Genomic DNA, 72,089 nt, shown 5'->3' on the forward strand with positions numbered 1-72,089 from the left:
CACTCCTCATTTGCCAAATTTATACACGAAATGACTGATTTTGTGACCTTAACCCTAATTACCTAATAGTGACACTAATATGAATGTATACCATGATGATGTGACTGAACGGATGTTAATGATGTTTTCATGATGGTAGACTCAACTGAGTGATGAAAGTGACCGACATATGAAATTCTTGAGAGAGTGGAAATAACCCTAGACACATTAGCCAGTGATCAAATTTTTATTTGAAGTCTCACTGGAATGACAAAAACTTGACTTGACACCCTAAAAACACCTTGTAAGAGAATATTTGATCACTGGTGATAGGCTGAACTGACTGACACTAACACCTTAGATATTAGGTTAAGTTAATAGGTAACACCTCTTGTATCCTGAGATAGTACAAGAAGGTGGGAGGGTGTTATAAAGTGTATAAGAGCTTAGGATCAAGACTAAACCTTAAGAGGCTTGCATAAAAAATTTAATATATCAATTTAATTATGCATACACTGACTTTCTTGGGATTCATAACTAATGTGGTTTCTAACATTAATAAAATGTCTACATGTCATTTATTATATGTGAATAACGTGAATTTTAATTTTGTGAGCATATTCAAGTCAACATGCTTAGTGATAACATACTAAGGTAATAAATTACTATATTCATGCCAAATTTGACTAATATTTGTGTGTGTGACAAGACCGAAAAAACACAAATTCTAGTCACAAAGAGTAGAATTAGCAGTACAGTCATGTAGTACAATGTGGGTAGATCCCAACATAATCAGGAAGAGGAATCATTTGGGAAGAGATCGAAGGATAATTCCCCTAAATGGATGGAAACTCTCAGGAGATTGAAGGATGAATTGAGAAGTTGTAAAGAAAGAAATGAAGAGATTGTCAGAGCACAAGAGAAGAAAGCAACAGTGAAAGCACTAATTTTGCATAGCTTATCATATATACAAAAAAAGGAAACATGAGCTTGGTTCCAACAATACAGGAAAACAAAAATATAAGAAAAGTCCACCGAAAGTACAAAAACATGGATTGGAAACTAATAGGGAAGAAGGAAGTAGGTCAGAGAAAATACATAAATAGATGAGTGAAAACATAGTGAGGGAAAAAAACCCACTCAACACTCTCAAAAGAGAGTCTTGCAACCATAACCAATTATCAAGTGTTGTGACAAGAAAAGCTTAATTCCAGAGGAGATCAGAAAAGAAAAGCCACCCACCTTTGATGGATAAAATAACAATGTTCAAGAGGAAAAAGTATAGCTACTAGGAATGAAGAAATACTACCTAGCACATGACTACTCAAAAAACATGAAGGCCAAAATATCCATTTTCAGCATGATGGGAAAAGCTAATATTTGGTGGGATGATTTGAGAAATGTCAAAGGAATTAGAGAGCAGGAGTTGTCATGTAGAACGTTTGAAAAATATTTGCATCAAAAGTACCTTTCTAAGAGGTACTATGCCAACAAAGTTAAAGAGTTCCATGAGCATAAGCTAGCACAACATACGGAAAATAAATACAACAATAGATTCTTAGAACTGTTACGGTATGTGCCAAACATCAGAGAAGAGAAAGTGAATATTCAAAGGTACCTTAAAGGGTTACCATAAGCTTATCAATATAGGATTGATTTTTATAAGCCAAGAGAATTAAAGGAAACCATCTAGAAAACCAGGTAATAATATGATCAATATAAGCATAAGGTTGAGTTCTGAACAAATTGAAAGAATAAGGAAATGACCAATTTCAAAGGAAAGGGACCAAAACCCTCTTGGAAAAGAAAGGTGGGGAAAAACAATAAGTTCACCACTGGTACCAAAGGTGAATTCCAAAGAACTTTCCCTTCTACAAATAGATATTGACCCACTAAATCAATGAGAGAAGAGGATGAGGGGCTTAAGAGAGGACCATTTCAATGTTCAACATGTGAAGGGAACCACCTACAAAGGCCCGATTTTCCTCACCAAGAATAGCAGAATGATAAAAGGTTGTACAACGTGCAAGAGGCAACAATGGTGAATGATGTGATGGGAAATGTCCCTCAAATTTAGGAATCATTGGGTAACCAACAAGAAAATCATAAATATCGAGCAATCAAAATGGAAGATATGTGCATTAACCAACCTATTTCAATTTTAATTAACGCAAGTTCTAATTTTAGCTATATCAGCCCCAAAATCATGCCAAACATGTTCTAGGAAAGGAAAATCATCATAAATCATGGCTAGTACAGATGGCCATGGGAGCTAAGAAGAGAGTGATGAAGCTAGAGGAATGATGTCACTTAGAATTGGATAACATGGCCACAATAATGGATCTCAATATATTATTGTTGGATCATATGACATTTTAATTTCCACGGATTGGTAGTAGCCAATAGAACCAATGTGGAATGTTATAATAAATAACTAGAGTGATTCAATGGTGAAGAAAAAGGAAAGATATTTTAGGTGAAGATTAAACTTATCTCAGTCAAGCATATTTCAATGCTACAAGTGAAGAAGTTCATCTAGAAGGGGAGTGTCATGTTCATGATCATAGTAGCCAATGTGAAAGAGGGTAAAAAACCTAGAATGACATATCATCCTATATTAAAACAATACAATGATGTATTTCCATAAGAATTACTAAGATTTCCACCCAAGAGAGGCATCGACTTCTCCATTGAATCGATTTTAGGTTCAATACTAGTTTCTAAGAATCCATATTGCACGATCATGCCTAAGTTGGTATAATGAAAGCTACAGCTAAGATAGATGTTGGAAAAAGGATTTATCAAATCGGATGTGTTTCCATGGGAAGACCTAACATTATTTGTGAAGAAGAATGATGGTACACTATGACTATGTATTGATTACCGACATTTGAAAAAAGTTACAATGAAGAAAAAATTCCCATTTCCAAGAATTTATGAATTATTTGACCAACTGAGAGGAGCCACAATATTTTCCATAATATATTTAATATTTGGCTATCATCAAGTTAGAATAAAGATGAAGATATTCATAAGGAAACTTTCAGAATGATATATGGGTGCTACAAATTTGTGGTGGTTCTTCTCACTCTTATGAATACCCCAACCACATGTATATGCATGATAAATAATGAACTCAACCAGTGCTTAGGAAAATGTGTGATGTTTTTTGTGGATGATATCATGGTTTACTAAAGAACTAGAGAAGATCATGAATAGAACTTGAAAGTAGTATTGTAGTATTGAGAGAACACAAATTGTATGCCAAACTCAACAAACGTGAATTCTTTAAGTCACAAGGTCAATATTTTTGGCATGTAATCTCAAAACAAGGTGTTGTTTTGGACCCTGAAAAATTTGAATGTAATAGCAGAGTGGCCTATCCCCACATTGTCATGGAAGTTATATCCTTCATGGGATTTTCAAAATGTTATTGATAGTTGTTTCAACATTTTTCAAAGATTGGACATCCCATCATAGCCTTGTAGAGGAAAGGATTCAAGCTATAATGAACATGAGAGTGTGTAGCTAGCATTGAGAAACTCAATCATTTTCTCACACATGCACCTATCTTGAGAATGACTTATCCAAATAAGTATTCCTTGGTTTGCACATATTCCTATAAGGAAGGAATAGTTGGAGTCCTAATGCAAGAAGGGCATGTGATATGTTATGAATCAAGAAAATTAAATGAGAATGAAAAGAACTATGTTACCCTAGACTTGGAACTTGCAACAATTTGCATTCACTAAAGATGTGGAGGCACTACTTGCTTGGAAGAAAATTTGTGTTGTTGTCAAATCATGGAGGGCTAAGATACTTGTTTTACCAACCAAAGTTAAATGCAAGATAGGCCATATTGCTAGTTCTAATCAGTGAATTTGAATTTGAGATCAAACATAGCGAGGGTAGTAGTATATTCACTTAGCATAAGTCTACAATTTTCTCACATTGTAGCTATGAGTAATTGTGAAGTTTACATCAAAGAAGGATTACAACACGATGAAAATTTTCAGCATGTGAAGAAATGCTTACATCAAGAACCAGAAGGAACACTCTGCAAGGACTATAAATTCACTGATGATAGTATGTTATTTTTTAAAGATATATGGTATATACCTTTTATATATTACTTGGAGAAGCTCATGATGGATGAGTTCCATAAAATACCTTACTATGGTCATGTCGGTTATCAAAAAATGATGACATAAATGAGGAGATCATATTATTGGCCTAGAATGAAGAAGGATATTGCTGAGTACACTGCCAATTGTATGGAATGTCAACAGGTTAAAGTGTAATTTAAGAATCCATTGGGATTGTTGCAACAAATTTTTAATGTAGTCATCCATTAGGATTGTTGCAAAAAATTCCAATCCTTGAGTGTAAGTGTGAATTCATATCCATGGTCTCTGTTACACAGTAATTTGTCACTGTCTCCATGTCAGTCACCCTACTGTGTCAGGAGTTCACAATAATCATGCTCATGCTTTCTAAATTGGCCAAATAACCCACTTTGCCAAAGTTTTTGCTATCAGCGCGACTTTTGTCCAAATAACCGCGATGACCAGCGCCTCACAGTGTATTTCGTGCGCTGCCATCGCGGAAGAACACCACTTTTCCGCGATGACGCACAGCGCGGCTTTCCCGTGTTCTTCCGCGCTGACATGACTTGTTCAGTTATTGTTATGTGCTGACAGCGCGGCAGTCTCTATATAATCCGCGCTGATCCAGTTTGGGCGAATTTGTTCAAACAACCAGCCTTCCAGATCTCTCCAGGCTTGGTTGTTAGCTTTGTGAATATCGACTCCCTTCTATGGCATGTCTGTTCGACCCTTTGCAACTACTCCCCTTGAAGATAAGCTCATCCTTCCACCTTTTTAGGAGACTCCTTCTCCTATATAAACTTCCACCATTACCATGAGCAGCTAGTTAGAAACTAGTGGGAACTAGCTAGACTTAGCTTGGATTGTACAGAGCTTGTAGTGCTCAGATTGCTGCTACAGGTTTGGTGTGTTAGGAGTGGAAGTGATTGATTGCTTTGGGAAGTTTGTTTGTGACATTTGTGTGAGAGAGACAGAGTTGTTTGTCTTGGGAGAACCATCCTCAAAGGTGAATGCTTGAGATACATGCTGACTGATCCCTCCTGAGAAGTTTATCGACGTCAGAACATTTGGTTGTACTCTTCTCTATTCTGATTAATAATAGATGACTGCTATTATTGTTCCATTCTCGTTTGTTTATGCAATGGATAAATGTGAATTATGTCTTTTCTGACTGGCATATAGTTACTTTTACTAGATTTCACGCTTGCGTTTGCCTTCTCTTCGTGTGTGCAGGTGTCCGTTCGCGGGGATCACGGAGGACTGTGACCAGCCGAAGCGAAGGAGCGAAGGAGACATCTCTTCGTCCAACGACAGCGCAGGAATCCAAGTAGGTGCTCTTACTTCTTGTTTAATTGTAACTAGGAACATGCGTGGCAGCATTGTGTGATTGTTGCTAGACCCCTATTGGGCTAGTAGGGATCGCCTCTATCCGTAGAGGGGATTTACCTCTCCAACAATTTGGCGACTCCGCTGGGGATCAGCCTTTTTGTCTCTTGAGTCCATCTTTGTGTTTGAATTTGATTGCTCTCTTTTTGAAATTGGGGATTAATTATCAGTCTTTTGCGTTTCCTGGGTTGATCTGGAAGTGCCCCTGTTTGATTGAAAGATTGGCTGTTTTGATTTGGGAGTTTTGATTTGCCTGTCACTATTTTTGAGCTCCATCGCGGATTTAATTTTAACAGTCGCGCTGACATCGCGCTCACCCTTTTGCAACATCCTGTTCATCGCGTAAATACGCCTAACAGTCGCGACGATCCTGGAAAATTGGATCAGCGCGGAAAAGACGTGTATATCCGCGATGTCAGCGCCACTTTCTAGCTTAATTCCGCGCTGACTGTGTTTTTCTAGCTTAATTCCGCGCTGACTCTGTTTTTCTGAGATCATCTCGGTTTTTGGGGCAAAAGTCGCGCTGACAGCTCGGGTGGTCTGTGTAAAAGTTGCGCTGACATGGGTTTTTAGTGTAAAACTTGCGCTGACTCCTGAAAAGTTGTTTTTATAACTTTATCTCCTGAATTCATCAATCTTTCTTATCCCCTGTGGTTTCTTGTCCCTCATTAGCTTGTTTTGATTGCTTTTGGTTAAGGGACGCTCTCTCTTTGATTTCATTCGAGTGAGTCTTGTGACCATGTGACCTAGCCCTTTAGAAGTTTCATTGAGAAACCATTTGCTTGGGTTACTTGTCTATTCAAGGTTCATCCACAACCCTCTTATTGATTTGCTTGAGGCTTTTCCACTGCTTGTTGCTGGTTGATTTTTAGTGTCGATTATTGAACCACTTTTTATGTTGATTCGATTTCTTCACTACCAAGCATAGATTACGATTGTTTGGATCGATCAGTTCACTCTCGCTTCCGCCTTGCTTGCAGTCCTTGCTTGTCTTGCAAGAGCTTAGATCACATAGCTCGTGCGGAATTTTGTTTTCCTTTGATTTGGAAGCTTTGGTTGAGTGTTTTGGGAACTTTGTGTGCTTTCATTAAGTAGTTTACTTGGTGTTCCGATTCCTCCAAATTCATTTAGGTGCTTTGTGTCATTGAAAAGAAATCAAACTAGTAGCTTTGCTTTAAAAAATTGAAAAGGAAAAGAACATTTTGTTGGTTTGCATCTTCAAAAGAAAAATTTCCTTTCTTCGCTTTAGTTGCATTAAGTTGCTTGTTTGCTTGTACTTGTTTTGTTTGGTTAAATATTCCTTGCCCTCTCGTAGCTAGAATTCATCGAACAAAACGAAGTTCTTTGGCATATAGATTGCATCTAGGTAATTGTGAGAGAACATACGATAGAGCCTGAAATCGAAACTTAATTTCAAGATCAACTATAAAATGAACCGAATGAATCTAAAAACGCATTGGAACTAAACGCAAACATCTAGAGGTCTAGGTTAGAGACGTGTTCCGGCGTCTTTAAACATAGTCACTGTTGTTTCACATTGGGTTGGGTGATTCCTCCTTCTGTGACTCGATAGTGGTCTAACACGGACTGTGCTCCCACGTACCGTCGCGTATATAGGGAGACCCCACTAGGCTTTTATCCTTGATCCATAGGAAGCCGAGTCTGCCGCCTTACGATTCGCAATGCAGTGAACACAGCATTCACGAAGATTGACCACCCGTACCCTAAAAAGTATTCTGCGGTTTTGCGAAGAGTTTGGCACACCCTCTACCTAGAGTTCCAGAGCAGTCGCTTTTGATCCTTTTCGGACTCCCTAAACGAAAAGGTGCCTGTGAGCGTCTTGTCACTTCGTGCTCATTAAACATTCGAAGGAGACTGGAGTCATCTTTTCGTCCTTTTCTCGACTCCTGAAACATGAAAAGGTCAAGTTTAATTCCAGTGTCTTAACAATTTATTCGGCCTCGATAACATTTCCTGGTTAGATCTTGTGTGCGTTAGCTTGAGTAGGTTTCGTTTTCGTTTGCTATGGCAACTTTTCCAGGATTCACTAACCCAGGTTCCCCCTCTGATGGGAATCCAGGACAATTCCCTCCTCTTGGGAATGTTGGTGCTCCGTATATGGCGACGTTATCCCTACCAGGGTTAACTGTTGGGTTGCCTGTTTGGTTGTTTTCAACCTCTTTGGTTCCTACCGTATCGATTTGCATTATTATGCTGGGGGCATGCGAACTCATAACAAGCATAGTTTTTCGTTTCAAGCTTGTGTAAAAATGAAACCGAATCCAAGCAAAGTTCTTCATGGTTCAAGCTTGTGTAAAAATGAACCCATACCTGATTTACATCTCGTGATTGCCATGTTTATCCGCTAAATTCTGCTAGATGAGCCTTGGTTGTTTCATTCCATTGCTACCATCTCTTTGGCCGATCATATGCTTTCACTTGGTTGTTTTACCTTTCCTGAGGGACCGCAGTTATGAGTGGTTTTATTAGCCTGCCTCTTGACCATTACATGTTTTGAGCAGTTCCACCATTGCCGGAACCAGTTGCTACCTTTTATACCACTCGTTCCTCTAGGACGAGTTGCCTTTAAGCTCTTTTCTGACTCGTAAAATATGAAAAGATTGCCGAGTATTTTTTCCCTTTTTGACTCGTTAAAAAGAATAAAAATGGAGGTCTGCTTTCAGCTCTTTTCTGACCGTTTAAAGACGAAAAGATGGCCGGGTTCCCTCTCGACTCGTTAAAGGAACGAGAGGCAGTCGCTTTTAAAGCTCTTTTTTCGACCGTTTAAACTAAAAAGATTGTCGGGTGTTTGTCGTTTCGCACTCGTTATTGGCTCCAAAACGACGTACTTCCGACCGCTTTTTTACTTTTTCGGGTCGAAGGCACTACTTACGAAAAGTACTCCTCGATCGTAATGGTCGGGCGGTTCTTTTGAGCATTGTTTTATACTTTTTCGGGCTCGAGAGACACAACTGTACGAAAAAGGACCCCCCTGGAGTCTTCTTTTTGCTGTCTTTTCAGGCTCTCTAAACAAGAAAAGACGCCGAGTTTTTCCTTTGTCAGGCTCGTTAAACATTTGATGACATCGGACATTGTCGAAATGACACTCTTCAAGCATATGCTATCCCCGTCAAGCTTGTCCTCCAAAAATAACCGGGGTACCTGCCAGAAATGGTGGGGAAATGGAACTGTGAACATAGTCGTGTCGGCAGTATGTCGCTCTTGAACATGGCACTCCTCTGCTTCGTGTCTAGGTGGGACCATCTCATCTTGTTTTTCACTGGCCTCCGTGGGTTTGGGATATCCTATTTGACCTCTCATCTGCTCCGTTGCTTTGTCACCATGACCTCTCTTCATTTGATGTCAAATACTGCCAAGTCCGTCAATGTGCCGCTGATATGTTCAAGAGAAGTTGACCTCTGCAGAGTTACAACCTACCCTTGACGCCTCACATACTTCTGATTCGTCACACTAATCTTCCTTTGTCTCGCGTCGATGATGTGGGAAACATTATGGCCCACCTTCGATCAAGGTTGCCTCCTGTCGACTTCAGCTCATTATCCAGGACGGTGACTTAGAGACTCCCTTCAGGTGCCTTAGAACCTGCATGCCTCAATGGCAGGTTCTTCGTGTTCGACGCGAGGTTTACATCATTGGCCTCCGATCGAATGATTCCGTGGGTGTTTGACACCAGCTCATTGATTCACATGCCGCGGATTGTACCTCTAGTGCCTTAAGGACCATTGTCATTATTGGTGGTACCTCTCGCGTCTGTTAACAGTTTTCATCATTGACTGGTAATCAGACGATGTTCATGCATGTTCGACCTCAACCCCCTGTATTCACATGTGTGGACTTGTACTCTGTTCGGGTCGAGATGGAGCGCAAGACCCTGGATCCTTGCTCACTGTGGTCCAGGTTGCGATTTTGTGGATAATCATTACATGACTCATTGATGGATGGCTGCGCCCATACCTGAGTCTTCATGGATGGCTGCGGCCATACCTTGTCATTATTATGGTCTCTTTAGCTGGGTGGCTACGTCCATACCATAGACCAGTCTCGCATGTCTTTTGGATGGCTGCGCCCATGCCTAGACTGCGTGTATATGATTGTCAGAGATATTTCGGTCCTTCCTGGTGGTGTTCCAGTTCAGCGTGTGTTGTAAAGCATTTCACCCCTCCCACTCTCTCGGTCTTCATGCTTTAGGGGGCATCTGTTACACAGTAATTTGTCACTGTCTCCATGTCAGTCACCCTACTGTGTCAGGAGTTCACAATAATCATGCTCATGCTTTCTAAATTGGCCAAATAACCCACTTTGCCAAAGTTTTTGCTATCAGCGCGATTTTTGTCCAAATAACCGCGATGACCAGCGCCTCACAGTGTATTTCGTGCGCTGCCATCGCGGAAGAACACCACTTTTCCGCGATGACGCACAGCGCGGCTTTCCCGTGTTCTTCCGCGCTGACATGACTTGTTCAGTTATTGTTATGTGCTGACAGCGCGGCAGTCTCTATATAATCCGCGCTGATCCAGTTTGGGCGAATTTGTTCAAACAACCAGCCTTCCAGATCTCTCCAGGCTTGGTTGTTAGCTTTGTGAATATCGACTCCCTTCTATGGCATGTCTGTTCGACCCTTTGCAACTACTCCCCTTGAAGATAAGCTCATCCTTCCACCTTTTTAGGAGACTCCTTCTCCTATATAAACTTCCACCATTACCATGAGCAGCTAGTTAGAAACTAGTGGGAACTAGCTAGACTTAGCTTGGATTGTACAGAGCTTGTAGTGCTCAGATTGCTGCTATAGGTTTGGTGTGTTAGGAGTGGAAGTGATTGATTGCTTTGGGAAGTTTGTTTGTGACATTTGTGTGAGAGAGAGAGAGTTGTTTGTCTTGGGAGAACCATCCTCAAAGGTGAATGCTTGAGATACATGCTGACTGATCCCTCCTGAGAAGTTTATCGACGTCAGAACATTTGGTTGTACTCTTCTCTATTCTGATTAATAATAGATGACTTCTATTATTGTTCCATTCTCGTTTGTTTATGCAATGGATAAATGTGAATTATGTCTTTTCTGACTGGCATATAGTTACTTTTACTAGATTTCACGCTTGCGTTTGCCTTCTCTTCGTGTGTGCAGGTGTCCGTTCGCGGGGATCACGGAGGACTGTGACCAGCCGAAGCGAAGGAGCGAAGGAGACATCTCTTCGTCCAACGACAGCGCAGGAATCCAAGTAGGTGCTCTTACTTCTTGTTTAATTGTAACTAGGAACATGCGTGGCAGCATTGTGTGATTGTTGCTAGACCCCTATTGGGCTAGTAGGGATCGCCTCTATCCGTAGAGGGGATTTACCTCTCCAACAGTCTCCATCATGAGATTTCCAAAGATACCCATAAAACATGATGCCATTATGGTGGTAGTGAAAAAAGTAAGCAATTGAGCTTAATTCATACCTGTTAAGTCCTCTTAACTATTTCTAGGTAATTTATCCCCGTCAATAATTAATTTAGTGTGGGAAGGAGGGAAACCAAATTTTATGGCTAATAAGGCCCCTTGATCATACCATTTAGGCATTCGTGTAGATGAAATTCCCACTGAATAGCCTCATACCCCTCTAATCTCTCCACTCCACACTAAAAGGGAAACAAGTTATGAATATGTTCCCTCTAAAATAGAACACCATTGCTCTCCCCCTAAAGAAAAAATGTGATTTCCCGCAAGTTAAAGTAATCATATTTAGATGTATCATCCCTGACTATGCTAATTATATGGGACAACTACCTATAGCTCCTCTCCTCCCAAGGAGAAAATCCACTTGAATACCTCTAAACAAAGGTATTTTGGTTGAGTCTATTGAAAAACCTGTTGAATTATCCCTTAATGATATCTCTAAACATTTTAATCAAATCTCACTTATTCCATCTAGTTCTCCTCCCCATACTTCTCATAACCACCATATTGATATCTAATCTTTTGATTCTTAAGAAGAAATTGGTCACCTTATAGAATATTAGGTTAACCTCAACCTAGGTGGTTATCAAAAGGGGAACTTAATTTACAACCTTTGTTTTTTCCTTTTCCCAAGTGCTTTAAGAAGCTCTTGTCAAAATTTGATCTTGGAAAATATTTTAATCCTGAAGATCATATAAATAATTTCTATCTAGCCTTGTACCTAATGGATGTTGAACATGAATATGTCGCCTATATATTATTTCCATATATATTTGAGAATAAAGAACGAACATGGTACTACAATCTTCTAGCAACTTCAATATCCATATGGGATGCTTTTCAAATATCCTTCCTAAGTAAATCTGGAGAAGAAAAGTCCCTTACCACTCCCCTTACAAAGATTATTGTAATAAGAATGAGAAAGAAGGGGGATGTGAAATACTTTAACAAATGTTTCACTACTTTATTGAACATGATTCTTATTCATTCTCAACCTTCTGATGCTATGACAGTCGAATATTACACATCATCCCTTGTTTCTTCTATAGCCATGTTTGTGAAAAGATGAGGAAAGAATAAGTTGGTTGAAAAATTCAACAAAGCTTTGACAACATAGGGAAATATTTTTCTTAACTAGGACATCAACCAAAGAAGAAATAAAGGGTAATAAGAAGAAAACTTTTTTATTAACTATACCAACAAAGAAATAGGCTATAGAGTTACACAATGTGTCCCAACTAGTTAAAACGTTGTCAAACATAGTGATGGATCTAAAGAATAATTGAGGGGAACTCACATCGGGACATAGACCTTACAAAACCTTCCAAAATAAGATTAAAAACTATTCAAATCCTATTGAAAGCTCCTCTATGAACTTGAATTTAAAATATGTTTGCAAGGACAATTTTTTCTTGTATCATCGGGCTAACCATTCTAAAACTACATTCCCATAATAGGTAAGCCCTATGGCTTTGTTCATCAATAAAATCTTAGAATAAAAATAATTCTCTAATGAGCCAACCAAGGAATTTGAATCTCTACCCAATACAATAGAACAAACAACTGAAGCGTTAGACATGTTCTTGTGGGATTAGGTAGTGGATACAAATATGTAAAACATTGGGGCTCTTTTAGTGGGAAAAGCATAGGTCACAATGATTTCCCAAATAATTATGGTAATCACACCAAGGGTATAACACTTGATACTCCACCACTCACTAAACGGAAGTACTTGCCTAATCAGGTTGTTCCCCCATACTATCAATATTACTAAGTCTACTTCCAAGGCAGATATGAGTCCCTCACTGTTGGGTCCCTATAATACTAGTGATTACCCCATTACTACTGTAGTTATACCCCTTATTTATATTGTTGTGCCCCTATTACCCCCATATTGTTATTTCTGTGCCCCATAGAATCCCTCTATTGTTATTTTTGTGGCTTTATATTATTATTGTTAGGTCGGCTGGATTATATTGTGACTCCCTAGACTCCTATATATAGAAAGGAGGTTTTGTCATTTGTATCATCCAAGAATTGTTCATTTATGTAATGTAAAGGAGGTTTCCCCCTCGAAGAGGCTGAATTCTAAGGCGTGGATCTCTCTTTTCTATCTTTGTGTGAGCTGGTTTCATAACATTTGGTATCAGAGCTTTGGATTCTAGGGTTTCGCTGCTCCAAACAGGTCATCGTGGCATTTTCGCTATAACGTTTTTTTTGTGACGTTTCAGAAGTCGCAAAAAAAACCCATTTGAGAAGAATTGGCGCTGAACATTGGGTCCGAATTTCAGAGCTTTTCTCGCGATATTTTCGGAGATATGATCTGAGGAAGTTGGTCTTTTTGCAGACTCCTGAATTACATTCAAAACAGGTGATCTTGGGAAAATCGTCATAACTCTCTCTCTGAGGATCGGATTGAAATTTCGTAAAAAGGTACAGAAATAGGACGGACTTTAGTTTCTTGTGCATGTGTTTCAGATTCAAAGGTTGAAACAGTGACTTGTGGCACGTCGTACAAGTTCGCTCTACTGAACCAGTCTAAAAGCAAGTAACTGTGGGAGATTTCACATAACTCTTCCTTGGAGAATCCAATTTGGCTCAGACTTGTGGCATTGGAAAGAGGACGCAGAAGGCTACTACAGGTAGCAATTTCAGAATTGGATGATCCAAAATTACAGAGATACATCAGATTCAATATCAGGCTTCTATAAAGTGAAAAAAGGTGTGTAGTTTTTTTTTTAATTTTTGTGTAAGCTTGGTTTAACGGAATTCAAAGGGCATAGTAAAACTTTATTATCGGTAACTGATGCCCCGAGGAAAGAAAATGCAAACACCTAGTAAGGAACCTAAAAGCTCTAGCATGACTCATGAAGAAGAGGAAGAAATGCTACATGATATATCAAAATTACAAGAACAAGTGCAACAAATGTCACGCTCACAAAAGCTAACAGAAGCTAAGATAAGTGGCGTGGAATCTAAGGTAAATGGCGTGGAATCTAAGATAAAGGGAATGGAAGCTAAGATGGATGGCATGGAAGCTAAGATTGACGCTAAATTTGATGGCATGGATGATAAGATGGATGAATTGAAGAAGTTGCTACAAGAAAGGGTCACTAATGGTGAAAAGGTAGTAAAGGAAACTCATGATGAGAATAAAAGAAATGTTAATCATGATTCCATAGACTCTAATGTTGGATTGAAGACTCACCATGTTCCAAAAATCGATATGAGGAAGTTTGATGGCAAGGATCCCGCCACATGGATATTACAGATGGAGCAATTCTTCGATCTCAATAATGTGCAAAACACACAAAAGGTACGTATGGCAACTTTATATTTGGAACCAAATCAGTTTGTATGGTATCAATGGCTTTGTTCTCGTAAACAATTTATCACTTGGGCAATTTTTACGGAAGAATTGATAGCACATTATGAGGATACAAAAAGCAACACTTTTTTTAGCCAATTGATAAGTCTCAAACAAAAGGGTTCAATAATGGAGCACATTGAGGAGTTCCAAAAATTGAACATAAGGGTAAAAGATATTCCAGAGGAGCATAGGATTGATGTGTTCATAGGGTCTTTAAAGGATAATATCCAACATGATGTGCGCCTTTGGGAACCTGATTCATTAGAGAAGGCATTCAGGTTAGCAAGAAAAATGGAAAGCAAAATTATGGCAACTAGGAAGCATACCGTTCACAACTATAAAGACGGAAGTGTTGTTGCCCATAGTCTTCCACAACCTACAAGGTTGACACCACAACAATTGGAAGAAAAAAGAGCAAAAGGGCTTTGTTACAATTGTGATAGCAAATACACAAAAGGTCATAAGTGTGCTGAGAAGAAATTATTCTACATAGATTGTGAAGAGGAAGAAGAAAAGGAGCAAGAAAGGTCAAAAGAAGAGGATATATTCCAGGAACAAAGCCTAGATGAAGAACAAATAAATCCGACCATATCTTGTAATGCATTGGCAGGAATTACCACTCTTCAAACCATCAAGATAGAAGGACAAATCAAGAAGAAAAAGGTAATAGTGTTGATTGATTCAGGAAGCACCCACAATTTTATTCATTGTAGGGTAGCAAAAGAATTGAATTGCTTCCTATATCCAGCACCAGAGTGTCAAGTGATGATTGCAAATGGAGGAACAATAAATTGTTCTGGAAAGTGCCATAATATCAAGCTATCCATGGGAGAATATGTATTGACTAGCCCAATGCTTTCCATTCCAATGGGAGGTGCTGATGTTGTACTAGGAGTCCAATGGCTACAATCCTTGGGTACAATAGCTTTTAATTTTCAAGAACTTTTCATGAAATTTTCTGTGGAAGGAAAGGAAGTTGAATTAAGGGGTATTGCAGGGAAACCAGGAAAGATAATCAGCTCTAATGGCATGACAAAGCTTCTTAAAAAGGAGCAAAGAGGTGTAATTGCACAATTATGTTCGCTAGATGTTTCCACATTGGAATCATCTATTTCTCCAGATCTCCAAAAAGTCCTGGACAATCATTCCAAGGTATTTGAGACTCCCAAAGGTCTCCCACCTATGCGTGATCATGATCATGCTATTCATCTGATTCCAGGAAGTGTTCCTCCAAACATCAGGCCGTACAGATATCCCTATGTCCAAAAAAGTGAAATTGAACGTATGGTTGCAGAAATGCTAGAGGCTGGTATAATTCAACCGAGTCAAAGTTCTTTCTCAGCTCCAGTAGTATTGGTGCACAAGAAGGATGGATCATGGTGCATGTGTCCGGATTATAGGGAGCTCAACAAGCTCACTATTAAAGATAAGTTCCCCATTCCTGTTATTGATGAATTACTGGATGAATTGCATGGATCAATTTACTTCACCAAGTTGGATCTTCGTTCAGGATATCATCAAATCAGAATGAAGATTGAAGACATTCCGAAAACGGCATTTAGAACTCATGAGGGTCATTATGAATTTTTGGTCATGCCTTTTGGCCTTACCAATGCACCTTCAACATTTCAAGGTTTGATGAATTCAATTTTCAAACCATTCCTTAGAAAATTTGTGTTAGTATTTTTTGATGATATACTAATCTACAGCAAGTCTTGGAAGGATCATGTTGAACATGTTGACAGGGTGCTACAACTATTGGAGGAGAAACAATTATATGCAAAAAGATCCAAATGTTTCTTTGGAGTCCAGGAGGTGGAATATTTGGGTCATATTGTATCTCATGAAGGAGTTAAGGTAGACCCTAGCAAAATTAAAGCCATTAAGGAATGGAAAATCCCCACATCCATAAAGCATCTGCGAGGATTTCTTGGGTTGACAGGGTATTATCGCAAGTTTGTTAAGAATTATGGGAGAATAGCAGCACCTCTAACAACATTATTGAAGAAAGATTCATTTTCATGGACTCCGGAAGCAACAAAGGCCTTTGAACATCTTAAAGAGGCAATGTGCCAAGCACCGGTCTTAGCTACACCGGACTTCACAAAAACCTTTATTGTGGAATGTGATGCTTCAGGAAATGGAATTGGTGCTGTTCTAATGCAAGATGAAAGACCCATTGCTTTTGAAAGTCGTCCAATCAAGGGAAAGTTTTTAAGCAAAGCTATTTATGAGAAGGAAATGTTGGCAATACTCCATGCACTTAAGAAATGGCGACCCTACCTAATGGGAAGACACTTCAAGGTAAAAACGGATCATGATAGCCTTAAATACTTTTTAGAACAAAGATTATCCTCTGAAGAGCAACAAAAGTGGGTCACAAAGATGTTGGGTTATGACTTTGAAATCATCTACAAAAAAGGGAAGCAAAATGTGGTGGCAGATGCACTCTCAAGAAAGGATGAGGATGTGGAAGCATTGTTGTGTGCCATTTCTATTATCCAACCAGATTGGATAAACGAAGCAAGGGAGGAATGGAAGAATGACGAAGAAGTGTGGGCACTTATTCGAAAGTTACAACAAGATTCCAGTACTTCTGATACATTTAGCTGGCAAAATGATTCGTTATGGTACAAAGATCGCTTATACCTCTGTAAGAATTCCCAGCTAAAACAAAAGATTCTTATGGAATTGCACACTTCTCCCTTAGGAGGGCACTCAGGATTTTTAAAAACTTACCACAGGGTTAAGAAGGAATTTTTTTGGGATGGCCTTAAATCAGATATTCAAAAGTTTGTGGCGGAATGTTTGGTTTGCCAGCAAAATAAAGTTGAAACAATTAAGACACCGGGTCTATTACAACCTTTATCCATTCCAAGCCAACGTTGGGAGGAGGTTTCAATGGATTTTATCACAGGTTTACCCAAGTCTGAGGGAAAGAGTGTCATCATGGTGGTAGTTGACAGACTTACCAAGTATGCACACTTTTGTGCATTATCACATCCATTTAAAGCCAGTACAGTTTCTACTGCATTTATGGAAACAGTTCAAAAGCTACATGGAAACCCAAAGATTATTGTAAGTGACAGAGATCCCATTTTCACTGGAAATTTTTGGACAGAATTATTTTCTTGTCTTGGTACTCAGTTAGCTCATAGCTCATCTTATCATCCTCAATCTGATGGGAAAACTGAGATAGTAAACAAATGTTTGGAAGGATATCTTCGTTGCTTTGTATCTGATAAACAGACACAATGGGTCAAATGGTTGCCTCTGGCTGAATGGTGGTATAACACTTCCTTCCATACAGCAACAAAAATGACCCCATTTATGGCACTTTATGGGTATCAACCACCATCCATCACATCATATTTAAGAGAAAATTCTAAGGTTCAGGCAGTGGAACATCACATCGAACATCAACAACAAGTCCTCCAACTCTTAAAGGATAACCTCGTGTTGGCACAAAATAGAATGAAACAACAGGCAGATCAACATCGCAGTGAAAGAAGTTTTGATGTAGGTGATTGGGTATTCCTACGGCTACAACCATATAAGCAAATGTCCCTAAAGCAAGCTAAGAAGGATAATAAATTATCACCAAAGTATTATGGTCCATACAAGGTGTTGCAAAAGATTGGTACTATGGCATACAAATTGGAGCTTCCTGTAGCTTCTCGATTGCACCCAGTTTTCCATGTTTCATGTTTAAAGAAGGTTATAGGTGACAAGCTCCCAATTCAAACAATATTGCCAGAACTTGACGAGGAAGGAAAAATTATATTGGAACCAGAAGCAGTCACAGAAACAAGAACTCGACAGCTACGAAATCGATCAATTTCAGAGTATCTTATCAAGTGGAAGAACTTATCCGCTGAAGATTCCACATGGGAGGATGAGAATTTTATGCAGAAGTATCCATAACTACTCAAGCGTTGAGGACAACACTTTTTTGAAGGAGAGGGGCATGTTGGGTCCCTATAATACTAGTGATTACCCCATTACTATTGTAGTTATACCCCTTATTTATATTGTTGTGCCCCTATTACCCCCATATTGTTATTTCTGTGCCCCATAGAATCCCTCTATTGTTATTTTTGTGGCTTTATATTATTATTGTTAGGTCGGCTGGATTATATTGTGACTCCCTAGACTCCTATATATAGAAAGGAGGTTTTGTCATTTGTATCATCCAAGAATTGTTCATTTATGTAATGTAAAGGAGGTTGCCCCCTCGAAGAGGCAGAATTCTAAGGCGTGGATCTCTCTTTTCTATCTTTGTGTGAGCTGGTTTCATAACACTCACAAATCACTAAGCAACTTGCATAACACGAATTCATCCACCTCAATGAGAAGCCATCAGCCTCCAACATTCACTGATGGAAACTCCTTGGAATACACTGTAATTGACGATAGGAAGAAGCCTACGGATATTGATCCAAAATGGATTTTGGATAGACTTCTAAGTTTAAGTGTTACTCATAGAGGAAAACGAAAGTCCAAGGATGCTCTTGGAAATAGCCCCATTGCATATATCGTTTCATTCTGAATCTACTGCAACTTGAATGGGCTAAAACAGACCTCAGAAGCAGAAGTTATTGCAAAAAGAAGTTCTTCCTTTGTCTTTTGGAAAAGAGGCAAACATCTTCTAAAATGGAAAAAAAAACCCTTATAAAGGGAAATCACATCAGATATGGGTCGAGAGGAGGACTTAAAGTGGAGGCAGAAGGAACCTCCGACTGCGACCTTTGACTTATCGCATCGGAGGAAGGCCTTCGACCGACGACGGGACCCTGGGCCAATGCGACATGCGACTGCGATATCGGCGGATCGGTGTCGACGATGCCACGAGGCAAGGGAAGGACCCTCAGGGCTATGCGACATGCAATTGCAATATATCGCATCACAAAATCACGTCGCAACGATATAAAGGGGTGATAACATGCAACTTGCGATCGTCGGACCCAACATGATTATAGGGTGGATTTAATGGATTTTGAACTTTGATAGAAAGAGTTTTATCAGATTTTTCAATGTTTTCCCATGTCTTTGGGATTTTTCCCAATTTGCCTATGCGATGCAATATGCTGCTTAAAGGTGGACCTGAAAGGGTTTATAGGGGCAATTAAATGGAATTTGAAGTCTAGATTTCGCGCCTGATAGTGTATTTTCAAAAAAATCTCTGTGTATTGGATTTTTCTCCATTTTTGGGTTTTCGCTTGAGGGAAGGCCCCGAATCCTCTATAACGGCTCCTAATCACTGTGCCACACTGCAAGTGGTCATTTTTGGCAGACAATGATGTGTTCGAAGCCATAGAGCCACAGATCTAGATGGTAGTCAAACAAACAATGTGCAGAGAAGCCGCAGGGTCACAGAGAGATGATTATACGCAGAGAAACAGTTGGGGGAAGCTGAAGAGATAGAAAAGTACCTCAAAGGAGCTGTAGAGCACGATTGAGGGGATAAGATAGCAGAAGCAGGCAGTTGAGGGAGTCCTGGAGTTGCTTGGAGGTCAAGTGGAAAAATAAAAGAACCGAAAGTTGTTGTGACAGTCGCTTGGAGGTCAAGTGGACTGCTAAAAGCTCACAGAGCCAGAGCCATGATCCAGTGCCAAGAGCCAGAGCCAAGACCCAGAGCCAGAGCTGAGAGCTAGAGCCAGAGCCAGAGCCAGAGTGAAAGCCACAACCACAAACTAGAGCCATAAGCTAGAGCCAGAGCTAGAGCCAGAGCGAGAGCGACAGCCAGAGCTAAGAGCCAGAGCCAGAGCTAGAGCCGAGAGCCAGAGCCAGAGCTGAGAGCCAAAAATCTGAGAGCTTCAAAGCCAGGGATGAGATGGTGTCTAAACCGATTATGTTTTGTGTAAACCAATGGAGTTGAGTGTGAAGCTTGTAAAAGGACTTTGACATAATCCCAGAGAGCCTAGTCGAGTTGACTAGAGCTCACGGAGATGTAGCCCAAGAGTTTTTGGTGAAATCCTAATTAAATTGTTGTCTTATGTGTTTTCATTTGCTGCACTGTTTTACTGTTATATGCATGTTATATCAGCATAAACAATAGAATTTTAAAAGCACATAAACAGTTTTAAAATAAACACCAACATACACCTTATTTTCAAGCACATTATTAATTCTGCATTGGTTAATCATAATATCTTGGGAATAATTAAGCTTTGGAAGTGGGAGAGGCTCTTGTAATCTCACAAGAAGCCTTTAGTGCCCCATTTTCAGATCATGTGGTATCAAAGCTTGAGATTGATTAACCCCACCTTCAAGAAGGTGATATCAAAGTTGGTTATACCAGAGCAAGTGGTATGAGATCAGAATGCTTGATTGACAGAGAAAAAGATTGCTTGTCTGAAAGGTGTTTGGGCAGTCAAGGATTGATTGTTTGATTGATTGTATGCTTGTTGCAAACTGACTATTTTTTGAGTTTGCAGAAGTGAAGGGAAAGTTATTGATAGCTCAGTCTAGGAAGGATAAGAAGGGTTGAAAGCATTCTTCTATCCCGAAGGATCTGAAGGCAATCCTTGAAGCATAAGAGGTTTGTTGCAAAAGGTTGTTGAATAAGCTCTTTATTAATCTTGTTTGAAGTTCTTTGTTCATTTGCATAATGACAACTTCTACAAGTGAGTCCTCAAATTCCCCCTTCATCACAAGATCCTTTGATGAAGACATGAAGCAAGACTTGTTCACCATGATGGATATGGTGAGGGAAATGTATGAGGATGGAAGGAAGAGAAGCATACTTAGAGAGAAGTTGAACTTTGTGGAGGAAGAGAAGCAGATGCTTTCTGACAAATTGCAGGAAATGGAGAGGCAACTTCATATTGCAAATATGAACCTGAAAAGGATGCATGAGTTGGAGACACATCTCTTTGTTGCCAAAGAAGCCTTAGTCAAGTATCAGCTTGAAGAAGAGGTAAACCATTCCAGTTTGTATTCAAATTCTTCTAAGAATGCTTATATTGGTTCTTTTGAAAAACATACTAGAGGCATAGGTTCCAAGCTAATGTCCAAGATGGGCTATGAAGGAAAGGGCTTGGGTAAACATGCACAAGGTATTTTTGAGCCAATAATGGTTGTGGAAAGCCCTAAGTATTTAGGTCTTGGCTATGGATAGTCTTATGGAGGAAGTTCCAAAGCTGCCATGAAGGCCATTGAAACAGTCCCAAGAAGGAGTTTCATTTCATGTCCTCTACCTCAGGAGTGTAAAGATTGTGTTCAGGAGGAATTCAATAGCTTGAAACATCATTTGCAAGATGCAGGTGTTCAAAAAGAACACACTTGAACCAAAGAGTTGTGGAAACTCTAACATCCTTGAAGAGATTGATGGTGTTCCAAAGGGAGCCACTTCTTCGTTTGCTTCACCTCCTCATGAAGGCAATAAAGGTGAAAGAGGCAGGTATAAATCCTTTTCTAATCATATTAAATTTTGATTTTGCAAAGCATGATAAATTTCCACATATATATGGGAAAAGAATTGCATGTTCCTTTTGTGGTTTGGATAACCATCATATTTCTAGATGTTGGAAGAGGATAGCCACAAGGAGGAAATTTTTGAAGGAAAAGAAGTAAGAAGCCAAAGGTCCATTGGACAAGGCAAATCATGATGTTAAGAGGATGCACATGTGTTGCACTTACTGCCATAAGCAAGGGCATCTTGCTGAAAGGTGTTGGACTCTGGATCCAGCAATGCTTCCACAAGACCTGAAGAAGGTGGAAAGAGAAAATGGCAGAAATGGAAAGGAAGATTCCATGAATGATGTGTCTCAGGATGATTCACATGTTGATGCTGATGTGCAGACAGAGTTAGCACCTTTGAAAGGGATTGGTAAGAAATGGTTAGAGTTCTTATCCAAGTAAGATTGCATGTCTACTGATGCATCTATTTTCATTTCTTTGTTAATGGAATGCAAGTTGCAGGATTTTACCAAGAAGGTGAATGGAGAAGTTGAGTAGGAGACTCACTTTGTTGCTACAACATTATATTTCATTTCAGCTTCGAAAGTATAATGTGCTTAAGCGAAAGTTGAAGGATGAAATGCATGCATGAGCATGAGATGCATGAACACAGGGATGTTGATGTTTTTCCTTGTATTTGAACATGTATGTGTAATTAACTTGAAGGGTTGATTGCTTTGTTGTAAACATGCATGCAACATTGACTTGGGAGAAGTTAACTTGGTCTCCAAGATGGGGATAATGATGAAGTGTTTCATCTTTTGAAAAAGAGTCATAGTGGTCTTTTTCTACATGCTTGACTTGAAGGGTCATTTGTTTTAAAGGCATATTTTGTGGGCTTGTTATTTAGTCCGTCATTTGTATGCAGATGTAAGACATGGAGGTGTTCACAAGATGTGAAATCTGTTTCTTTTGTGAAGCAGGAGTTTAGTCCATCCAATTGTTGTCTGTCTTTCTGTTGTTGTTAATAGTTGTTGTTGACAGCTTTTCAAACAGGTACAAATGAAAGTTTTTGTGAAGCAGATGTACTTCACATTTTTTTGAGCCAGCTTGGATAAATGATCAAGGCAGAAAATTTCAAACTACCTTCTATGACCATCTCAGCAGGAGTTCTACATGAAGTCAAGGAGGAAAACAGTTCTTCCCAAGAGGACCAGCACATCCAGGAAGGAGAGTGGTCAGTGGCTTTGGTTCAGAGGCACTATGCAAGGCAAGTGTATGGAGGCTGAAAGAAGAGGGTGTTGTTACTCTCATTTACTATTCAGATTAGTATATCAGTCTTTTGGAGACCAAAAGTTCTTTTGGTGGGAAGGTGTGATCCAAAATGGATTTTCGATAGACTTCTAAGTCTAAGTGTTCCTCATAGAGGAAAATGAAAGTCCAAGGATGCTCCTGGAAATAGCCCCATTTCGTAGATCGTTTCATTCTAAATCTATTGCAAGTTTAATGGGCTAAAATGGACCTCGGATGTAGAAGTTATCGCAAAAAGAAATTTTGCCTTTGTCTTTTGAATAAGAGGCAAAATCTTCTAAAATGGAAAAAAAAAACCCTTATAAAGGGAAATCACATCAGATATGGGTCGAGAGGAGGACTTAAAGCAGAGGTAGAAGGAACGTCCGACTGCGACCTCTGACTTATCGCATCGGAGGAAGGCCTTCGCTCGATGACGGGACCCCGGGCCAATGTGACATGTGATTGCAATATCAGTGGTTCAGCGTCAGCTATGCCACGAGACAAGGGAAGGAACCCTGGGGCTATGTGACATGCAATTGCGATATATCGCGTCGCAATGATATAAAGGGGTGATAACATGCGACTTGCGATTGCGAAACCGGACATGATTATAGGGCGTATTTAATGGATTTTGAAGTCTGATAGAAAGAGTTTTATCGGATTTTTCAGTGTTTTCCTGTGTATTTTGGATTTTGCCCAATCCGCCTATGTGATGCGATATGCTACCTAAAGGTAGACCTAAAAGGGTTTATAGGGGTGATTAAATGGAATTTGAAGTCCGGATTTCGAGCCCGATAGTGTATTTTCAGAAAAATCTCTGTGTATTGGATTTTTCTCCATTTTCGGGTTTTCGCCTGAGGGAAGGCCTCGAATCCTCTGTAACGGATCTTGATCAATGTGCCATGTTGCAAGCAGGAATTTTTGGCAGATAATGATGTGTTTGAAGCCACAGAGCCATAGAGCCAGAAGGCAGTCAAACAGACAACGCGTAGAGAAGCCGTAGGGCCGTAGAAGGATGATTATACACAGAGAAATGGCTGGGGGAAGATGAAGAGCTAGAAAATTACCTCAAAGGAGCCAGAGAGCATGATTGAGGGGATAAGCTAGTAGAAGAAGGCAGCTGAGGGAGTCTTAGAGTCACTTGGAGGTCAAGTGGAAAAATCAGAGAACTGAAAGTTGTTGTGACAGTTGCTTGGAGGTCAAGTGGAGTGCTAAAAGCTCACAGAGCAAGATCCAGAGCCAAAGACAAGAGCCAGAGCCAAGATCCAGAGCCAGAGCCAAGAGCCAGAGCCAAGATCCAGAGCCAGAGCCAAGAGCCAGAGCCAAGATCCAGAGCCAGAGCCAAGAGCTAGAGCTAGATCCAGAGCCAGAGAGAAAGCTAGAGCCACGAGCCAGAGCCAAGAGCCAGAGCCAGAATTAAATTGGGTGAACTCCTAATCAAATTGTTGTCTTATGTGTTTTTATTTGCTGCACTATTTTACTGTTATATGTATGTTATATCAGCATAAACAACAGAATTTTAAAAGCACATAAACAGTTTTAAAATAAACACCAGCATACATCTTATTTTCAAGCACATTATTAATTCCGCATTGGTTAATCATAATATCTTGGGAATATTTAAGATTTGGAAGTGGGAGAGGTTCTTGTAAGCTCACAAGAAGCCTTTAGAGCCCCATTTTCAGATTAGATATTTGTTGGGCCTCCAAATTGTCACCATTTTCACCATTCTACATAGCCACTTTTAGTCATCTTATTGCAGTTATTTTCCCATATATTACACATCTTGTTATGTTTCTTTGTGAATGTTCCACATTAATATTACAAATATTAAAGTATTTAACTATCATTATTTTCCTTTATTTTTGATGAATTACAAAGGATTATTGTTGTTTTTGCTGATGATGGTTTTCCTTGTGTTGTTTCAATGGTTCCCATTCAGTAACAATAGCCATCCTCCATGATTGACATATGTACATAGCTCCAAGACAACTCCTAGAACATGGAGTTTGTTCCTAGGGACGTTGAAATGGATTTTTATTACCTAACTCATACCCAGATCAACTCCATTAGGCTACAACTCATGATCTACAGTTTAAATAGTTCATGTTAGGAATAATTGGGTGACCAACTCTAGACATGCTTTTTGGACAAAGTAAGATGGATATTGGAAATATGCAACATGGTTTTTCTCAAAACATCCTATATTAGGTGAATCGTAATTGGTTTGTCCCAAAATTTCATGGATTTGGCACTATTTGTGTTTCTTTTAGGAAAAGCTTTCTTGTTGTGGTAGTTTAAATATTGTGTCCCAAACAGAGCAACCATTTATCATTTGAAATAGATCTATCCTATTCTAAAATGATTATGTGATATATTAATCCTATGTAATTAGATCTCAATTTATTTTCAACTAATATCTTCTAAAAACAAGAAAGCACAACATTTTGTAATTCGTTCATAGATTCTACAATCCATATTTGGGGGAATTAGTTCTAATTCACCCCCCACACTTCTCTTGTATAAATATATGGAAATAAAGTAGGTTGGAGGTTAGGAAGTTAGGTTAGTAAGGAGGAGGCATCATCATTTCAGAATGTGCATCTTATAATTCCATTTCCAAAGCTAATGAAATATCTGCAAGTTCGTGGCTTATATCTGAATTTCTAGTTGGTGAGTTGTGAATCACCAACTCTCTGCTAGGGAGGAAAGGTCCTCTTTAGTAGGGGTTTTTGTGTCAGGAGAGGTAGATAGTTGTTTCATATTAATTTATTTACAGGTTATATTAATTCAGTTCTTGTTATAATTCAAATTACCACTGTTACAAATTCTTGTTGGACTGACTTGCATAATGTCTTGTATAATCACTTGTATATCATCATAGTTGTCTTTTGGATTGATCCTCAGTAACTGATTTTTGTTATCATTTTTTGATTTTTTCTACTGTAATAGATCTATGATTCAATATTCGTAGAGATTGTTAACTAGTTTTAATTATATTTAATAAAAAATTTCATCCACCTACTAAGTGGATTGATGTTGGTTGAAAATGGTTATGTGAGGGTGTAATTGAATGATGGTGTGTAACAAAAGGGTTGATTTCAATAAATTTGTCTCTATTTCTTGTAAGAGTGGTTTTGATGAATGAGTGTTATTTCATTTATGCAAATGTGATTTCATTTCCAACATTGTGTGTGAAGAGTTATTTTTATGCAAGTAAGGGTTTGAAAGTAAGATTTATTTTCATTCCTGCAAGTGTGAAGAGTGACATCAATTTTTTGGTTTGACTGAGTGTTAAGTTCTTGTAGAACAAACCCACAGGGGCTTCGCTAGGGGAGAAATACCATAGTGTCTGGGTTGATATTGGGGGATATATATTGAGGACAAAATGGCATAATATATTTGGGGATAAAGGGTTTTTATACTGATAGGTATAAAAAATTAAGCTCAAAGTTAATGAAAAATATAAAGGGGTATAAAAATGTTAATGAAAAAATGGATACTTACAAAATCTAATGAAAGTAGAGTTTTTTTTAATTGAGATGGTGTATTGGGTTCATATTGGTAGGGGTTAAATAATGTTACTTTTAGAGTTATTTTCCAATATGTATTCAAATTAAGGGTATTATTTAATATGCCATGAATGCACATGATATGTCAGAGGTTCATTGAGTGAAGCCCCCGTGGACAAAGCTTAGGATTAGGAATTAGCCTAAAGAAATTGTTTCCTATATTACTTTGCATGATAACCTTGGAATAAAAAGACTTACCATGGTTGATAATTTATGTCTGAGTGAATTGATTTGCTTTATTAAGGTAATTCATTTTCCCAACAATATTGTATCTTTACGATTTCTGAAATTTTCCACACTAGAGAGAATTTATCATGAAAAGTTTTAAGTATTCTCCATCCCAATCAAAATCGACATCAAATTCCAAAAATTTGGGGAAAATGAATACTCCAACTTAGAATAGTACAAATGTCATCAAATATATTGTGAGTTTTGTTGGTGTTGGAACTCATTCACAGTCCTCGACTACACCTTTCCTCTTGGAATTCAATAGTTTCAATCATAATGTTCACAACCATCTAGTACATTTTGGGACCTCGTCCAACATCATTCCACACTCTATATGTCAAAATATTAATGTTGTACCAGTAAATACCAATATCAAAATAATCTAGTTGGACATGACTTTAGTTAAAGTTATTGGTGAACTGAAGGAAATACTAATCAAATTATCCTTTAACCCATGTTACATAAAGTAATTGATATGCAAGTGGTTGATGTACCTAAGGCATATGATCTATTATTGATTAGTGACTGGTCTCAAAGAATATAGGTAAATTTCACTACTAACTGGTCACAACATTGGTTACCCTAAAAAGGAAAGAGAAATTAGGTCACCATGAAAATTGAACTACACATGAAATGCATAGTGATAGAATTGGAGGGGCCAAATGAACCGATAAGCTTCATAGAAAATATACTAGGGAACTCTTTTCATGAAACTATCATTAATTAACATTCAACCCAAGTGTCCCATTTCACATAAGAAACCCAACTTGATCTCCTTAAGTTTTCATAGGCTGGTGATAATAACTATTGTATTTTACATGTAAATAGTGAAGACTGTACTAACCTATATGTAAATACTAATAATTTCACGTAGTTGGAATTTGATACTCACATTTTTACATTGAATTCTAAAATGAAAGACAAAGTTTGTACATGACACATCTTGATTGATCCACACAAACAAAAAATTATGATGATCTGCCAATTAGAATCTGAACATTCTAATAATCTAGATATGATCATATCAAGGTACATATTTTAGTAATTTCTTGTCTCCACAATAGATGTCTTACTATCAAGAGGTATGCATGTTTATTTCATATTTTAAAACATTAAATATTACATTAATTCCTCATTTCCTTAACATTGCCACTCACACTCTCATTACTCTCATGACACCTTTTTTCAATTTGATCTATTTTAGACCTTGTGTCTTTGTCAACACCATTGATTGGTGAAAATTTTATGATGACTTGAAAACTCATGAAACCCATAACATCTAATTTGTCATCCCAATAATGAGAGGTATTGAGCTATTTAAATATAATTTATGCTAGGTGCATCCTACACTACACACACTAAACGAAAAGAACTTAAAAAAACTAATGGATTCATAGACAATTATCGAGTCAAATGCCTTACGTTTGGTTTGAGGATTATACCGGTGAGATAAAGGTCAACAATGACTGAAGTTTTCCCAATAAACAATAATGTTATGAAATATTATCTTGCATAATGGCTAGAAATACCATTACCTATACATGAATAAACTTTCTTTATTTCCTTCATTTTCATTTCTCACTTTTTCCTTTCATTCCTTTAATTTATGTTCTTTCTAATTAGCCTCATTTGTTTTCAATTGTACATAAATAACCATATTCTAATGATGAACTCCATGTATTTACCTAGCAGGTGATACTATGATTGATCTACTTCATTAAGGAACAACATAGGTTAGACCTCAAATCTATATGTGATACTAAAGGTTCCTCCACTAGTGTCACATTCTTAATTCTACCTCTAGATAACATGATCACTTCCAAGTAGGGAACACTCTACGAACATTGAGAATTTTAAGTGGAAACAAATCCAAGCACTGATCTAGGTGATAATTCTTAAGTATCCATGAAACCTTAACTAAGGCACAATTCTAATCTTGAAAGCTAAAGCTCGAGTATTGAAGTCAAAGAATACATACTTACATCAAGAAATATTTAAAGTTTCCTAAGAGTCAACCCAATTGTCATTCAAGATCGACTTGAAATCCACCTTATCACCAATTGATCCCAATAAAGAAAAGTGTAAAAATTCAAAGGTAAAGGATTAAGAATGGTTTCCTAAGCAACAAAATCATACAAACAATCTCATCATGGATATGGATGCTCATTGGAAATGAAGCAATGTTTGTGATTCAAGGTTGAATTTGTTGGGGCTATGGACACTTGTTGGAAATAGAGACAACACCGAAACCCCTTCTCTAATGCTTTATCTTTTAATCTATTAAAGTATCACTATTTGTAGCACTAAATTTTAAGTGAATGTGTAGGCCCTTGGTAAAATTTATACTCTTCTAAGGTTTCCTCAAGCTACAACCTAATTCAGGAAAGGTGAATTCATACAACTAAACATTCCATAGTTTTGAGTAGTAGTACTTTCTTGCTTGGAACAATAAGTATTATAGGCACATCAATAATGCATGATTTGGAACAAATTCTTGGATATTACTTAGAGATTTAAGGGCCATGGTAGTTATTTTCCAATTTTTGTAGGATATAAACAACCATCCCCAATTTATCCTAGTTCCTTGAGCATATAGGAATTGAGTGGCTCACCTATTTGATTTAACTCAGAGAATTTTCTTGCAAACTCCAACTAAAACTTGATTATCCATGACCAAACTTTTTATGATTTGAGATAGTATAGGTAGAATTATTTATCTATTCAAGCTTTGTTAATTAATACAATACTAAAAAAGGTCCTATAACCCTAATTCATCAAGAGATAGAGGTCTTGTAGCTCTTTAAATTGTTTAGGTAACTCTTAAAGAGAGGTTTTTACTTGACTTGTCTTGCAATTTTTGAGGCTCTCTAACATAGTGTAGAACTCTATTTCCCTCCAAGGTAGTGCTATAACACTAATCTAGCCCTAAATATATAAACATTGCCTCACATAGAACCTTATTATATTCCTCCCTCTCAACCTCTTAACTTGTCAAGCTTCCTTACGTGCATCTATAAGCCTATATATACAAGGCATTATATTGTTCCACTGAGCCTAGGGTAGCACCATAGCCTCCTAAATTTTCCTTCAACATAGCTTTCTTCCTCTCTTGAGTGTCCTTATCATATCATTAAGGCTATGTACTACAACAAAGCACCCAAATAACCCTTAATGGAGCACTATAGTGATCTTTCATATCTCCTAAATTCATATTTTGTCCTCTCTACCTCCCTATAGAACAACATTAGGCCTCTTTCTAGTGCTACAATTCATCACTAGCTCTCTTCCAAGCACTATAGTGCCTCCTTGAAACTTAAGTTGGAGTCATAATTCACCCTTTAAATCCTCTTTCTCTCTCTTGAGATGGCTTCTCTAAGGTTTTCCATGTGTAACACAAGAGTTTACTGAGGGTATGAGATAAAATAAAGTAAGATCCCTAGAATAATTGATGCACAAAAGCTTAAGAATTCTTATCATGGTTTAGTAACCCTCAATTTAGGTTCCTTCATCTCCCTATCATTTGACTAGCTAGAAAATACTAGTTTTCATGTCTATAGTTATCCAATTTCTCTCAACTCCTTCCCATAATAAATCTTGATATATTATTTGACTTCAAAATTGGGAACATGAACTAGTACTTCCATGCCATGAAACCCTAGTTATTCTCATAGGTGCACAGGGAACTTCTACATTGGATGTTACATAGATACCTCAGTCAAGAAGGCGAACTTATTTTAAATGTAATTATCAAGAGTACTTATATTCCACATCTATCAATGTTCCCTTTGTCCTCATTGGTGAAGCTCAATATATGTACATAAGAACAACCATCCTAGGACTAGAACAAACTAAATTCTTTGCATACAAAAACTTAAACTAATCAACATAATGGGTGCCTATTATTTCATTCTTTTACAAAATAACCACATGTGTGTCCAAGAGGCAAGCATGCTAAACTTCAATGGTTGAATGTTGAGACCAATTAGAACTTAATAACTCGTCTAATCAAGGGTTATATGACATACATGAGCGTAAGCATATCAATTATTTTAGAGAAATAATATACCCTCAAAAGAACCAAATTGAATGCTATATAAGGTCAATAATATATATAACTTAAGGAGGAGCCTTTAAATGGGATAGCTTCATGCATGTTTACAAATTGATAACCTTGAACAAGCTCAGAAACCATAAGAGAGGTCAAGAAAAGTGAAGAAGAAGTGGGGAATAATGGAGTTGTTACATACAAAAGAGTTGTTTTTTCTTGCCCTCATTAATAATCTCTCTAAAAATATATTGCAGCCATATCTTATATCATTCACTAAGCAATAAATAATTTTGAAAATATACTTAGTCATGCTAGAGAGGAATCTCCTAGTTATCTCCTAGGAAACATAAGAATTCCATATCATCATGCGGAGTCTATTAACAATACAGACATGATTATTATATCATACTATTAAGTCTTGGTGGAGCATATTTATGGCATTAAGAAACTTACAATTAAGGACCCAATCAGATGGGTGCAACATTATAGAAAACTTTTGAGAGTTTTAAATATTTCACTTCATTATATTTGTAAATTATGTCAACCTGAAGAGTTGTAGTCCCATAAGAAGCTAAAAAATCATAAGGAAAAGTTATTAATTCATGCCTACCCATTCTTATGAATATTGTAAAACTCTCAATTGAATGAATGATATATATATATATATATATATATATATATATATATATATATATATATATATATATATATATATATATATATATATATATATATATATATATATATTTATGTACTTGCAGAGGAGAGTAACAAGGTAGGTACTTTTTCACTCACCATTTTAATATTAAGTTTCTTGGAAGGCCATTTCTAGAGTTGCATTTTGACATGCATCTTGTCATTGTTTCTCACTACTCCTAAATAGTTCATGCATGTGTGCACTTTGTGAGATATATACTACTACATTATAGAATATTTTGTGGATTAGATGGTGCATTTCACATGTTAGTTGCTTCATCTATATATATTTCACTATGCCAACTCTTATTATATTAACATATTGACTATTTTGGAGTTCCTCTAATAAGTTAGACATTCATTGTTGTCTTGTATTTCAGGTAATGTTTTCCTTCACTATGCAATTTTGTGTTTGCTAGCTCATCACTTCGTATTATTCTTCTATCTCTCATTTCTATATTGCTTATCTTTTTTCATTTTATTGTATTTATTTAGTTTTAGTTTAGAATATGCATACCCCTATTTTGATAATCCCTCATATATCACAACATTCTAAAAAACCAAGAATAATTATTGGGCTAGAATTTAGATGGGTCTTGTATCCCAAATAGTGTGAGGTCTAATTAGGACCTCATACTAGAGAGAACCTCTTGATTGTTTCTAGTTCTTTTATCCCTATCAATTTTTTTTAAAGGAAAACATCTAACGTGAGGGGAATTTGTTTGAACATAAATACCTAGTGCATGCTTTTAGTATGGAAAGGAAAGTTGAAAGCATAAATATGGATACTATAATAATGGTCACTAGAAACTATAGAGAATTTCATGATCCCTCTAATGACCTCACTTAACTAACAAGGTTTACAAGTCAATAAATAGATGAAAGAAGAGAAAAGGAACTTCGATTGCATTGTGAAAAAATGTATAGTAAAGGGCCTAAATATGGTGAGAAAAAAATATTCTACATAAATTTTGAAGAGAAATAAAATAAATAATTACAACTATCAAAACATCTAGAGTTCGAAGAAACCACTCCAAATATATGTTGTCATCCATTGCTTAATATTAGTCGTCCACAAAACCTCAAGATAGAAGCATATATCAAAAAGAGAAAAGGAAAAAGTGTTGATTGATTTAGGTAGTACTTGTAACATCATCAAGTACAAATTGGAAAAAAAAAATTCAGTTTCTTTATATTTCGAATATCAAAATTTCAAAAAAATGATTGTAGATGGATGTACCATATATTTTCTAACGAAGTTCCAAATTATTAAGCTAAATATGGGGAGTATTTATTATATAGTTCGACAATAACAATCTAAATGGATGGTGTTTATGTTGGATTAGGGGTCCAATTGTTACAATCATTGGGAACAATGGCCAATAATTTTCAAGATATTTCCTTGAGATACTTCGAGCCTAAAGGTATGTAAGGAAAACCTTCAAATGTGATAAGTTCTAATAGCATTACAAAATTACTTAAGAAGGGACAACATAGTGTATTTGCACAATTGTGTTCAATAGATGTTCAAGCATCTACATCCTCTACTCCATTGGATCTCCAAAAAGTTATTAACAATTATTACAAGTAATTTGGAGAGATTCCTAAGGGTCATCTAGATACGCAAGGCCATGACCATTCTATTATTTTACAACCTAGAAAGATACCACCTTACATTAGGCTTTGTAGGTATCCATATGCATAGTGAGATTAAGCATATGGTTCAAGAAATGAGGTTGGAATCATTCAACCTTTCCAAGGATATTTCTCTTCATGCATCATGATGGTTATAAAGAAGGATGATTACTAATGTACACGTGTAGATTACAAATAGCTAAACAAAATGGAAATCAAAGATAACATTCTTATTCTTGTCACCGATAAGTTATTAGATTATTTATTGGAGTAATTTTATTTAAAAAATTATGTCTTTGTTTAGGGTATCATCAAATTAGAATGAGGCAAGAAGACATTTCCAAAATATCCTTTAGAACACATGAAGGTCATTTTGAGTTTTTGATTATGGCATTAGAAATTACTAATTCACCTTCAATAATTCAAAGCTTGATGAGTTCTATTTTCAAACCATTTCTCAGATAATTTGTGTTAGTATACTATTTTGAAATACTAATCTACAACAAATCTTGATATGAACATTCATAACATGATGATAGGGTGGTAATACTATTGGAAAAGAAATAACCATATGAAAATCCTTGAAAGTGTGCCTTTAGGGGTTCAACAAGTCCAATATTTGGGTCATATGATATCTCATGATGATGTAAAAGTGGACCTTGACAAAATTAAAGATATTATGGCATGGTCAATCCCAAAAGCCTTGATGAAATTCATAAGAATTTTAGGATATACAAGTTATTACCACAAGTATGTCAGGACTAATGGTCAAAAAGAAACACACTAACAACATTACTAAAGAAGAAAGCATTTTCTAAGAAGGTTTAAAGAAAATATGAAAAAAATTGTGGGTAAATGTGTAGTTAGCCTATGGAATAAGGGTGAGACAACCAATACCCTAGGTCCAGTATAACCATTAGTCATACCAATCTAGTGTTGGGAAGAAGTTTCAGTGGATTTTATTACGTGTTTACCTAAATATAAAGAAAATATTGTCATTAAGGTAATGGTTTATTGATTGAAAAAGTAAACATATATTTTTCATCTTTCTCATCCTTTTAAAGAAAGTATAATGGGAAAAGAATTCATGGAAAAGTGGAAAATCTACATGGAATACCAAATATTATTGTAAGTGACAAAGATCCAATTTTCACAGGAAATTTATGGACTAAATTTTTCTTGTTTTGGTACTCAATTGGACCACCTCTCACCTTATCATCCTCAATTTTATGGGAAAAATGAGTTTGTGAGTAAATGTTGGGAAGTATTTCTCCATTGATTTGTATTTAATAAATAGACACAATGGGTTAAGTTGTTACCATTGGTATAATGGTGATACATCAAATCCTTCCATACTTCATCAAAAACGTGTCCATTTATGGCACTTTATGGATATCATCCTCCATCCATCACATCACCCATGAAAAGGATTGCAAAGTTTCAAGTAGTGGAGGACCACATAGAGCAAAAACAAGAAGTTCTCAAACTATTGAAGGACAAATTGGTTACAATACAAAATAAGATGAAGCAATAAGTAGATCAACATCATAATGAAAGAGAATTTGAAGAAGGGAATTGAGTATTTTTTAGACTACAACCATATAAATAGATATCCCTCAAGCAACAAAAGAATGAAAATCAACTAGCATTAATATATTATGTCACAGATAAGGTGTTGCAAAGGATTGGAAGCGTGGCTTATAAATTGGAGTCACCTCCATCTTTAGATGTACACATAGCCTTCCATGTTTATTTCTTAAAGAAGCTAACCACTGACAAAATCCTAGCCCAAAATATTTAATTAGAGATGAGTGAAGAAGGAAAATCATAATAGAATTAGAAAAAATCCATGAAATAAAGAGTAAACTGAACTATGAAATCAAACAATTACTAAGTACCTCATCAAATGGAAGAAGTTGCTATTGGAATGGGTGACATAGGAGGATGCATTATTCATGAAAAAACATTTGCAGTTAGTCAAGTGTTGAGGACAACACTTATCTGAATGGGAGGGGCATGTTAATATTTATACAAGCTCGTGTTGACCATAAAGCCTCTTATTAATTGTTAGACTCTCTCATAAAACAATAATAAATCCAAAAATAAATTAATTAGTTAAATATTCCAAGTTGGGAATTTGTGCCTAACTCTTGGGTTGTTCCTCTAAGATAGGAGTTAGTTTAGGTAACTCCTATATTGGTGTGTCTGGTGAGAAATTATCTCAACCAAAGGAGAAATTATCTCAACCAAAGGTGTCTAAGATAGCACGCACTATCTTGAGAACACTATCTCTCATCTATTTATTTGTAACACTATATTCAATTATTTGGATGTAAGAATGAGAGTGAGAGAGAATACATGAGGCTTCAGCCTTTTTCCGTCAATATTGTGTCTCTGGTTTTTATGTGTGATTTATATATTTTTTCTGAGTTAATTGCATTTTAATATATGGTATCAGAGCTAGATTTGAACCTGTGTTGTGAACCTGTGTTGTGAGGAGATGCATCTGAATGTTATTGCAACCTGAGTATTCTAGACGGAGCAATCTGCGTATGCAGCCGTACTTCAACGGCTTGAATGGATGTTCCTTTTCCGTTCGAATCCTGTAGCTGAGAATCATATAATAAAGCTAGGCAGGGCGCTCTTTCGATTGCCTCCATTTCTGAAAGCCATGGAATCCAATCCTTGCGGTTTGCTTCGCTTTCTGAATGAATGGTCGTGATGAATCAAATTATTGCATTGAGATCAGATTAGCTAGGATCCATGGCCGCCAATGGAATGCAACTGGGTTTACTGCTATGCCTTTTATTGGCTTGTCTTCTCGGTTCTTCCCAGTATTTGATGCCCTGCTTCTAAGGTATGGGCGATACTGCGGACTGCTTTACAGTGGATGCCATGACGAAGCTCCCTACGATGGGCTGGACAGCTGCTGCAAAATTCATGACAATTGCGTTGGGGACATCGGTTATTTGAAAGTCAATTGCAATCAGAATCTACTGAACTGCCTCAGCGCTTACAACAGTTCTGGATAACCTCAGTTCCCAGGCTCCACGTGTAGCATTGACACGGTTATTAGTACCATCTTCTTTGCCATCGAGGCAGGCGTGAAGATTCAGTCCTTGGTGATATGTAAAAGAAACGCTTGTTGGAGGAAGGGTTGAGTGAAGAAGCAATACAGGAAAGTGAGCAGATTATGATGGCAGAGTTCTCTACGTTGCAAAACCAATTGAATCTTCTTCAGCGAAAGCAATTTCTTTTGAAACTTTGAGGCAGCTAGAGAAAAATTTAATCTGGAGACAAAGGTTGTAGATAAAAGTCAACATCGTTCAAAGCAGGCTTCATCCTCAAAAACCAGAAAAGGAAAACGAGGAAGGAGTGAGTCTTTGGTCCATGATTAAAGACAGTATGAGCTGTGCTTTATGATTTTTATATTCGCATTTGAAAGGTAAACTCACTTTTTCATAACGTGATAAAATCCATAAAAATTTTAATTCAAGAGAGGTATCACAGACTGCCCGACTTTTATCATTCGTAATTCAGTTAGTGGGTTTTTATGTGTGTGTGGTAAAAGTTCTCAGATTTGGAACAATGTCCGCTTCAACCATAAGTCTGTAAATAGACAGTGATGGTTCACGTCGATTCTGTCGAACTATGCTACTTAACAAATGATTGCAGGTGATGAGATTGGGTCTCGATTCAGATTTTGCAGAAAGGAGATGCTCGAAGGTCTCCACGGCCTCTTGAAGCTTGTTGGTATCACATAATGTTTTAATGCGCGTGTCTGGAATGGGCAAATGGGATCTTGTTACGCCGTAAGGCGTTCCTCTGGGAGGAATTCCCCTCCAGTGCCACTCTGTACCTTCCTGCACCATTGATTTCGTTGTTAGACGATGGAATTAATATTGATCGTTTGATTCGAAGTGTTCGATTCATTATCCCTGGCCGCTCATCGCATCTAGCATCTGGCCGCGCATCGCATTTGGCATATGGAAAGCATGCACTGCACTCCGAATCCTCCTGTGCTCTCTGTTCTTTAAGAAAAACCGTCCTGCGCTCTCTGTTCATTATCTTAGTGAGCTTCATTCACTCTGAATCCTCCTGCGCTCTCTGTTCTTTAAGCAAAACCGTCCTGCGCTGTCTGTTCATTATCTTAGTGAGCTTCATTATGGCATTGCCAGGGGAATGGGTCTGTGGGGATACCTTGGGGATTCTCCTGTTCTTTATTTTGGGTTCCCATTCTGCCCCCAGTTTTGAGCAAGGAATTCGCGAAATGGATTTCACTCCGAATCCTCCTGCGCTCTCTGTTCTTTAAGCAAAACCGTCCTGTGCTCTCTGTTCATTATCTTAGTGAGCTTCATTATGGCATTTCCAGGGGAATGGGTCTGTGGGGATACCTTGGGGATTCTCCTGTTCTTTATTTTGGGTTCCCATTCTGCCCCCAGTTTTGAGAAAGGAATTCGCGAAATGGATTTCACTGGTTTTGGTTTTGACTGTGTGACAGAAATGTGTAATAGTAATGAATCCTACATAAAGCGTTACAGCAATGGCGAGTATTTTGATCTCCAAAATATGAACAATATTGGATCTGCAGGGCTTTACGAAATGTTGTCAGGACATACAAGTAGTTATTAGGAGCCGAGAACAGTAGAGAGCCAAACAGATCAAAGTCCCTCGATCTCGGTTTGTAGTGACATCATCGTAATGGGTCAACAAAATAGCAAGATCTGGATTGATATGGACGACAATTCGAGGCAGTTGGATCGGGGCGACAACAATCCGGAGATTATAGGTTCGAACCGCAGGAGCATCAGCAAACAGCCACAGCAGCATCGTCAAACATCCAAAAATTTACAGACCGAAAGAAAGCGAAGTAAGAAAATGAAGGAGACACTTTACAAATTGCATTCTGTAGTTCCCAATATCAGTAAGGTATATATTTATTATTAATTAATTTTCTTTGAATTGGTATAATATTTACAACCCAATGTGCAGGGCGATGCATATTTATTAGTCCATATGCTCATTAATATGTGGAGTTGTATATATTTATCCCTAAATTATGTCTTTGCTTAAATTTAACAATAGAGATATACAGCCCCGCAGTAATGAACTTATAAACTAGTAAATATTAATCACCATGTGTGTAGGGTTGTTGGAGAGTAGACCCTGCAACAACACAATAGGTGCTTTTAGTTCTCAGATTCATCATCATTCATCTCCTGTGATATGCATTAATGTTGTACTGAATTTCCTACCAATGCTAAGCTGTGTTATGGAAGTAATTATTGTGGTTGTCAAACAGATGGACAAACAGTCGATTCTAGGGGACGCTATCAGCTATGTGTTAGATCTGCAGAAGAAGGTCCAGGACATTGAAGTTGAAATCCAGGCCATGACTAGGTCAAACAGACCTGATCATACTCAATTAATTACTGCGGAGACAACCATTAAGGCTCTAACAGATGCTAATTCTGCCTTAATAAATTCCGCAGACATGAACCAATCCGCAGAGAAATTGATTAGTGATGGAAAGATATTGGAAGTAGGTACTCTAAACCCTACTCATTCATAGATCTGATGACAAATTTCTGTTATTAACTGTCATTCGTGGGATATCATAGGGTTTTCACCTTGTATTTACTTTTTTTCCAGGCCTGGAAATACTCTTATGATGCTATTTTATTTTAGATATTTAAAAATTTTCAATTGATAATTAAGGTTAATGTTGGAAAATTTTGGAGGGCAGAAGGAAAAAAATAGATAATAATGAAAAAAAAATTCGAAAAAATTATTTTATGGAAAATAAGAATTTGGTATTAAAATAAAATATTTTTAAGGGAAAAAAAAAGGTAGAACTATGGCATATAATAATTTGCATACTTTAAGACCGTTTTTCCTAAAAAGTCAGAGGTTCAAAATTAGAGAGGTTCATCGTTTTTCAATATTTCTGTTTTCTGATCATATATCTTTATATTTCGGACAAGAGTTGTTTATTTCCAGGGATGCAGTCTAGTTTTCCTTTCTTACTTCGTCATTAGGTTCTGTGAGTTGCATCTTTTATAGTTGGGGACTTTAATTAGTACAGGAAGGATAATGCTGCTTAGATGACAAGAAAATAAGAAAACAGAAAAATATGCTTACCAGGATGACCTGTGTAAAATGGCCACAATACAGATTCCATTTTGTATAAGCAGCTTACTTTGAACATGATTCCTGCATGTTTTTGGTAATAATCAAGATGATAAAGAAATTACAAATGGTAATATTCCAGACATATGAAACAGTGGCAAGGCAACTCTCATTTTGCGTGAGGTTCACCGTTCAGGAAATCCATCATCCCCACTGAAACCAGAAAGCCAAGCCACGAATGCAACCATCACTATCGACCAGGAAGCACAGGAGAATCAAAAGACCTCCTTATTGAATGAATGGTTTGCAGTCTTCATCAACTCTGCCCATAGCCTCTAATATTGAAGAATATGTAATCAAATTATACGAAAATCCTTTAGAAGTCATTTCCTTCATTAATTTGACTGCTTCATCAAACATGCCCGCATTGCTAAGTGCACCAAGAACTGTGTTGTAAGATACGGCATCTGGCTGAATCTCCGAATTTTTCATTTTCTCGAACATCTTAAAGGACTCTGTTGGCCCACATGCCTTAGACAAACCATTCAAAACTATATTATGGCTACTAATATCAGGTTTACATCCTCGATCTTGCATTTTTTTAAGCCATGAATGAGCTTCATCAACCATGCCTGCTCTTACCAGGCCAGACATTAATGCATTGTAGGAATACACATCAGGAATACATCCCTTACTTTGCATTTCTTCAAACAGTTTAATGGCTGCATCAATACGCCCTGCTTTACCAAGGTGTTTAATCATAACTGCATAGAGCCTTGAGCTGGAAGGAGTGTTGTTTTCTTTCATTTCCTTAAATAATTCCACTGCCGCATCATAACGGCGTGCCTTACCAAGTGCATCAATCAAACTACAATAGGCAGCAGGGCAAAGCAGAAAGCCCTTCTTGTCCATCTCTTCAAGAAGCATCAATGCCTTTTTCAATCTGTTCGCCTTGCATAAACCAGCAATTAGAATGGAATATGTAAACGAACTTGGAGCAATGCCTTTTCCATTCATTCTCTCAAACCAATGCAATGCCTCCGATGGATTGTTAGATTTGAAAAGAGCTTCCATGACACTGTTATATGTTACCACAGTAGGATTGCATCCTACAGTTTCCATCTGTCCAAATAGCTTCAGAGCATCATCAAGTAGGCCTGCATCACCCATGATATCGATCAGTTTGTTGAACATGACCACATCGGGAGAGCAACCATCTTTCTGCATATCTTGAAATATTCTGTATGCCTCTTGGACTCTCCCTGCTTTGCCTAGCCCATTTATTACTTCAGTGTATGTAAACACATTCGGTGTACAACGTGTATCCTTCATTTCCTGGAACAACTTCAAGGCCTCTATGCATCTGTTTGATTTAAACAAACTTCCAACCAGGATCGTATAGATCTTCGCACTAGGTTGCAGACCATTCTCCTTCATTTCTTCAAAAAGCTTAATCGCAGAGTCCACATCTCTAAGTTTCCCAAAGTTGGAGATGAGCATACTATAAGTTACCATATCGGGAAAACATTTCCCTTCATTGCACATTTCCCTGTAAAGCTCTTGCACCTTATCATGACAATTTTCCTTCATCAGCACACTAAACATGCAATTATAAGCATAGACACTGGGTTTGCACTTCCAATTTGCCTTCATCAGCACACTAAACATGCAATTATAAGCATAGACACTGGGTTTGCACTTCTCTGTCTTGATGAGATAAAATATGGAAAGGGCCTTTTCCACCATCTTTATCTTGCCTAGTATCCTAATAATTTCAGACAATATGCTAGGATTCATGCCACAGTCACTTTTCACCATCTTTTTCATTGTCTGCCACATTTGCCCCACTAGTCCCGCCTGCGCTAAGCAACGGATGAGGGGCATATAGAGAGCCAAATAGATCAAAGTCACCCGATCTCGGTTTGTAGCGACAACATCGTAATGGGTCATCAAAATAGCAAGATCTGGATTGATATGGACGACAATTCGAGGCAGTTGGACTGGGGCGACAACAATCCGGAGATTATAGGTTCGAACCGTAGGAGCATCAGCAAACAGCCGCAGCAGCATCGTCAAACATCCAAAAATTTGTAGACCGAAAGAAAGCGAAGGAAGAAAATGAAGGAGACACTTTACAAATTGCATTCTGTAGTTCCCAATATCAGTAAGGTATATATTTATTATTAATTAATTTTCTTTGAATTGGTACAATATTTACAACCCAATGTGCAGGGCGATGCATATTTATTAGTCCATATGCTCATTAATATGTGGAGTTGTATATATCTATCCCTAAATTATGTCTTTGCTTAAATTTAACAATAGAGATATACAACCCCGCAGTAATGAACTTATAAACTAGTAAATATTAATCACCATGTGTGTAGGGTTGTTGGAGAGTAGACCCTGCAACAACACAATAGGTGCTTTTAGTTCTCGGATTCATCATCATTCATCTCCTGTGATATGCATTAATGTTGTACTGAATTTCCTATCAATGCTAAGCTGTGTTATGGAAGTAATTATTGTGGTTGTCAAACAGATGGACAAACAGTCGATTCTAGGGGACACTATCAGCTATCTGTTAGATCTGCAGAAGAAGGTCCAGGACATTGAAGTTGAAATCCAGGCCATGACTAGGTCAAACAGACCTGATCATACTCAATTAATTACTGCAGAGACAACCATTAAGGCTCTAACAGATGCTAATTCTGCCTTAATAAATTCCGCGGACATGAACCAATCCCCAGAGAAATTGATTAGTGATGGAAAGATATTGGAAGTAGGTACTCTAAACCCTTTTTTTCAGAAAGAAAAGCATTATATTATATTGAGGCAAATTTCTGTTATTAACTGTCATTTGTGGGATATCATAGGGTTTTCACCTTGTATTTACTTTTTTGCCAGGCCTGGAAATACTCTTATGATGCTATTTTATTTTAGATATTTAAAAAATTTCAATTGATAATTAAGGTTAATGTTGGAAAATTTTGGAGGGCAGAAGAAAAAAAAAATAGATAATAATGAAAAAAAATTGGAAAAGATTATTTTATGGAAAATAAGAATTTGGTATTAAAATAAAATATTTTTAAGGAAAAAAAAGTAGAACTATGGCATATAATAATTTGCATACTTTAAGACAGTTTTTCCTAAAAAGTCAGAGGTTCAAAATTAGAGAGGGAGAGTATGTATGTTTTTCTAGTGACTGCATGGAAGTGGGTTTCTTGTCCCACAAACAAAGGGATCTCATACACCAATATAGTGTCTTACTTGGCTGTAACCGTTTATATATATATATATATATATATATATATATATATATATATATATATATATATATATATATATATATATATAAAAAGCTTGAGTGGGTCTAATAGTTAAGACTATGTGTTTCCTCTTAAAATGTACAGTTTCAAAATTAAAGGGATTGTATAGAGATGGGTCCCTTATCCCACAAATAAGAGGTATTATACACCAATATATGTTGTCTTGCTTATATATACATAGAAAAAATTATAGCTTGAGTGAATCTCATAGTTAAGAATATGTCTTTTGTCCCTGAAAATTTAACAAAACTAAAAAAAAATAGAGTATATATCTTTCATAAACTTTTAGCAATCAAATAAATATTAATATAAGTTGTCTTATAAACAATAATATCTCATTCACCAATTTAACTTAACTCTAATTTTAAAAATTATAAATTTACTCTATAAAAAATACTTATAAACCAGCGAAAATACAACATATTTTCAGTAAAAATAAACAGTCTACATAAAGTTACTTATAAACCAGAGAAAATACAACGTAAAGTTTATTTCAATTACCTTTGAGGTTTCGTTCTTAATGAGTTCCGTTATGTTGCTTTCAATCACAGAAGAGGCTCTTTTGAAACAGTTGAAGTAAGTTTTATCTCAATTACCTTTGAGGCTCCATTCTTAATGAGTTCTATTATGTTGCTTTCAATCAAAGAAGAGATTTAAAAGACCTGAGATTTTGTTTAAAATTATTTTGGAATAAACTCTTTTGAAACAGTTGCAATGTAAGTTTTATTTCAATTACCTTTGAGGCTTCGTTCTTAATGAGTTCACTTATATTGCTTTCAATCACAGAAGAGATTTAAAAGACTCGACGTTTTGTTTAAAATTATTTTGATTTTATTGAGCTTAACTACGGTGTTTTCAATCACAGAAATGAAATCTTAAAATCCCCATGCTTTTGGTTAAATTTTGATTTTATCTCAATGAACTTAATTATATCCCCATGCTTTTGGTTAAATTTTGATTTTATCTCAATGAACTTAATTATGTTGTCAGATATGGAATCTTAGGAACTCTAGGCTTTTGATTGATTTGATTTTGACCCTAATGAGCTCAGGTATGACATTTTCAATCATAGAAACAAAATTTTGAAAACACATTGTTTTTTATTAGATTTTGATAAAAACCTCATGTTCTTTATTGCATTTTGATTTTTTAATCTGGGAGAATAGGCATTTTGATATAATTGCAATCTGAGGTTTATTTCAATTACCTTAGGACACTTTGATCATAATGAGCTCCATGCTTTCTTTCAATCACAGAGAAGAAAACTCAAAATCCTGATGCTTTTGGGTAATTTTTGGTGAAAAGCCATATTTAAATATTTTTTATTAAACACAATATTTGATTCTGGGAGAATAGGCTTTTTGTTTTGTTTCAATCACAATTCCAGGTTTGTTTCAATTATAGCTCTGACCTTAAGGCAGTTTCAATGACAGGAATGTTACACACGGAGATATAAAACATAAACGGGTAATATTTGTATTAGAAAAAAACCACAGCTGAGCTGGGCAGCTTAGCGCAATACAAAAAAAAAGATGTTGTTAACAAAAACCACCATATCTATCTAGCTGTATGTGTTGGGTATAGAAGATCCAAATCATCATTTCACAGAGTATTTAAAAAAGTTTTTGCTAGGATGAACTCTATAAAAGACACCTAAAATTGACATTGTTTTACATAATATGAAACACTAATGAAAAACATGCTTGCTGAGAGCTTCATCTTGACCGGTATTAGTGGGATGAGATTCCTGATAATCGAAGTCCATCTCTTTGATAAGAGCACATGATTCACTCACTCTTGATCTCAAGTTAACTCCACCATCATCTCTGCCTTATTTAAACTTATATGAAGACATTGACATTATGAACACTGACTTAGCCTTCTTTTGGAATTAAATTGGCTAGGGAATCATGTGGTTTGGTGAAGGAAATGCTTGTGGACAACAATCTCTTGATATTGCATGCGATCTTTCCCTTTACCTTTGACAATGTACTATATTCTGTTAGTTGATTTCTTGCTGGAAATACTAATCTATAAGAATACTTGGTACAACCCAGTGTTATCTGTCTAATTATGTAGTCTGAAACAACATCATTCATAAACAACATTGTGCTTCCTTGTGTTGTTTGGCTCTTGACCTCCTTCTCATGTTCGCCACAGATGCCTCTTGATAGTCTAAGGAGTCTCAGACAGAGAATCCTCTGCATTTGCATTTGTATTTACATTTGCAATTACATTCGTATTTGTATTTCTCTCAGCTTGCTTTGCTTTGGGATTGGATTTGATTACCACAAGGTCATGTGAAACGGCATGTAGAACTCATCCTCATTGTGATCAACCATTAAAACCAACAACAAAAAACAAGAAAACTCTGACAAAATTCTCATTATCTGCCTCCAAAATGCACACGTCTTGACCTGCTAAGACCTAGTCTTGAATAGTCCGATCAGATTGATAGCCTTTAAGATTTTAATACCTTGGATACCTTGGATTTTATTTGTATCGAAGTGTTTGTTTGGATTTATTTAGAATGGAGTTGTGTTGAATGCAACTGACATTTCGTGCTAAATTTCTTGATGTCTTCCTTATTCTCAGGCATTAATGCTCAAAATATACAATGAAACTATCAGAGATCTTTTGGTTACCACTAAATTTGGTAGTGTAGTGGTTCTTGTTTTGCAACGAGTGCCCTAGCTACATATTTCCCTAACTAGGTTTTTGAGGCCACCCTTTCAGGACACTGATTAAAAAGAATAAGAAATGCAGATCCCTTCATGGAAGGGTGCAAAACTACACCATCATATGGTTGGTTGAATGTCCTTAGACGATGATAATGGGATGGTGCACAAAGTTCCCCCACACTGGGCACACCACACCAAGGCAGTTCAATTTACTAGCACAAGAGCACCTGATTCACTCACTCGTTGATCTCAAGTTAACTCCACCATTATCTCTGCCTTATTTAAACTTATATGAAGACATTGACATTATGGACACTGACTTAGCCTTCTTTTGGAATTAAATTGGCTAGGGAATCATGTGGTTTGGTGAAGGAAATGCTTGCGGACAACAATCTCTTGATATTGCATGCGATCTTTCCCTTTACCTTTGACAATGTACTATATTCTGTTAGTTGATTTCTTGCTGGAAATACTAATCTATAAGAATACTTGGTACAGCCCACTTTTATTTGTCTAATTATGTAGTATGAAACAACATCATTCATAAAAAAACATGGTGCTTCCTTGTGCTGTTTGGTTCTTGACCTCCTTCTCATGTTCGCCACAAATGCCTCTTGATAGTCTAAGGAGTCTCAGACGAAGAATCCTCTGCATTTGCATTTGTATTTAAAGAACGCTTTGTCCTCAAAGCATAGTAAATTGGATGCTTAGTAGTTAAGAATATTTTTTGGTGGTATCATCTTTATCTAGTTGTAGGGTTTTGATTTGAGTGTTACCAAGGTTCATTTGTTGTGTGTGCATCATAGTCTGAAGTCTTTTGACCTGGTTATTTAACGTGAAACCTTGATACTCGTTAAAATATTTTCCATATTTCCATCATTCTATGTTTCTCTATGTATCTTGCTCCTTTTTTAGTAATTGTAAATCAATTCTTTGAGAGTGGAACTTTCAATGCCATGTTATTTATAACACTCTCCTTACCAATCAAATCCCATGAATTGTTCTTTGCGGTTGGAGGTACAAGTGCCCAATTGAATCAAACATTCAACACTTAGTACCGTACCCATCTAATTGATAGAGCATCCAACCCTATTTGTAATTTCAATTTTTGTATCTGAATAATGATTTTAGGACATCTTCATACTTTTTTGACATTCTATTGGTGATCATAACCATGAGATCCTTGATGGGATACACAAAATAATTAAGTTACTTAGCAAAATTGATGTCTAGACAATTATGAATACCACTGTAATCTACAAGTATATACTATAAATACATCACTATCCTTTTATGATTCCTTTAAAGTTTAAACTTTATTAGTGTTTTAGGTTGTAATTTCCATGGTATATTTACAAGTGAACTATAAGTTTGCTTCTCTTTTTTGGGTACGTGTTGATGAGTGGGGTATATTTTGTAGTGTATTGACGAGGGTTTAAAAAAATCTCATACATCTATAGATATAATTTATGCTTCAGGTTTTTTATGGATAAAACTTAATATGGATATATATTTTATCGTTCTGGTTTTTTATGGATATATATTTTATAAATATTAGTCTAGTGGCCCACATTTTTAAGAAATATTTTTTTGACTTTGTCTAAAAACGGGGGAAATTGTTCTGCTGGTACCTATAACTTCATGGCCAATTTTACAGATATTATCACTTCACATTTGGCTTTCCAAAAATTCAGGAAGGTTATATTATAGAGGACATTATCAAAGGAAAAAAGCATAGATAAGAGTGTGGAAAAATAAAGAAGAAAAGTTTAAAAAAGCAGAAGAGTATTGTGAAGATACCTGTTGTTCATAAAAGGTAATATTCAATGAATCAATTTCTCTGTTGAATCCTTTGAAAAGGATCCATCCAATTTGCAGACCATTATAGGACGATCCACATAAGCTGTGTTAATTAGTTGACAGTTTTTTTGGTACTACCGTTATTTGGCCAAAATAGGATGCACCGAGAACTTGTTTTTGATCTGTGTGTTCTGACTGCAATTTTGATAGGCAGGAGGAGGAAGCTGACCTAAGGGCGTGAGGAATGACCAGTGGAAATTAACAACCAATTACTGCCTCTGTTCCTCTTCATGGGCATCTACGCTAGACTGTGACATGACTGCAATAAATGTGGTCCTCGTCCATTCTGCTAGCTCCTTTGGGCTGCCCTTAATAAGGTTCCGCATTTCCATTTTTAGAATTGTGATGTACGAGGTAATAGTCATCGTCAATCTAGATTATGGTTCACCAGTCTCAACCTGACACACTTTGTGGCGAATCAAAATCCATTCCAAATGATAAAATTTTATAAGGTTTAGGGTAAAGAATCATGATTGTCTTAAATGGGAATAAGTTCCAGAATTAAGTGCATTTTGAAAATTGAAACAGGTATGAGAACTCAGGTGTTATGTTTAATTTTCATAAGGGAGGTTGACTAATATTCATAAGAGAAGAGGTAGTAAGGGAAAAGAATTGTGTAGCTACCTACTTGGAAGGTGTTAAATAAATTTGAAAATTGAAAAGAAGTGAGAGTTCGAGAGCTTATCAAGTGATAATGGAAATACAATAAATTAAATAAGAGTAAATTAAATAAGAGTATGAAGGGGTGATGGAAGGAAATTAAGTAAAGTTAGATAGGAGGTGAGGATATTTATATATTGAGTGTGACCCATTATAGTTAATCAAGTAATTTAATGAAAGAGGTACGAAAGATGGGCTTAAAAAGTGGGGACTTGTGCTGAGGTGACAGTGGGCACTTGTCCTATATGGTGTCACTTGGTGCTTCGTGAGGACCTTGACAAAACCAGTAAACCGGTTGGCATTAGATTCTTTAGGGTACAAAGCTAGGGCAAGAACAACGCTCAAAGTTGTTACAACAAAATATTCATTGTGAGTTCAACATGTCACTCAGGAAAACAGACCTTGGGTTTGTAGGATAACTTACATTCCACAACCAGTTGGGTAAACCCAATTGAGAAAGCAGTGTTTTATATGGAACAATCAAAACTATATTTTTTCAAGATTAAAGTTCTGAGACCACTCAGGACATGTTTAATTTTTATAGGAGCATGTTCAAATTTGCAGAGTCATACCCCTCTCAAAGTTGTCATCTATGAGCTAGGGCAGAGTTATGATCTTGGCATGAAATTGGGAGTGCTTTGCCTTTAGTTCTGAATAAATTTAGTTTCCAACCAAATGGCTGTGCTCCTAGTAACAGTTTAGCAAGCTGCATGTTTCTTACAAAGTGCCAACCAACGTTACTAGCAAGGTGTGGAAACTGCATTTTCCTAACAAAGTACGTCGTAAACATTACTAACATGGTGTCTCAGCTATATTCTGACTATCACAGGACTTGTCTTTTTATACATCCAGAACACAACACCCATCTCTTATTCTATGGTTATCAAGGGTTTACAACCTCTAAAATCCAGAAAATAAATTGGTCTTGTCACAACAAACAAAACTTATAATGAGGATGTGACTCCTACCTCCAATCTTCTCGTTTTGAATGGAGCAACCAGCTCTTATTCTATGGTTATTAAGGTTGGGTTTAGAACCTCTAGAACCCCGATAATAAATTGGTCTTTTTGCAACAAAGAAAACTTACAATAAGGATATGACTTGTGCGTCCAATTTTCTTGACTTTAAATCGTTCTTCATGCCTTTCTTAACTGTCAGACATCTTTATTTCTTTCAATTTTTCCTCTATTGCTTCGAATACTATATATTGGAAGAGGTTGTGCATCAAACAATGTTATTATCACCTCACATTTATGATATGCCATATTCAGTAAGTTACTAATGGCATCAGAATTTGGATGTTAAGGTTGGTAAGTTGTGATTGTGGTAATAGTTTAGGATTCTGTGTGAAAATTTCTGGAGCTCATACTAGCATAAGAGCACCTGATTCATTCACTCATTGATCTCAAGTTAACTCCACCATTATCTCTGCCTTATTTAAACTTATATGAAGACATTGACATTATGAAAATGCTTGCAGACAACAATCTTGCCTTATTTAAACTTATATGAAGACATTGACATTATGAAAATGCTTGTAGACAACAATCTCTTGATATTGCATGCCAACATTTGTTGTCGTAGATTTTCCCAAATATATCGGGCCTCCTTGGGATGAAAGAAACCCCACTCACTTGCCTAATCCAACAATAAAAAAGAAATGGACGTGCACAAATTCCACTGAAGATGGCTTGGGCTTTAACCATACATAAATCTGAAGGTATGACACTTCCAAAAGCAACAATTGATATTGGAAAAACAGAACGTCAAGGTCTCACATTCGCAGCAATTTCAAGAGTACTTTCTCTACAAGATCTCTGGATTAGCCTCGCATTCAGTTTCGAAAGTTACAATAAAATGAAGGACAACAAAAACATTACTCGCAGAAAACACGCGGAAGAAATTCTCTGTTCAATGCCACCTCCAGATAATCTGCTCCAACCCATACTTTAACAACACCAAAAGGTTTCCTCTATTTATTTAGCTCATTCTATTTCATAACATACCTTTCATATCTTTCAACAACAACCAAATTTAATCATTATTAATAATTATGCAAATATTAGAATGTCCTTATATTATCTGTACATCTCATTCTAACATTTTCTTTCTTTTGCAATAGGACATATGGACTCAGAAAAATCACACCTATGCAACTACGAGCAGAATACCAAGCAAGAAATATGCGTCTCCAACTACGCATAAATCTCTAGTGGTGTTTAGTATGCCATCATTCACCATGCATTTTCCACTAACAATATATAAATCCCCATGGCAAAGGTAACTTCATTTCCATTCATTCCAAATTCATTTTAACACAACTCACCTGCAAAGTATTACTAATAAATTTCCACAACTGATTTACATATTACAACTTCTAACAAAATATACATTTTGCAGGTTCATTGCTTCTTCAGGTCTTCGATGCCTCCAACAAGTTTTGATACAACTTCAAATATGGAATGACAAGCACAATGTTCTTTAGAATATTATATTCACTATTTGTATTTTCCATTTGAAACTTGAAAAAGGATGTTTCAAGATCAAATACCATTTTGATAGTTTATGTCTTCACAACCGATTCATTATCAATGGGTTTTAACATATTTTGTTAACAAAATCAATTTATTTCAATGAATATAATACATGTTTTAAATATGTCTTCATATTAATTAAATTTCCCATTTGAATAATGATTTCTTAAATAACCCCATCCAAATCGATATGGATACCCAACGCTTGTTCGCGTTTCGTGTGAATTCATTCCTTTACCTTCACCTTCAACTACGCAATTTTAATCCAGATAAGAAGGTGTCTAAACAAGTTCAATGGATATTTAAGACTACTTGCATTCCATTTCGTAGCCACTTTAACCCCCAAATACACTTTTCGACATGGCTTCCTCAAATTAAAACTCAAATACATCGACCCTTGCTTTCAAAAAAACCCGTAAAATCCCATTCGCATTTCAATATTCTTCCACAGACTATACCTTACGGCGTCTCCTTTGCAACATTAGGTGCAAATGCTAGTTCTTATTCCATCTGAAAAGTATCGTCCTCCTCATCGTTGCAGCCGCCATGATCATGTGTTGTGTTAAGAGTGAGCAAAGTGAGATAAGATAAGATAAGAGTGAAATTGATATTAAAATTGCACAGTAACCTGTTGTTTGTGGGCACATCCACTGGTCATTCATCCTTCAAGCGAAAATGAGATTGAGATTGCTTGGTGTCACACCCGCTTGTTGAGACCTGAAACCTGTTGTTTAAGCGGGGACACGCTAATTCATCCATCCATCAATTCCCTTTCCTATTAATCGGCGCTGGGCAATAATATATTTGGTTCTCATTCATGTGCGTGTTTACAGTTTCTACGGACCTTGCCATCAAGTTACATTTTAAACGATTCTTCAAAGAATGGCTAAAATAAAGAGTGCATTGTTGCAACAAATGTTGCCAGCTTTGTAGAACAGTGTGAGAGCTATTGCTAGGGAGTTAAAAGTAATATGAGAAGGTGCATTTTTTAGTGAAGAGGTAGTATGCTTTTTTTATAAATAATTTGTTGTTTTTTGGAGTGATAAGTTGAATTTGGAGAGGCTGGAAGTGATTTTATGGAGCGATAAGGTGAATTTTGCTTTGTAATATTTTAGAGTGATAAGTGTTTGGAGAGATAAGTGAATATTTTATTTCTAGAAGGTTGAGTCAGTGTTTTGAAGACATTTTTCTTTCGAAAGTTCTAGAACTCTGATTCCATGAAGATGTTGTGAAGCTGAGCGCTTATGTACTCCAAAATTTAATAAAGACATATTATTTGTGGTGATTGTGTCCTAGATCCGCCCGAAATTGAATAAGGGGATCTTAGGTACACGAAGAGTGTGTTGATGATGGTGCATCCTTCATGTTTTTGCTTTCTGATTTGTGTCTCGTTTTGACACATAAATGATCTCATTTAACACACATAAAGTTCAATGCAAGTAAGCACAACACATGTAATGAAATAGATGCAAGGAAGGATAATTAAGCTCCACACATACAACAACTCATCAAAGTTTTCAACATCGGCATTCTACCTCAACAAACATATTCACTCAATACAATCAAGTTCATGAATCTGCAGACTCCAGCATTTCAAAGCAATGTCTACATCACTACAATCAAGTTAATAAATCTGTAAACTTCAAAGCACATTCTACATCAACATTATTGAACTTGTAATCAAACTCAAATTACATTGAATTGTAAGGGTGCATTCTCGGTTGAAACCGACACCCAGGTCTTGAATTGAGACAAATAGAATTCATTGTAGTGAATCATTGAAATCATTGTAAGCTTTTTTGGGTGCATTTTCGACAGTGTTCGACACCCATGTTTTGATTTGATCAGAAGTCAAGCACGTCAATTCTCTTCAACTTAGTCAAATTAAGACAAGTGAATTAAGCCAGCGAGCCTGTCATTCAAGTAACAAAACTCAAGTGAAACAGTTCAAAGCACGACATCTACGACAAGAGAGCCTGCTTTCAAGTGAGCAAGTTCAGATGGCGAAACATATTCAGTTGTTAAACATTCTTCACAGTTTGATCATCTCCAGTAATGAAGACATGGTGCACATCAGTAAAGAAACTCTTGCTAATATTTCATGGCATCTACAACAAACACAAGAAACCATTGAGTTTCTTCAACTTGAGTCCCAACTTCAAAGGAATGAATTGCAAGAAAAGAGGGATACTTTCAAGTCTTTGAACCATCCAGATGATAAGTCAATCATCCCAACAACTTCAAGTGTCAAAGTTGTTCATGATCAAATTCCAATTTCTTCCAAACCCCTCATCAAGCCCTGGGAAGAAATTCAAAATAACAAGAATAGACGAGGCTTAGGATATGTTCCTGATGACACCAACTTACAAATCCCAGATTATTCCAAGCCAATTAAGTTTGTGAGTGCAGGATTTCTTGAACCACTCACCTCAGCAGGTTCTGCAAAAGTTGCCGACAAACAGAATTGCATGCAACCTGAAGTTCATGTTCAACTGAAATGCTCTCATTGTCAAAGAGTCGGTCATATGGAAGATCAATGTTTTGATCTCCATCCGTGTTGCCATTGTGGCAAGCACAATCATTCCTCAGAAAAATGTCGCAACCAACAAAAATCAGGCAAATTGAAGATACATTATGAATGGATTGATCCTTGGGAATGGTCATCCACAGTCAAACGATTGTCTCAGTTCTACAACCGACTACAATCACACATAGTGCAACCAGCAGTGAACAGATGATGGTACTCTCATGCAGTTGAATGAGGGAGTACGACAGTGAAACTCTCCTACACCTGAAGGGGGGAGTTCAAATATATTTTGAAGATTGTCTCTCCTTTCAGCTGACAAAGGGGGGAAATGTCAATGAAATTGACAAGTGGTTGTCAGACTGAAAGTCTCGACAACATCAGCGAAGTAGCCAGTGGGCATTTGTCATCAGCAGTGAGCATCAGCAAATTCGCCAGTGGGTGATCGACAGCCAAAGCAGCAGTGAGCGGCTTTCATCATAGCAAAAGCAACACTGAGTTGTTTTTCGACATCTTCAGCCAGTGGGCAATCATCATCAGCAAACACGCCAGTGGGCGTTCATCAAATTGTGTCAGTGGACACCGGATGCTATTTTCAAACAAAGGACAGTTGGATCCTTTTGCGGCTTGGAACGTGATGGAGTTGTCAAGCATGAATCAGGCATGCAGTTGATTCATGTTCTCTTCATATTTGAGTTTTTTCTAGCATCCAGTTTTGGCGGTTTTTTCTGGCAATGTTTTTGAGGATCAACATGAGAACTTGGAAGATGGTTCTCGTTCTTATTTTTGGATTTATCATTGAGGGGGGGAATGTTAGACTCTCTCATAAAACAATAATAAATCCAAAAATAAATTAATTAGTTAAATATTCCAAGTTGGGAATTTGTGCCTAACTCTTGGGTTGTTCCTCTAAGATAGGAGTTAGTTTAGGTAACTCCTATATTGGTGTGTCTAGTGAGAAATTATCTCAACCAAAGGAGAAATTATCTCAACCAAAGGTGTCTAAGATAGCACGCACTATCTTGAGAACACTATCTCTCATCTATTTATTTGAAACACTATATTCAATTATTTGGATGTAAGAATGAGAGTGAGAGAGAATACATGAGGCTTCAGCTTTTTTCCGTCAATATTGTGTCTCTGGTTTTTATGTGTGATTTATATATTTTTATGAGTTAATTTCTCTTTTCAATATTAATCCCTTGATATTGAATTATCAAATTTCTACTGTTATATTATTATATAAGCCAAAACCTTTCATTATACAATTTCGTTATAATTGTACCCTTTGTCTCCTATATATATATAATGAGTAGACCTAGTCTTACATTCATCTCATCTTTTCTTATAAATGGTAGGTAATGTAAAAGGAAAAATTTCCCTTAAGTAGAATATAATTATTAACTTCTTATTATTTTACAAGTTACATAGTTCATAGCATTCCATGTTTGATAGAAAGTCAAAACATATTGGTGAAATTTCTGCAACCATGTAATGACTATTTTCAACATTATATTCTTTTATATGACACAACATACAAGAATTTCATTTTGATGCTTATCAAAAGAAAATGATATACAACAAATGTGCTAGAACACAAAAAAGTAATTGAATACTATAATATAGATGTATAATGTCAACACTATAAACCATTATATGAATGGAAATTTTATAACAATAAAATTATTTATAATAGATAGAAATTTTGTAACAATAAAATCCTAAATAAAAATTCAGAAATTCAAATTACAAAACAATAACACTTACTTTGTAAATTAAATCACTAGAAATAAGAAATTCACTAATTAATTCTACTTAATATAACATTGACATTAACATGGTAAATAAATTTCCTTAAATAATAACATTAAATTAGATCACTAGAAATAAGCAATTAACTGATTAATTTTACTTCATATAACATTGATATTAACTTGGTAAATAAATTTCCTCAAAGAATAACATCAATATAGAAATTATAACTTCTAGAAAATAAGCATTCTGTGAATTCATATAACATAGCAGTTTATTATAAACAAGATTTTCATAAATTCTTAACCACAAAAAATAATGTATATATGATAAATAAGGAATATAGAAATCAAAATACTTGTGGAAAAGGTAACAACAATAATTGTTTCTCAGATGTCTCTTTAATAAAGAATACTTCTACACCCATTACCAGCAATGTATAATGTATACAATGTGTTTTCTATGATGCAAGCATATAAATATGCTTAACGTATCTTAGTGAGAGAAACACTAACAAATAGGAGGGATTTATAGCTGCAATAGGAGCCTGATTTTCCTGGTCTCAGCATCTTTGCAGTAAGTCCTCCCCATCTTGCTCAGGAGATATAATATTCATTTAATCTAAAAAAATCAAGCTTGGATGAGTTTGGTCAATGAATCAAAATGAATAATATTGCATATTGCATGTAATATCTACTCCGATTTGTGGATTATGAAAGACAACAATCGACATCCTAAACCTGCAACAGATCTATATGAAGCAATAGTCAACTATTAACTCTATGTTTCATGCACATTAATGCTAAAATCTGTAATCAATATAGATAAACTCAAAAGCTGAGAATACAATGATTTACCATATGCAAAATCACCATCACATTAACCCCTAAAATTCACATTATGAAGTCAAAACCAACAGCAAAATACAAACAGTGTTATGCACCGTGGAAGAAGCACCATTGTCCACAAGCCTATTTGGGAAATCTTCTTAATCCTTCTGAAAGCTTGGCCATGTCCATCTGATCATCAGCTGGTGATGCAGGAGCATCTGGCCAACAGGGTGAATACCGAGAGAGGGAGAACACAGTTTCTGAAGAAGATTGGGAATGAAAAATAGTTCACTGAACGGACAGCAAGTTTGTCAAGTTCCTATGTTTTTTTGTTTTATTCCTTTCATGGTCAACTACAGTATTAACTTCTGTTATTTTAAATTTCTGTTCATTATTATTTACAATGTTGTAATAGGTCCTAGTTAGACACGTTAAGAGTAGATTAGTGTCGATAGGTGATTAAAACAACGAACCCCTATGGTAGAAAGGCAGACAAAGTAAACTAACTGATAGTCAAGAAAATCATGCCTATAGTAACTGCAAAATAAACTGTAATTGAATACCTACCAGCAGTTATCAAACTGCCTGGAAACTTTGTATAAAGAGACAAGCAAGATAACCCAGAAGGGTTCAGCAGCGGAGCATTTGCATGAGAATAATAAATATACATTTTTTTCCTTCATCTTATTCAGTGCACGAGCAAATAAACTGTTCAAATATATATGTCCTCAGTAACAAAAATCTACATGTACAGTGCTGTATAATCATTCCATTTCATTTAAATATAACAACAGTGTTCTACAGTATCCAAGAATCTACTAACTGGCCGAGACGAAAGTGAACACAAGGCGGAAAGAACCAGCACCCACAGAGGGACAAACTAGACCACCACAGCAACCGGGTAAGCCACCAGAACTATCTGTGAACGAGTTGATATATCACTTTATATTACATTGTATTTTCTACATAAAAAAATTACATAGACTGTGCAACGAGAGTTCACCGAACAGAGTTGCAAACGACCCACAAAACCCTCCTACATTACGGCTAAGGGTTTGGGTAAACCCAGAAAGTCCAGACTCAACAGATAAACCAACAGTTCACATAACAAGCGACTGCAAACGTGACCAAGACCAAGAACCATTTCAAGAAAGTAAAACGAGAACAGAACTACCCGGGAGGAATTGACAGAATCCCTTGCGAAGATACGGGAGCCGGCCACACTTGCAAACGAAACAGAAGGTGGAGGGTCAGGGTTTCTTCCCAGCAAAAACCCTTGCACAAGAAATTGAAACTATAACACTGTAAATACAAAACCCTGAGTATGGAGAAGGTGGAATAACCATACCTGACAGTGTGCCGGAACAGAAGGCCAACAGAACCCGAAACAGAGACCCTGTCCACAGAGGGGCTGTGGAACGTTAGTTCCAGCGCAAACAAAGGAAAATGAATGATAGCATGAATCGGTGACATACCTTGTCACAGAGCCGAGCGCCGGAGAAGAACCAAACTGAAAGTCCATCGACCTGTGCATCTATCAACTGAGCGGGCCAGACATTATACACCACAGTCATTCACCATAGTTTTGCTAAGAAGGCCCGACCCGACAGTATCCACAAAAACAAACCAAGAAATGTTCTTACAGTCATGAAAACGAACTGAACGCACGGTGGAGTCATAGCAACTTACCAACACAAAACCAGGAGCCGAATAGACAGACTCACATAGTAATGACCAGACATAGCTGAGCAACATTATTTCACCACAGAACCGGCGGAAATCCAACAGGGTTTCACCACAGACAGAAACAACCCAGAGGCGGAGCCAAAACCATACAGAGATTGCAGAGATCAAGCGACGAAGGTAAGAATGATGGTAAAGGCGCGAACCGGGCAACAAAAAGTGAGGTAGGGTTTGCCAAATTCGAGGAGGGCAGGTATCCAACGGAGGATCAAGACCAGGTACAGTGAGTTGATTGTTAATTAAACCAAAATCAATTTGCAATTAGCATATATCCGAGCCAGTTTAGTAGCGTAGGTCCACGTAAGCTGAGATAAGGCGGGACCACGTGGGCTGGCCCCATCAGCTGGACATCCCATCATTAACATGGCCAAGCTAGATTGACATGGCCAAGCTTTAAAAGGATTAAAGGAAGGCTTCTGCAAGCATTTTCATAAACTAAAGGCACTTTTCCAAACGCTGACAGAACAAATAAATCCAATGAACTCAATGAAGCTATAGCTCAGAAATATTGATTGAATGGTGAAACTATGAGGTTTGTGGACATATTTATAAGATAATAGGAACTCAACAAGAGATTAAACTCGTTAATGACCGGGAATTTTCATATGAACAAAATGTTGAACAAAGTCTTATTGCTATTGACAGATCGTCTCAAACTCGTTAATGACAATTTACATATGAACAAAAAGTTGAACAAAGTCTTATTGCTATTGACAGATCGTCTGCCAGGATGTTGACCTGTTTGACAATATATGATGGAGGGAAGCACCTTTAGTCTATGGTTCAATTTTTTTTTTTTTTTTTTACTGCCTCCCAATGATAATCATATTTTAAAGTTGTGTCCAGCCATATACTTTTATTTTTACTGCGTTTTTCAAGATTGTCGGCAGGGATGGGAAAAATGTTAATTAGCTTTTTTAAAGAAATAATTAAATATATTTAATTAGGTTGATAGAAGTATTAAAATAATAATGATATTTGATTTGCAATTATATATATTAATTTTTTTTATAACTGGAATGGGTAGCATCTTTTAAAATAGTTGGCTTTATGGTCATAACTATTTATATAGAGACTTCAATGTTTCAACAAAGTCACAATATATCTTTTTTCGTTTCCCTAGACTTTTTCAACTATAATTTTACATTGAAATCTTCTATATATTCTACAAAATTTTCCCAAAAAAAATGTATATTTGCAGTGCATAAGAGCATAGTAAATTAAAAAGTCCTGGAAGGCCCAAGTTCTGTAGCAATTACCAAATTCATTTCAGAGCTTCAAGATGTTCCTTCTTGAATCCTAGTCACAACCTCACAATCACCATGCTCTACTTTTTCCAACTTAATTCCAAAGTCATAGACTAGCAAGGTGACTCAATTGGAGTGAAGCTTTAGGATTAACAATTTTCCTTCGAAACATGCCAATTTTTTATCCATTTTATCCTGAAGCCACTCACAACGTTTCTCTAGCAACTCGAACTTGGCCTCATTTTCCTTTTCCACGAGCTTCAATATTTTGTTAGTAATTTCAATCATGCTCATTAAAGTTTTGAACAAATTTTCCATTGATGGCATCCATCACTCCAAATATTTCTTATCACCAAATTCCAAAGAGATAGACAATTCCTACCATTTTAAGCTCATCGTTACTAATCATAGTGAAATCCACAAGACAACAAAGAAGACGAATCATCTCCGAAGAGACCCTATATATATAACAATGCCTCAAGAAACCTGAGGAGGCAATGCTCGAGGGAGGAAATAAATTCTAGATCTACCCAAATCCAAGAACTTGCCAAAGGAATGAAGTTTTCCATAGAGCTAATGTCCTAGCCTAGGGAGCAGAGATGGGAATTTAAGACCAAAACATATGAGAATTATAGTTAAATCGTTGACACTATCTCCCAAATCACATCCCATTTAAAACAATATTGTTTGCTTTGCCAACTATCCCTTCGTCATATCAAATTGGCTATTATACCAAAAAAACGTGATTGGTGGAAGAGGGGAGGATAGCCTTTGGGCTTGATTTATTTCCAATATTCCTTGCTTTAACACTGCCCCATGATTGGCACGTTTGTAAGCATCCTCATTCACATTCCTATAAATGTGGAAGATGGTGATCTCTTCAAATTTCTTCAATTGCAATCAATCATGCTCACAATTATGGGATTGGAAGAACCTTTTTCTTGCTTTATGAGGATCATCTAATCTCTGGAATCATCATGTTTCTCATGTATTTGTTGATGGAAAGTTCTAATCATTTCCAAAGAGCCGAGAATTCAGCCTGATTGTTTCCTTTTGTTGAAATACCTAGTCCCTGCACATAACTAATCTCTCATTGTCCGTCGAAGCAAAAGATCAAATCTCGAGCTCCAACCATACCTAATTTTTGTATTATTATTAAGAAATTCAATTCCTTTAATTATAATAATATTTGATAAAAATAATTACTATTTAATTTAATTTTATAAATAAATATTAAATTTTTTATATAATATATAATTTTATTTATTTCACCATTTATAAAATCAAAAATAAAAATGTTAAAATTTTCACTTATAAATAATGCATTTTTTTTAATATTCTAAATTAATATTTTTATAAATCATACACAAAAGTAAAATATATCTTACCATGTAAGGTCAAAGTTCATATTTACATGAAAATCTCACCTAGTAACATATAAATTCAATATTCACATTTACTTGAAAACCTTACATTTCAATGAAAAGAATTAAACTTCAATTAATTATATCTAACAGTGAACTAATTCTTTTGTGCAAAATCTTCAACATGTGACTTAATAGTAAGTTGATATGTGAAAATCTTATATCTCAATTTTAATTTCAATTAATAAGGACAAACAATGTTCAACATGTGACTTAATAGTAGGTTGATATGTGAAAATCTTATATCTTAATTTTAATTTCAATTAATAAGGACAAACAATGAACCAATTCTTTTATGTAAATTTTTAGTTTGTGGCTTCAGACTTATGGTCATTTTGTGTAAATTTTTAATATGTGGCTTCAAACTTATGGTCTAAAATGATAATAGGTTAATATTTTTTTTGGTTAGATGTGAAATTGTTATATATATATCTATATATCTATATATATATATAATAAAATTTTCAAAATGTAACTTTGTCACATAACCATGATTTTAACATTAAGAAAAAAAATCACTAATTAAGAATTTAGTCAAACAAAGACTACAGGATAATGTGAACCTCAATTAATATCCATGCTTATTATGCTCTCTCAGCAGTTAAGAAATTCTTTAAGTAATCTAATCAATCATACCTAGTGTTCTATATATCTTTATTTAAAAAAAACATACTTTTCTTTTATAACTTCTTCCCAAGGTGAACTTGTTAGCAATATACCTCGGCACTCCTCGCCCAAGGTTTAATTCCTTAACCAGGGTGGCAATAGGGCCGATCTATGGCAATTTCACAATTTCGGGCAATATAAGTTCTCTTTGCAACACTTACAAAGGTTACACTATGTCAAGGTAAAGAAAAAGAAACATAAAAAGAAAACAATCACATAAAAAACATAAACAGTATTAAACAAATCTTGTGATAAATAGATAAAAGCAACTAATATTGATGTTATTGATAAGTATTGCATGAGGTTAGATATGCAATGTTAAATTATCAGCAATAATAATTTGGAGTTGTATAATGAGGTAATAATAATTTGGAGTTGTATAATGAGGTAATAATTTGTGTGGATGGTAATTTTTTATTAAAATTGGATGTTTTTTTTATTTTGCAAAATTTTGATTTACAAGTGTTCCGATGGAAATAGATTCAACACCCTAAAAAACCCCATGAACACCTAATTTTTATAGTTTAATAACTATAACCCAGATTTCCAAAAATTTCAACTGGATTTTTAAAACAATATGTCAAATAAATCTATATTTTAAAGACAAAATTATCACCAACTTAGACTACACTTAATAATTTGACTATGCATATCCACACTCACACACATACAACATGACGTTGTCAAATAAATGAGCTTTCTAATCACGGTTTTATGGAAAATCTCCTAAGAAAATCAAAATGTACAACGAATTTCATGTGAAAGCAAAACATCTTACCAATTGACAACCTCGTGAAAAAATAGCAGATGCACATTCAAAAAGTTACACTTGGACCCTAGTCAATGAAAGGTCTATGATAGTACTCATGGAATTTTTCGTTTTGGGACTCTGAAATGATCCAGATCACATGACCTAGTCTGAGGCCCTCCTTAGAAAGGAAGTTTCCCTGGGTGCTAACTTCCTTGTAGACATGAGTAATTGAAAATATGTTAAACTAATCTTTTAAATGTACATCTCATTGACGAGAGGCACAATCTCCAGGTTCTGATATCATATAGCTCTAATAAGCTAATTGATAACCAACATCGGGTCTCTAAAAACTTGTAGAGAGTGAATATCTTTTTCAAGGGAAAAAATAAGGAGGAGCTTCAAAGCTATTAATTCCATGAAGTTGTTTGTACCTTCACCTAGTCCTATTTTGATATGGAAGAAATGAGACTTTGTCAAAAACAAAATTGTACCAACCCCACGAAGTCTTGGCTCACCTTAATTTTCTCCATCAAAAAATCCCATCGTTTGGACTTATATATCTAATCTTCTGTAACAATCTTGCTACTATAATTTATTTGGGACTTGGGAAAAGAATCTAATATTGCAATGGATTGTGCAATGATGATCTCGGAAAGAAAACAAGGGTCATTGAAGATGGTTTGTTTCCTAGCTAGCCATATACCCCAACATGTCAATAGAGACACCACTTGGAAAAATCTTACCCTCAAAGTAGAGAACCATTGAAAGCATGCCTCCAAGATACCCTCGCCATGCTACTAACAATCTTGTCCATGTTTATTAGTAACTAATTTCCAGAGAGACTTAGTGTAAGGGAAAGTAACCATCATATGATTAACATTTTCCTCCACGTCCTTACACAAAACACACTAGCTGGGTCCTTCAAATTTCCTCTTACATAAATTATTAAAGGAAATTTCAGTGTAAAAGCGGCCTCGTAAGAAAAAATAATAAAATAACAGTTAAAATAATAAAATAAGAGTTATGAATTTTAGAGGGAAAAAGAAGAAAACTATTTTTTTTTAAATTGTATTTTTTTGGCTTCTATCTCTTTATAGGTTTACTCAAATTTCAAGTGTAGGCACTCGTTAGATGCAGAATTAAATTTTAAATTTCACATCCAACGAGTACCAATTTTACATCTCAATTTTAAACTTCAATCAATTATGTTAAACAATGAATTAATTCTTTTGTGAAAAATTTTCAGTATACAACATAAGTAACTTAATGTCTGAAATCATAGTAGGTTGGTATTGTTTTTGGTTATATCGGAAATTAGTTTTTTATTACTTTAACTTTATAAATAAAATAATTCTTATTTTTATTATAAATTTTATATTATTAAAAATACAAATTTTCTTTTTAGAGTTTTCTTTTTCAAATATTATTTAAAATTATTTTTATAATTTATAGGACTCTTTTAGCCCAAGTTGTCATAGAGGTCACGATTTTACTTGAAATTATTAACGAAAATAATAATTTTATTTAGATGGTAATTTTTTTATCAGAACTAGATTTTTTATTTTGCAAACTAGATTTTACAGGTAGAAATAAATTCATCCAAACTACCTAAAATTTGATAGTTTGACAATTCGAACCTGGATTTCCAAATATTTCAATTTAATTTTTTCTTTAAAAATTACCCAAAAAAAAAAAAAAAAAAAAAAAAAAAAAAAAAAAAAAAAAACTTCTCTCATTTAACAATTCTAACTTAAATTTCCAAATATTTTAACCCAATGTTTCTTAAAAATTTATCAAATAAATCTACATCTTCTGGACAAAATTATCCCGTACTTTTAATAATTTAATTTGAATATACATATCCACTGATTATTTAATTTGAATATGCAACATGATTGTCAAATAAATGAGCTTTCTTATCACCGCTTTATGGGAAAAAGGAGCAGATTCACAATCAAAAAGTTCGAACATCATATCAAATGGCCGCACACGTCCAGCAGGGCACATAACAAAGTAATGCACCTACGCAAATATATAGAAGTCATATAGTACGTCAAGAGGGAAAACAAAAATCTATCATATGGCGTTTTATTTTGTTGCATGAATTTTGAAACGATAACAAGTTTTTCCTATAAAGTAATATATAAATATATAAAATATTTATATAAATTATAATAGAGTTAATAATGGTTTTTTTAATTATTTAATATAAGATAAATTTTATCAACGTTATACTCAAAGTAAGAAACTATATATTTATTTTGTATTAAATTAATCATATATATATATATATATAAATAGAAATAGAAAGAATATTTTATTAATAGTTTATTAATTAGTTATAAAATTAATTAAAGTGGAAAATAAATAAAAATCATAAAAATATAATACAATATATATTTATATATATCTTAAAATATGTAATTACATTATCATAATTTTTTATTTTATTTTTTTTAATTAAAAAATTATTTTTAAAAATGTATGATAAATTTCAAATTATATATATCTATATAAAAGGAGAGATTTGCAATTCTTTACATATTAACACACGACACACTTGTTATTAGAGTATAAAATTGAAATTGCATTGAGAAAAGACTATGGACCTCAAAATACCTATTCGAATTACTTTATAACTCTCGTTTGTTATTGCTTCATATGAATAAATATTTAAAACATTCCTTGAGAAGGAACCAATGTAGGCTACTTTAGAGTTTCATAATGTATACATATTAGAAAATAGAAAATAGACTAGCCTTGATTAAGGATAAATGGAGTAAAAAATAAGTTAAAAATAAAATAATAACTCCATCATACAACTCACAACTCAGAAATATCAAGAAACCTCCCAAAATAAGACAAAAAATCAAAGGATAAAGTGATAAGGTGAGTAGATAAGGTTGTGGATAAGGTCATCTCTCAAAGTAAGAAAGGAAATGAGCATTAACACATAGGGACCACATGGATAAGGTAATGCTCTCTATGGATAGGGAATATTTATCCAATTCCCAAGTCATTGCTGCCTAAAAAGTCATGTAATTTTTCAATCAGTACTACATGTCATCTTAGGTAGCAACCCTACTAAAAATAAACTTACTAAAAATGAAAATGTTAAAGAAAGAAGATAATCTCAAATTGTATGTGGACATAATTATATAACTTTATATTAAATACGAAGTGAATTAAACCCTTCTCTCTCACACAAACACACATATCACATTTAAAGTGAATATTAATCAACAATAAGAACTTAATCAACATTGTTATCAAATATCACATATACATTACTAATATTAAAATATTTTAATATGAAACCGCTTTAAAATATATTAAAATGTCTCATGTGAATTTTATGTTTGAAGGACATGTAATTTATTGAATTTTAGTATTAAATTGATCTAAGAAATATTTCAATGTAGCTTATTAATGAACATATTTCAATATGCATATTAAATAAAATATTTCAAGTAAAATACATAATTACAAACAATAAAATAAAAAGAGAGAATAAATAATATCTCATAATTAAAATATGTTATTGGTATGTTGTTCAAGATGTAGGAGGTCTAATTCTTTCCATATATATGTATATATATAAACAACAACACTAATAATAAATTAATCTATCATAGTTAAACATTTTATTTGTATATTGTTCAAGTTGTAGGAGGCGTAATTCATTCCATATATATATATATATATATATATAAGAAATCAATGTAGTTTTATATTAATTCTAAATCTATTAGATTAATCTAACTAGGTGAAAGAGTTAAGGTTATTAGGTTAAAAATTATGGTTTTAGGCACGTAGTGGTGGCATGTGGTATTTAGCCCATTATGTTGAATGTGATGAAACCTTTGAAAGGATTGGGGATTCTCCATTGTAATATGTTAGAGTTGAGGGGTGAAGGCTCACCTGGCCAGGGCTTAGACATAGGTTGGCTTGAGTGAGTTTAATTAAAGGATAATAATAAATCTATTGTTTGTTGGTTTTCCCCAATTAGGGTTTTCTAGGGTAAATAATCGTTTATGTTTGTCACTATTGTATGTGTGATTGCTATCATTATCCATCTCATATTATTTTGAATACTAACAAGTGGTTTAAGATCCAAGTGTTCGCTTTAGGGGGATGCTTATGTGGCCAAGGGTCTATATGCCCTAGTATAACATGTGTAGATTCGTCAAAGCTAAAGGGAAAGCACAAGACAAACTATCGATGGTTTTAGACAAAGTCCATCAATTTGCAAAGGATAGCCATAATTTGATTTTCATGTAAATGGGAATATTTTTGTTAGACTTGATACAACATGTGTACCCTTGGGAAATTGTCAATAAAATTTGTTGTTAAACCTAAGTGATAGGGGCCATGTTGGGTTAATAATGACCTTGGGTATAAACTTTGAGATGATAAGGGCTAGAGAGAGCAACGCTAATTGGCTTGGTCTGTTTGACTAGATTTGATCAAAGGAAACCTCAAATCAAGGTTTAAGGGGGAGATTGTTAGGTAAGCTTGACCTGTTGAGGAGTTAAGGTTGTTAGTTTAACGACTAGTATTGGTAGCCTTACCTTGCCCATAGTATTACATGTGATGAATCCTTTAAAAGGATTGGGGATTCTCCATTGTAATGTGTCAAAGTTGAGCGGTGAAAGCTCACCTAGCCCGGGCTAAGATATTAGCTAGCATAACTTTGTTTAAGTCAAGGATAATAATAGATCTATTGTTTGTTAATTTTTTCCCAAAGGAAAATCATAGTTTATATGTGTTGATATTATATATATAATTATTATCATAACTCTTTGATATTTTTCTAAATACTAATATGATCTATCAATTATAGAGATCAAATTTTTTGAAGTGCAAACTTTTTTTTAAGTATTACCATCTAAAATAATTTTATATTTGAAAAAAATTAATCTTTTAAATATACAATAAATTTACTATAAATATTAATATTAATATGATTAATATATTATTTTAAAATATCATGCGTTAAATCTAACTAAAAACATTGAAAAAGTTAAACATCTCCATATATTAAATTAATAAAAAATGATTTTCACCGCATTTAGATACACTATCTATTAAATAAAATAGGTATTTTTTCTGAATAAAAAAATGTTACAAAGTTGTTTCATGTAACCATATTTTAAATCTTTAAAAATTAAAAAATGGAAATCCTAATTACATTCAATTTCCTTGAATTGATAATTGGTATATATCGTTTATAGTTAAGGAGAATCGAACACCTAGAAAGGTACGAACGTAATGATGAGAAAGACGGTGAAGAATGTGGAACCACGTAAATTTTTATTTTTGGAGAATAGTGATCCGCAAGACACGGAAGCCTTTGAAGTTTGGGCGGGATTCCTGCCCCATAGGAGCGTAATAATGAGAAAAGGCAGTGAAGTATGTGTAAACACGTGAAATCATTATTTTTTTGGGAGAATAGTGATAAGAGGATTACGGCCCCATGTGGAAACACGTGAAATCATTATTTTTTCGGAGAATAGCTATAAGAAAGACGCGGAGCCTTTGGAAATGTGTGGAAAAAATAAATGATATGAAAATATTTAAGGTATAAAAATATAATGTACGTAAATGTTACATATGAAATGGTTCTTTTGTAATTTTAGTCCATGTCTTTTTAGGACTATAGCATTCTCTTAGTTGTTAAATCGTTAGTGGTTATATTTGTTATCATCCTGAAATTTTTGTTTGTAAGTTTTGGAAAGTTTGTCTTGTTTTTAATCATAGTTTTATAGGTTTTGAGTCATCTCATCTCAATAAGTGTCATTTTCTTTTCCAAAAAAAAAGTTTCACAGCCTTATTCCATGTCTTAAAAGCTTTACCATGTGTTTTGACATCACTAAGATTCCAAAGGATTGGTGTTAGTCTTGGTCTTGTCTTTCCATGGTCGCATAAGTGTCTAAGATTTAGAAAAGAGTCTTGTTGGTATGGTCAAATAGGGTCAACACTCCGTTCTTTCCCATCACTGGTCCCACATCACAGCTAAAATTCCATGTGTCAGGGTTTTCATGCACTACAAGCTGCCTAGGAGTTTTTGTAGCGCACAACCTAGAATTTGCACTGGCCGCGCTACGAAATCGTGGATTCTGAACTAGGAGTTTTCGTAGCACGCTACGAAACCCCTGAAAAACCCTGTTTCAGCATAAAAAACTTTGTTTTCTGCTTTTACTAGTCAACTTCCAGAAGGGTTTTGAGCCGCTGAGAACTCAATTTTAAAAACTGAAAGAGGCTTTTCTTCCTAACATACTAAATTACAAAAACCTCTTTTATTTTCTTCAAATTCATTCTGAGGTGGGAGGAATTTATGGTTAAACTTGCGCTACGAAACTATTGAAAGTCAAGCTTTGTCTTCTGGTTTTAGCAGTCTTTTTCAAGATCAGTTTCTAGTTACAGGAAAAGGTATTTTTAAATTCTGAGGGAGGTTTCTCTTCATCAACTCTCTAGATACAATAACCTATCTCACTTTCTTCACAAGTATTTTCATTTGGGAGATACTAAGCTTTCTTTGAAACCCTAATTTTAAAGAACGAATTTTCCCTGTTTGACACGTGTTTTTCAAGGAAATTTTCTGGACAGCTGGAGAAGTATTTTAAAAAACCAAGAGAGGTTTTTGTTCTAGACAACATGGACTACAAAAACCTCCTTTATTTTCGTAAAATATGTTATGGATGAGATGATAAAGGCTTTGTCCCATGTGCTAATTTTCAAGGATCCTAAACCTAAAAACAGGGAAACATGTTCCCTAATTCCCAGGGTTTATCATCAGCAGCAAAGTGAAAACGTGGGAGGCTTCATCAAATTCGAATTCATGAGGTTGGAGCTGTCAAATAATGCTTTAAATGTTTAGATAAGGTTGTTGTAATCATAATAAGGAGTTACATTCCTAATTGTATTAGAACTCTAGGACTGTTAGTTAGCTGTCAAATGCATTTAATGGTTTTGTTGTGGAGGTAAATCCCCTCTACGGACAGAGGCGATCCCTACTAGCCCAAATGGGGCCTAGCAACAATCAAACAACACTAACATGCAGGTTCCTAATTGCAAATCAAAGACCGATGATGAGGGCCTAGCTGGATTCCAGCGCTAGTACTTGTAGAAGAGTCGTCGCTCCTGTTCCTTTGCTCCAGCTGGTCACAATCCCCACGATCCTCGTGAACGGACACCTGCACATGCAAAGAACGACACAAACACAAGCATAAAATCCAATAGATGCAACTATATATCAGTTAGAAAGGATATAACTCAATCATCATTACAAAAGATAATAAGAGTGGAACCATAATGATAGTCGTCTATTATTGATAAACAAAGAAGAATACAACCATAGTTTTGACGTCAAATCCTCCTTTGGCAAGGTGATTAGCAGCACATGCTTTGCACAGCTTGTTGGGAATGGGGAACAAGCCTCTCTCTCCTTGGTTACTTAGACAAGAATCTCCTCACTTTAGATTTAGCTTCATGGGAATGAAGAAGGCTTCTTGTAGCATGAGCTTAGCAATTCTCAGACTTTGAGACTTAGAATTTGGAACTTGGAGACTAACTTGTCAAAGGCAAAAGGACAAGCTTTTATAGATAGAGGAGAAGGAGTTAGGGTCATCCACAAGATTCATGGGATTGGCTTTATCACTAAGAAGCTCCCATGAGAGGTGGAGAACTACTTCCCTCCTATGGAGATTCGAAGCCAAACTAACCCAACTCAATATAGATTCAGTTCATGAGTGGGTTAGGAAGAACCTTCGTAAGTTGGTTTGTTAAAAACTTTACCCAACTGGGCTGGCACGAGTGTGACTCTGAGACAGAGAGCCAACTAGTGCGTCCTCTTTGGAGGATTCCCCCCATTGGCGAGAGTGATACACAGTGAACCCGTGCCAATGGAAAAAGTGCTATTTTATGGGTATTTTGCAGAAGGTGTCTTCAGGGCATATGAGGTACATACTCAAGGGGATACAATGCAAGTGTTTTCAGGTTATGTCACCTCTCACAGGTCCCGAAATAAGTCCTCCAATGTGCGGGAAAAGGGGTAACAGGGACGGTGACAAATTACTGTGTAACAGATGCCCCCTAAAGCATGAGGCCCGAGAGAGAGGGGTGAAATTCTTTACAAGAACATGGCCAACTGAAAACACTGCCGCCAGAGAACCTGCATGAAGAAGTACAACTGATATCTCAAGTACATGATATATGTAGTATGGGCGCAGCCATCCATAGCAGAGTACGTAAAAATCTGGATCCAAGGTATGGGCGCAGCCATCCAATAGGGATTGATAAGTAGACTCAGGCATGGTCACAGCCATCCAGTGAATGAGTCATGTAATGATCATAATAATCCACAAAATCGCAACCTGGATCTCAACAGACAAAATCCGGGGTCTTGCGCTCCATATCGACCCGAACAAAGTACAAGTTCAAGCATGTGAATATGGGAGTCGAAGTCGAACATGCAGGAAAAACGTCTGATTACCAGTGAATGATGAAAACTGTTAACATACGCGAGAGGTACCACCAATAATGACAATGGTCCTCAAGGTATTATAGGTACAATCTACGGCATGCAAATCAGTGAGCCGGCATCGAACACCCGTAGAATCATTCGATCGGAGGCCAATGATGAAAACCTCGCATTGAACACGAAGAACCTGCCATTGAGGCATGCAAGCTCCAAGGCACCTCAAGGGAGTCTCTAGGTCAACTTCCTGGATAATGATCTGAAGTCAACAGGAAGTGACCTTGATCGAAGGTGGGCCATAATGTTTCCCACATCATCGACACGAGACAGAGAAGGATAAGATGTTTTGTGTGAGGTATCAGAGGGAGCTTGAGTATTCTGCAGAGGTCAACTTCTCTTGAACATATTGGCGGCACGACAGTGGACTTGGCAATATTTGACATCAAATGATCAAGGGTCATGGTGACAAGGTAATGAGCAGATGAGTGGTCAAACAGGATAACCCAAACCCATGGAGGCAAGTGTAAAAACAAGATGAGATGTCCCCACCCAGACACGAATGCAGAAAAGTGCCATGTTCAAGAGCGACATACTGCTGACACGACAATAATTGTGGTTCCATTTCCCCACCATTGCTGGCGAGTACCCCAGTTATTTTTTGATGACAAGCTTGATGGGGATAGCATATGCTTGAAAGGTGTCATTTCGACAACATCCGATGTCATTAAATTTTAATGAGTCTGACAAAGGAAAACTCGATGTCTTTTCATGTTTAGAGAGTTTGAAAAGACAACAGAAAAGGAAACTCTAGGGGTGTCCTTTTTCGTAAAGTTGTGTCTCTCGAGCCCGAAAAAGTATAAAACAATGCTCAAAAGAATCGCCCGACCATTACGATTGAAGAGTACTTTTCATGAGTAGTGATTTCGACCTGAAAAAGTAAAAAAGTGATCTAAACCACGTCGCTTCGTAACCGTTAAAGAACCTGAAACGACATGGGTCTGACGATCTTTTCGTTTTTATACGGTCGGAAAAGGGTTTAAAGATGACCGCCTCTCATTTACATTTAACGAGTCAAGAGGAAAAACTCGGCAATCTTTTCGTCTTTAAACGGTTGGAAAAGAGCTGAAAGCAGACCTCCATTTTTATTCTCTTTAACGAGTCAAAAATGGAAAATACTCGGCAATCTTTTCATATTTTAGGAGTCAGAAAAGAGCTTAAAGGTGACTTATCATAGAGGAACGAGTGGTATAAAGGGTAGCAAATAGTTCCAGCAATGGTGGACTGCTCAAAACATGTAATGGTCAAGAGGCTGGCTAATAAAACCACTCATCGCTCTGGTTCATCAGGAAAGGAAAAACAACCAAGTGAAAGCATATGATCAGCCAAAGAGGTGGTGGCGATGGAATGAAACAACTAAGGCTCATCTAACAGAATTTAGCGGATAAATGACAATCACGAGATGTAAATCGAGTATGGGTTCATTTTTTACACAAGATTGAACCATGGAGAACTCTGCTTGGATTCTGTTTCATGTTTACACAAGCTTGAAATGAAAAACTATGCTTGTTATAAGTTCGCATGCCCCCAACATAATGACGCAAATCGAGGTACATGCCCCCGAAGCTTCATTTCATTCAACAAAGTGGATGGAATGAAGGTTCACTCTCGAGATCTATGAAAGACTCGACTTTTATTTTACAAGATCTTAATCAAAAGACTCGATTTGGAAAGGGAGTTGTTTCCTTTTTTGATGAGGTTGACACAATAAAAGAACTATCCTCATAACCCTTGTTTCATTTTCTAACGAGCTTGACACAAGATTAGGAACTATGCTCGACCAGACCCAGTTTCATTTTTTAAGGAGCTTGACATAGGAAAGTGAACTATGATTTGACTGACCCAGTTTCATTTTTTAAGGAGCTTGACATACGAAAGCGAACTATGCTCCGACCAGACCTAGTTTCATTTTTTAAAGAGCATGGCATAGGGAAGGAACTATGCTCTGAACGAACTTCATCATAATGAACAGGAAGTCGTTGATTCCAAGAGTGTCACTCCCGGTGGAAGGAAAACGTCTTGGAAGTCAGGACCCAATGCCCCTAGGACATCATGCACGACGACATCATCACTGGATACAGGCACAGGATAAGTGGCCACGTAGTTGACCTGCGGTGGGGTTGATACAACCGGTGGATAAAAACCACGAGGGGATGGCAGCTGCACAAGAGGCACTCGGGGACTAAAGAACGATAATTGATCTATAGTCACGATTCTTTGATCGTGTGGAAAACAAACCACATGGAAAAGTGAA

At 36.0% G+C, this 72,089-nt stretch overlaps 2 protein-coding genes across 2 annotated transcripts; one reads left to right on the forward strand and one right to left on the reverse strand.

The window, feature by feature from the left end:
- Nucleotides 1–35,851: 35,851 nt before the first annotated feature.
- Nucleotides 35,852–38,774, forward strand: LOC149216923 (transcription factor SCREAM2-like). Its single transcript, XM_089391290.1, has 2 exons — nucleotides 35,852–38,098; nucleotides 38,472–38,774. The coding sequence occupies exons 1-2, from the start codon at nucleotides 37,871–37,873 to the stop codon at nucleotides 38,739–38,741; spliced, it is 498 nt and encodes a 165-aa protein (XP_089247416.1). The 5' UTR covers nucleotides 35,852–37,870; the 3' UTR covers nucleotides 38,742–38,774.
- Nucleotides 38,775–39,315: 541 nt separating this feature from the next.
- Nucleotides 39,316–41,368, reverse strand: LOC149216924 (uncharacterized). Its single transcript, XM_089390082.1, has 2 exons — nucleotides 40,946–41,368; nucleotides 39,316–40,882 (listed from the first exon to the last, which is right to left on the reverse strand). The coding sequence occupies exons 1-2, from the start codon at nucleotides 41,366–41,368 to the stop codon at nucleotides 39,587–39,589; spliced, it is 1,719 nt and encodes a 572-aa protein (XP_089246208.1). The 3' UTR covers nucleotides 39,316–39,586.
- Nucleotides 41,369–72,089: the final 30,721 nt, after the last annotated feature.

The sequence above is a fragment of the Pinus tabuliformis genome, chromosome 1_1 (assembly GCF_031772625.1).
Source record: "Pinus tabuliformis cultivar Carrire ecotype Pingquan chromosome 1_1, CPIR1, whole genome shotgun sequence".
In the NCBI taxonomy this organism is placed as follows: Eukaryota; Viridiplantae; Streptophyta; class Pinopsida; order Pinales; family Pinaceae; genus Pinus; species Pinus tabuliformis.

Excerpts from the sequence above, each read along its gene's own strand:
- LOC149216924 (XM_089390082.1), bottom strand. The coding sequence starts at position 41,368 with ATGCTGCTGCGGCTGTTTGCTGATGCTCCTACGGTTCGAACCTATAAT. Across the intron at positions 40,883-40,945 it reads TGTTTAGTGTGCTGATGAAG|GAAAATTGTCATGATAAGGT; the intron begins GCAAATTGGAAG and ends GTGCTGATGAAG.
- LOC149216923 (XM_089391290.1), top strand. The coding sequence starts at position 37,871 with ATGGGTCAACAAAATAGCAAGATCTGGATTGATATGGACGACAATTCG. Across the intron at positions 38,099-38,471 it reads TAGTTCCCAATATCAGTAAG|ATGGACAAACAGTCGATTCT; the intron begins GTATATATTTAT and ends GTTGTCAAACAG.